Below are 71,732 nucleotides of genomic sequence, written 5' to 3'. Positions count from 1 at the left end.
TAAAGAAACAAAGCAAGCATCAGAACCAGACTCAGAATGTGGAAGAGATGTTGCAACTATCAGACGGAGAGTTTAAAACCATGATTAGTATGTGTAAAACTCTCATGAAAAAGGTAAACCATGTTCAAGAAACGATGGCAATGAAAGCAGAGAGATGAAAACTGTTAGAAAGAGTTATCTTAAATAGCAGAAATCAAAATAACACTGTAACAAAAGTTAATGCCTTTGATTAGTGATCAATAGACCAGAGTGGCTAATGAAGGAGGAGACAGTAATAAACTTGAAACAATGCCAAGAGAAATTCCAAAACTAAAATGCAAAGAGAAAAAAATAATAACAAGGATGGAACAGGCTATCCAAGATCTGTGGGACAATTACAAAAGGTATCCCATGCCAATGATGGGAATGCCAGAAGATAGGAAACAGGGAAAGAAATGGAAGAACAGAAAAAAATACAGAAACCATGGTGACTGAGCGTTTTCCAAAATTAAGCATAGACACCAAACCACAAATCCAGACAGCTGAGAGAGCATCAAGCAGGATATATATACCTTAAAAATCTATGCCTACGCATATCATATTCAAACTGCAGAAAATCAGAGACAAAGAAAAAAATCTTGGAAAAAGCCAGAGGGAAAAGTGGAGGAACACCTTACACATAGAAAAGCAAGAAAAATAATTATACAGGACTATTCTTCAGAAATCATGCAAGCAAGAGAGTGGAGTAAAATATTTAAGATGTTAAAAAAAAAGCACCAACTTAGAATTCTGTATTCAGCAAAATTATCCTTCAAATGTGAAGGTGAAATAAGGATCTCCCTAGACAAACAAAACTGGAGGGAATTTGGCACCAAGAGACCTGCGGTGCAAGAGGCATTAAAAGATGATAATCAGGGGCGCCTGGGTGGCTCCGTCGTTAAGCATCTGCTTCGGCTCAGGTCATGATCCCAGGGTCCTGGGATCGAGCCCCACATCGGGCTCCCTGCTCAGCAGGAAGACTGCTTCTCCCTCTCCCACTCCCCCTGCTGGTGTTCCCTCTCTCGCTGTGTCTCTCTCTGTCCAATAAATAAATAAAATCTTAAAAAAAAAAAAAAAGATGATCATCAAAAAGGAAAAATATAGGTCAGAAGCTCAGGTCTAGATAAAGAAAGTAAAAGTGTTAGAGAAAGAATAAATGAAGGTAAAAATAAAATATTTTCTTTTTTTTATTCTTTTTTTTTTTATAAAGATTTTATTTTTTATTTGTTTATTCAACAGAGATAGAGACAGCCAGCGAGAGAGGGAACACAAGCAGGGGGAGTGGGAGAGGAAGAAGCAGGCTCATAGCAGAGGAGCCTGACGTGGGGCTCGATCCCATAACGCCGGGATCATGCCCTGAGCCGAAGGCAGACGCCCAACCGCTGTGCCACCCAGGCGCCCCTCTTTTTCTTATTCTTAANATAACGCCGGGATCACGCCCTGAGCCGAAGGCAGACGCCCAACCGCTGTGCCACCCAGGCGCCCCTCTTTTTCTTATTCTTTAACGACCATAAGAGAGAACAGTTGTTCAAAATAATAATAGCAACAATAAACTTGGTGACTGTAGTTTACCACTTGGTGAAATGAGTGGCCACAATGTTATAAAGGATGGGAGGGGAAGTGGGAATACTCTGTGTAAGGTATTTGAAGTACTCATGAAATGGCACAGTGTTATTCAAGAGCCAACTTGGATTAGTTATAAATGCACATTGCAAACTCAAGGGTAACCACTAAGAAAAGTAATAAAAGAAGTATAATTGATATGCTAAGAGAGAAGGAAAATTAATATAAGTAAATGTTTCAATAAAACCAGAGAATGTAGGGGTGCCTGGGTGGCCCAGTCGGTTGAGTGGCAGGCTATTGATTTCTGCTTAGGTCATGATCTCAGAATCCTGGGAGCGAGCCCCACATGAGGTTCCACACTTAGCAGGGAGTCTGCTTGAGGATTCTTTTCTTTCTTTCTCCCTCTGCCCCACCCCCCACTCCCATGCATTCTCTCTCTCTCTCAAATAAATAAATTAATCTTTAAAAAAAAAACAGAGAATGCAGAAAGAGTGGAAGACAAAGAAACAAAGAACAAAGGCAACAAATGAAAACAGAAACAAATATGGCCAATGTTAATCAAACCATATAAATTGCCCTTTTAAAAATCCATGATCAAATATACCAAATAAAGTACTGTCAGACGGATTTTAAAAATAAGACCCAACTACATGATGTCTACAAGAAACCCACTCTAAACACAAAGATACAGATCAATTAAAGGGGGGGAGGGGGGCTGGGGAGCCTGGGTGGCTCAGTCTGTTAAGTGCCACACTCTTGATTTCAGCTCAGGTCATGATCTTAGGGTTGTGAAAGTGAGCCCCATGTGGGGCTTAAGATTTTCTCTCTCCCTCTGCCTCACCCCCTTATTGCTCAAACTCTTTCTCGCAAAAATTATATAAATAAATAAATAAATAAATAAATAAATAAATAAATAAATAAAAGTGAAGGTGTGGATTAAGATAAACCAAGCTAATACTCATCAAAAGAAAGTTGGAGTAGCAGGTGCTGGGGTGGCTCAGTCAGTGAAGCTTCTGCCTTCAGCTCACGTCATGATCCCAGGGTTCTGGGATCCAGCCCCACATCAGGTTCCCTGCTCAGCAGGGAGTCTGCTTCTCTCTCTCTCCCTTTGCTACTCCCCCCTGCTTATGTTCACTCTCTCTCTCTCTGTCAAATAAATAAATAAAATCTTTAAAAAAAAAAAAGAAAAGAAAAAAGGTGGAGTAGCAATATTAATTTCAGACAAAGCAGATGTCGGCACAAGTAAAATTATCAGGATAAAGAAGGGCATTCATTATATGATGATACAGTGGTCAGTTCTCCAAGAAGACACAATAATCTTTAATGTAATTATACCTAAAAACAGAAAGTCAAAATACATGAAACAAAAACTAATAGAACTAAAAGGAGAAATGAATGAGTCCACTGTCCCTGTTGGAGATGCCAGCATGCCACCATCAGTAACGGACACATCCAACATGCAGAAAATCGATAAGGACACAGCTGAACTGAACAACACCATCAATCAACTGTATCTAATTGACATTTAATGAATACTTTACCAACAACAGCAGAATTGACATCCTTCTCATGCACCAAGATAGACCACATTCTGAGTCATAAAACACATCATATGTTTGCTCCCTGACCACAATGGGATGAACTAGAAATCAGTAACAGAAGGGTAGGTAGAAAATCCCCAAATCCTCAGTGACAAAAAAACACACTACTAAATGGCAAATGGGTCAGAGAATTCTTAAGAGAAAATTTTTTCATATTTTCAACTAAATTAAATATAACTTATCACAATTTGCAGGTTGCAGGGAAAATAGTGTTTGGAGGAAAATTTATATTGTTGAAAGCTACACTAGAAAAGGAGAAAGATCTAAATCAATCATCTAAGCTTTCACCTTAGAAAACTGGAAAGAGAAGAGAAAATTAAACCTGAAGTAATAAGAAGGAAAGAAATTACAAAATTAAAGCAGAAAGTTATAAAATTGGACAGAGGCAATCAATAAAGAAAATCAACAAAACCAAAAGCTGGTTCTTTGAAAAGGCCAATAGAATTGACAAACCTCTAGCCAAGTTACTAAAAAAACAAACAAACAAACAAACAAAAAAACACAAATTACTATTATTGGAAATAAAAGAAGGGCCATCACTACAGATCCCATATACATGAAAAGGATAACAAAGGAATACCATGAACAACTCTCCAGCCCTAAATTTAATATCTTATATAAAAGGATCAAATTCCTTAAAAGACACAATTCACAAAACTCACAGAGTCTGGAAACCAATCTCTACCATATTACAGAGAAATAGAACCCAACCACATGCGTAGGCACCACATGGACTGAAGCTGACCTTTGACTCATCTGGCTCACCTAACCCTGGGAGGGAGGGATGCTAAATTTGAGGCAGGAGACAGGCAGAAACAAATCAATCTGTACTACCACATCACCAGGCCTTCAATTCAGGGTGCTCTGTGCTGAGTTACTGGGGCCGGCTGACTGGTCAGCAGATGAGTTTTGAGACCACAAATTCCCAAGTGACCCAGAGCAAATCTGCAGTTGGCTACAAGACTGATGAATTCCAGCCTTGCATCAATGTTAATGACAGGACAGAGTTCAGCAGCTCCTTTTGCCAGAAGGTGAACAGGAAGCTAGAAACCTATGTCAATCTCAAATAGACAGCAGGAAATGGTAACACTCACTCTGGAATAGCAGCCAAGTATCAAATCGACCCTGATCCCAGCCTCTTGGCCAAAGGGAATGATTCCAGCCTGATAGGTCTAGGGTATATTCAGATCCTAAAACCAGGTATCAAACTGATGCTGTCAGCTCTGCCAGGGAGCAAAACTGTCAATGCCGGTGGAAAACAGCCTGGTCTGGAACTGGAATTTCAAGCATAAATTAATACCAGACGGTTGTTCAGTTCAAAACTATTTTGCAGCATAGCTAACTTTGGAACTTAGTGTATCTTTTAATATTGTATGTTCAGGATGCAATTTTGCTGAACATCACATTAGAACTCCAGGTTAAAGATGATTTAGCTTGAAGGTTACAAATGTACGTAAGAATCCAATTCCAAAAACATCCTTTCACCTGTAGTCTTGCGGGGAACTTGGTGGCCACTCTAAAGAGCTCAGGGGTTTTTTTGTTAGAGAAATGGCTGCCAGTGTAAGCTGATAACACGTAGGCACTTTGTAAATCCATATTGAATAAATGAGTGAGATTGTGACTTTCTGAGAATCAAACTAGGTTTCCTGCCCTGAATGAGGAGAGGTTCATTGTTTGATGCTGTGCACAAACTCATCTGAAAGGAGTTTTTAGACAGAATCTTCGTGACCTCTTTCTACCCTATTCTATCATCTTCTTTACACTAAACAGTTGGCAGGGTACAGTAGCTGTTTCCTCTGTGCTGTTTTGGGGTAGAGAGGGCGGATGTGATGAAGGCCATGACTCAGGACTTAATTCTCTCTCTTACTGATCTGCTGCCCTTGCACCAGAGTCTGATGTAGCTGCCAAGAGTTCCAGCTGCAAGATGGGAAGAGTGTCTATCACTATAGTCACGTGGTGACAACCCTTGGGATCTGAATCAAGCTTCTGTTGCATGATCACCATTCAGTTGGATTTTTAGAAGTTTAATGGTTCATTTTAGTCTTCCCTTTTGTTTGGAATTAGCCCCTCCCCTTCAAATGCTTGAATTATCATCACTTAAAATAAAATTTGAATAAAATATTGAAACCAGAGGAGAGCTCAGGATGGTCACTCTCACCACTCCTACTCAACGTGGCACTGGAAGTCCCATCTAGAGCAATCAAGCAAGACAAAGAAATAAAAGGTATTCCAACTAGGGGGCACCTGGGTGGCACAGCAGTTGGGCGTCTGCCTTCGGCTCAGGGCGTGATCCCGGCATTGTGGGATCGAGCCCCATGTCAGGCTCCTCCGCTATGAGCCTGCTTCTTCCTCTCCCACTCCCCCTGCTTGTGTTCCCTCTCTTGCTGGCTCTCTGTCTCTGTCGAACAAATAAATAAAATCTTAAAAAAAAAAAAAAGGTATTCCAACTGGAAATTTGGCATTATTTTCAAATGATGTGACCTTGTATATTGAAAATTCCAGACTCAACTGAAAAACAGTTGGATCTAATCAGTGAATTCAGTAAAGCTGCAGGCTGTAAAATCAATACACAGAAACAAGTTGAATTTCTATACACTAACAATGAAATATCTGAAAAAATAAAACTATCCCACTTATAATAGCATTAAAAACAATAAAATACCTAGAAATAAATTTAACCAAGGAAGTGAAAGATCAATACGATGAAAACTACAAGACTTGGTTGAAAGAAATCAAAGAAGACACAAACAAATGGCTCATGAATTGGAAGAGTTAATATTATTAAAAGTCCATGCTACTCAAAGCTAGCTATAAATTCATTGCCATCCCTATCAAAATAGCAACAGCATTTTTCACAGGAATAGAATAAACAATCCTAGAATTTGTATGGAACCACAAAAGACCCCAAATAGCCAAGGCCATCACAGAAAGAACAAAGGTAGAGGCATCACACTTCCCGATCTCATGCTACTACAAAGCTATAGTAATTAAGACAGTATGGTACTGGCACAAAAACAGACCTGTAGATCAATGGAGCAGAACAGAGACCCCAAAATTAAAACCCTGAATGTCTGGTTAGCTAGTATTTGATAAGGGAGCCAAGAACATCCAATGCGAAAAAAAACAGTCTCTTTCACAAATGGTGCTGGGAAAACTGGTTAACTACATGGAGAAAAATGAAATTGGGCCCCTGTCTTACAATACTCACAAATATTAACTCACAATGGACCATAGACTTAAGCAGAAGGCCTGATACCATAAAACTCCTAGACAAGCCTCTTGACATTGGTCTTGGCAATGACTTTTTGGCATGACTCCAAAAGCACAAACAAGGGACTAATAAATAAGTGGGGCTACATCAAACTTCAAAGCTTCTGCACTACAAAGAAACAATAAAATAAAAAGGTAATCTAAACAGTGCAAGAGAATATTTGCAAGCCATGTATAAGATAAGAGGTTGAGATCCAAAATTTACAAAGAACTCATACAACTCAATTACAAGAAAACCTAACAATCCGATTAAACAGTGAGCAGAGGAGCTAAATAGACATTTTTCCAAAGAAGACATCCAGATGGCCAACAGGTTCATGAAAAGGTGCCCAACATCCCTCATCATCAGGGAGATGAAAATCGAAACCACAATAACACCTCACGCCAATCAGAATGGCTATCAAGAAAACAAGAGATAGGGGCGCCTGGGCAGCGCAGTCGTTAGGCGTCTGCCTTCGGCTCAGGGCGTGATCCCGGCGTTCCAGGATCGAGTCCCACATCGGGCTCCTCTGCTGGAAGCCTGCTTCTTCCTGTCCCACTCCCCTGCTGTGTTCCCTCTCTCACTGGCTGTCTCTCTGTCACATAAATAAATAAAATCTTTAAAAAAAAAAAAAAAAGAAAACAAGAGATAACAAGTGTTGGTGTGGATGTGGAAAGAGGGGAACCCTTGTTCACCATGTTGGATTGTAAATCAGTCCAGCCACTTCAGAGAACAGTATGGAAGTCCCTCAAGAAATTAAAAATAGAATTACCATGTGGCTCAGCAATCCCACCTGTGGGTATGTATCCAAAGGAAATGTCAACAGGTCATGAAAGAGACATCTGCACCCCCATGTCTATGGCAGCATTATTCACAATAGCCACGAAACAGAAACAATATGTAAGTGTCCCTTGGTGGGTGAATAGATAAAGAACACACACAGTGGACTACTGCTCAGCCATGAGAAAATCACATCCTGCCATTTGCAACAACACGGATGAGTCCTGAGGACATTATGTTAAGTGAGATAAGTCATACAAAGAGAAACAAATCCTATATGATATTCCTTGCATGTGGAATCTAAAAAACCCTGACTTGAAAAAGACAGAGAGTGACAAAGGCTGGGGGTGGTAAATGGCAGAAATGTTTGGAGGTTATTCAAGGATGCACACTTGCAGCATCTAGATCAATAAGCCCTGAAAGTGTAATTAATACACAGTACAGGGGTACAGGCCCCCCCCCAAGAAAACTATTATAAAAATTAAACTTGCTAAGAAACTAGATCTTAATTGTTCCCGTCACTAGAAGAAATGGAAACTATGTGACACAGTAGAGGTGCTGGCTAACGCCACAGTGGCGGTCATATTACAGCATGACAGCATCAAGTAGTGTACCGCACACCTTACACTCACACAGTGCTGAGTGGCAACTGTATCTCAATGTAAACGAATAGGAAGACAGATCTTCCTCCCTCTCCCCCCTCTATCCATCTCCCCCCTCTCCCCCCCACCATCTCTCTCCTCCACTTTCCCCCTCTATCTCTGTCTCCTTCCTACCCGTCTCTCCCACTCCTCCTCACATTATCCCTCCCTCTTCCACTCCCCCTCCCTCCCCCTCTATGCCCTCCTCCCTACCCCTCTCTCCCCCTTCCCCCACCTTCTCTCCCCCCTGCTCCTTTTCCCTCACTCTCCCTCTCTTCACCCTCCCTTCATCCACACCACCCACCTCCCTCTGCTCCCAACTCTCTCCCTCCATACATGCTCCAAGGAAAGGCTGTGTGAGCACACAGGGATCTTGGCCATCAGCACTGAAGCCAGGAATAGGCCTCTCACCAGACAGAACCCGAGCACATACATGCCTCTGGTTCTCCTCCTGCCTGTCCAGGCATTTTTCCTCCGTCTCCTCCGTAAGTCCCCTTTGCCCTCCGTTGGAGAAGTGTCCTATTCTCACCCCCTAACGTCTCTTGTACCCAGGCGGCTACTCCTTGGTTCACTCCACCTCTCATACTATCAATCTGGGGCTTCTCCCTTGCTCTCCTGAGTCATGTGTCTCTCTGCCCACAGGATGGTGCAAACTGGACACTCCCAGGCAGTTCAAGTTCATCATGGCTGACGTTGGATTCCTCGTCTTTCACTGCAAACCTCCTATTCTGCCCACATTTCCTGATACTCGGAACAGAAGAACTACAAACCTATTATTAAGCCATCCAACCCCGTCATCCAAAGCACAACCCTGGAAGCCTCTGCTGCCCTCACCCTCGTCCTCAACACTCAGTATCCAAGAGGCCACTGAATCCTGCGGCTTATTCTCTGATATGGCCCTTGCCTCATCCAAATCTTCATCATTTCTTTCTGGACTATTATTTTAGTCACATAAATGGATTTTCCTCTCTCTTCTCCCTTCAATTCATGCTCCACATTGCAACTGAGGTGATCTTTCCAAAACTAATGTGGTCTTCTTACTCTAAATAATGCTACTGAAGACACATGCATACACACATGCCTGCACACAGGTGCACACACACACACACGAGTAATGCCAAACACATTACTTTGGTGCTGAAACATTGCTGAATACCGGAAGGCTAAAAATGGTGCTTAAACACCAAAGTAGAGAAGGCTAAAAATGGCTTGCTCCACTTACCCACTGGGTAGTGCCTTCTTCCAGAGCCAGCAAAAAAACCCACTTTTTGTAAAAACTTCCCTTAAAGTTTCTCTTAAAGCCCCACAGACATGATAACACCCTTTCTTGGGCCCCCACCCCCCCAACGCCCCCATCTCTTCCCTCACACCTTGGTCAACCCCTAAGCTATCAACATCTCCCTCAAACCTCAAGGCCCCTGAAGGATGGGCTGTTGTGTTCATTCCTATATACTCAGTGCATACATCATTGTCTGACATGTGATGCCTAAGAGCTCAAGAGATATTTTTGCTTTATTAATGGACCGTTAAGTATCAGAATAGTATCCCAGACTGTAATAGTAGAGCCCGCTACTTGTTCTGAGAACAGCATGGTCTCCACACCACAACATAATCTGTGTACAAAGAACTTGGAAAAAATAAGAACATATCTGAAGTTTTGGGAAAGGCTAAAAGATCATCTTCAACTGGAGAAATGGAGTCTAGGGAGGGATTTAAATGTATCTTCAAATGAATTCCATATGGTGAAAAGAAATGCTCTTCAGGCCCAGGAGACCAGGCCTCTCTGCTCCCAACCAGCTGTGGGAACTTGGCCTCGCTGGGCCCGTGCTTCTGCTCCTGTTACATCACAAAGCTGTGCACTGAGCTCCCTTGCAGCACCAGGGCTCTGTGATTCTATACCCATGCTTTGCAAACAGTAAATATATACAAATATCGACTATTGCATTGCACATCTGAAAGCAATATGATGCTATGTCAATTATACCTCAACTTAAAAAAACAGGTTAAAGAAAGATACACAAATGTCAGCACAAGGGACTCTGCTAGATGCAAGAAAGCCTTTCCCTGGAGCAGAACCTGTCAAGGGTGGAGAAACCGGACAGGGTCATGAAAAGTTGTTTCCTGAGGGCCTGATTAGCAAGGCGTTTTCAGTCATCCTGAAGGATTTGTGATGTCTTCTTCCTGAAGGTGGTGGTGATGCTAAAAGGGTGGGATCGGGATATAACTGGAGATGTATTTTCATAGCAGTTGAGCTTCCCTCCAGAAATCAGCAAGGGATGAACCCTCTGCTTTGTCTTAAGGGAGCTGAGGCCAGGACGAATTTGCCACTTTCTGAAAAGGACAAGAACACCCAAGAACAGCTGTGGCTTCTGTCAACGTTCTGTTTTGACTCCTCTCCGAGTCCGTTTCTGGCAAGATCTGATGGAGTGAGCTCACATCCCTGGAGCAAACTCAGCCCAGAACATCAGCCATGATTTACTTCCAGAGGCAGTAATAAACCTCCCTGTTGGAACTGTATTTGGTTGCTGGGGCCAGGTTTCTTGTGCATTTGTATTATGCCTCAAGGCTATAAAAATACAGAATTAAAGTGGATAAGAGCTATCTATATCTATGCACCTAACTGCTCCACAGATTGTATCCTGTAAAAGATCAATCCCTTTAAAATATTAACTATGGTCATTTGTTTAAGGATCCATACAATGGAAAAATAACAGCTTCCAGTAACCACCTACCTCACTGTGGTATTTCCCACCGAGAGAAATAAATTCTGAATTTCTCGCAGCTGTTGAAAATGGCAAATTCCATCACAGCAGCAGAAAAATAACCCTAGTAGGTAAAGATATTTGAGCCAAGTTAGACTTTGGGAACTCAGTCCCTAGTCTTGGGATGAGGCCAGGGAAAATGAGCTCCCTGCCCATTTATGGCAACTGAGTTTGAGCTTGGTAGGGGATGTGGGCACATGTTGGACGTGACAAGGTTGACATTTGCATTTCAGTGACCATAGCCTGACCTATCCCAGGGTGAAGATGTGCCCTTCCCCAGACGGCGCTGGGCCCTCTGCTGCCTGGATGAGCATCCTTGCCCTGGGATTCCAGAAGGGCAGAATAAGAGAGGGACATGTCGAACCTGGACTGGGTGAGGTCAAGCTGCTTCATTCAGTTCCTGAGGTTTGTGTCCTTTCATATGCAGCTCAATGTTCCTTCCCAGGCAGAGCTGAGACCTCCACCCACCTGTGTGTCCCTACCACAAGCCAGGTTAGCTTGCAAACCTCTGTGGGCCCTTCTTGACAAGGATTCCAGCAGAATAGAGCCCACTGCCCTATAGCCACCGACATATGTCATAAATCAGCTGATCTCCTCTCCTCCTACAGCAGCATGAGCTGTGGTGCACTTGGGAAAATTGAGAAAACAGTCCTCCAAATGACTCCCCCGGAGCCTCATTCTCCCTTGGAACTCAGATGAAAATGGCTGTAATTAGAAAGCCTCAGGAATGGGATCAGCCTTTTTTTTTTTTTAAGATTTTATTTATTTATTTGACAGAGAGAGACACAGCCAGTGAGAGAGGGAACACAAGCAGGGGGAGTGGGAGAGGAAGAAGCAGGCTCATAGCGGAGGAGCCTGATGTGGGGCTCGATCCCACAACACCGGGATCACACCCTGAGCTGAAGGCAGATGCTTAACAACTGCACCACCCAGGCGCCCCTGGGTTTTCTGAACTTCTGAGCCAGACACCAGTCTAGAGCACAGCTGGAGATTGGGGCTGTGTTTTGGTTCTTCTCCAGGCTTGGAATTGGAGGTCATTTCTCTTGCCTGCCAAGATTTCACAGCAATGGCTGATTCTGCCACCAGGCAGACCCACCACCATATCCTGCCTGCTGCCTGGGGGAGCCACTCATATCGACGAAACACGTTATTCTTTCATCCAGTTTCTATCCCGTATGTGAGAGCTCAGGGTGAGCTCCATGCTGGCACAAGTAGGCTAAAAATCTTGGTCAAGGGCAAGGATTTATACAGAGATATGCTTGTAACATTTCTCTTTTTAAAATACCCTTTTGGGGCACCTGGGTGGCTCCGTCAGTTAAGCATCTCTTGATTTCAGCTCAGGTCATGATCTCAGGGTTGTGAGATCAAGCCCTGCATCTGGCTCTGCAGTGAGTGTGGAGCCTGCTTAAAATTCTCTCTCCCTCTCTCTCTGCCCCTGTGCCCCCCACCCTGCTTACACTCTCTCTCTTAAAAAAAAAAATGCCCTTTCACTGGCTTTGTGGTGTGGACATTACAAGTGTACACCCTCGAAACAGAACAGTGTACCTGAGAAGTACAAAACCAGCAAGGTGAGTCCTCTAAGGACTGACCTGAGAGAGTTATCAGGCATGAGGCAGGGAAGATGGTCCCAGGAAGAGGAAGTACATGGGTTTCCCGAACTGGAGATGCTACTGGGAGTCCAGGGAGACAAAGGCGGCTACAGTTCACAAGACAGGGTACCAGAGAGAAGAGAGCAACAGGCAATTCCAGAGACCTGCAGAGGGTTGCTCTGAGCGTCCGTCACGTGTGCAGGACACTCCCCAAGGCTGGTTCCAGGATTGAAGGTTAGCGAGAACCACCCCCAGGGCTCACACAAGGCCAGGACTGCCGTGTGACTCCACCAGCCAGGCCTGAAGCATCGGTAGATCATACACACACAGGGGAGACACTCAGACAAATCTCACCACAGTACTGGGGGATAATTCACCCTAGACAACACTGCTGAGGTCACAAATCTTAAAAGACTAGAAAGAATCAAACAGATTCCATGAAATATAACCGTCCCAAAACAAAGGTCAAGAATATTCATGAGAATACAAAAATATCCAGCACCCAACACAGTAGAATTCACAATGCCTGACATTCGATCAAAAAATATCAGTTATGCAAAGAAGCTCATAGATACAACCCAGAATGAGGAGAAAAGCCAATCAGTTAAACCAACCCAGAGCAAACACAGATGGGAGAATTTGGAGAAAAGGATGTTAAAACAGTTAGTGTTCTATATGTTTTAAAAGTTAAGTAGAGACATGGAAAATATATTTTTAAAGCCACCCAAATCAAATTTTAGACATGAAAACTACAACGTCTCTGGGGAAAAAATAAATAGATGAACCACCAGCAGATTAGACGCTTCTGAGGAAAAGATTAGTGACTTTGGAGGCATGGCAATTATCCAAGTTGAAACTGGAGGAGAGTGATTTTTTAAAAAAAGAAGGAAATCAGAAAGAATCAGTAAGTTGTAGGACAACTTCACAAGACCTATTATACATTTAGTTTTAGTCCCTAAAGCAGAAGGGAATGAGGAGGACAGAAGAAAAATTGAAGAAACGCTGAACAAAGTTTTCCAAATTTGGTGAACATGCAGACAAACAAGACTCAAGTGCAAGCACAAGAAACAAGAAGAAAATGACACCAACTTACATCATAATCAAATCGTCCAAAAACCAGCGATGAAGATAAGATATTTTTTAAAGTCAGAGGGAAAAAAAACATTATGTACAGAGGGACGATGGTACATACAACAGCAAATTTCACATCAAAAACTATGCAACTGGGAAACAGTGGAGTAACATCAACAATATTGAAGGAAAAAAACCTGTTAATCTAGAACTCAATATCCAGCAAAAATACCTTTAATATTAAACAGGCAAAATTCGAACTATTTCAGATTCACAAATGCTGACAGAATTCTTCACTGGCAGACCCACACTTCAAGAAATGTTAAAGGATATCATTCAGACGGATGAATAATGATGACAGATGGAGACAGGGATCTAACAAGGGAATGAAACATATATGCTTCATATATGATTTTATATACATATCATATATGAACATATATGAACATATATGATTTTTCATGTTATTTCAACTTCTAAAAGATAATCGTTTCAACAAAAATACTAACTATAGATTTTGGGTTTCTAACATACATATTAGAAAATGTCTAGTGACAATCCCATAGAGGGTGGGAGGGAGAAGTTGGAGCATATGACTCTAGCACCCTAATATTCTACAAGCAGTGGTACCACATCACTTGAAAGTAAACTCTGATAAGTACACCCCTAACCCTAAATGAACCACTAGAATAACAAAACTAGGCATTATCCCTAATTATTCGACAAAGAGAGAAGACACAAATCACCAATACTGGAAATCAGAAGTGGCATCACCACAGAATCCACATATATTACAAAGATAATATGGAAAAACTATGAACAACGTTATGCTAATAGATTTGACAACTCAGATGAAAAGAAGAAAGAACCTGACAGAAATAAAATAAATGAAAGCCATATAGTCAAAACACATAAAACTCCCTGTTCTGTCTGAGCAGGTTCAGAGACTCAGAATCCTTTGAGTTCGCCCAGAATGTCGGAATGTGACGACGGCTTCTGCATTAGCTTGCTATTTATTTAAATCTCGAAAGCAAGCCCATTTCCATGAAGTTGGCCAAGGCGCTCCCACGTGAAGAAATTTAACTTGTGCTTAAAACAGCTCCCACAAAGGAAACTCCAAAAAATTAAAGAGGAGGGAATACATCCCAACCTATTCTATGAGGCAAGATTCCCTGGTACCTAAACCAGATAAGAACATTACAAGAATAGCAAACTAAGGACTGGTATTGTACATAAATGCAGATGCAAAAATTCTGAAAACAATTTTTGTAAGTCAAAGCCAATAATGCACAAAAGTGAAAATACATTATCATCAAGTGGGTTTACCAGGAATGCAAGGTTGGTTAAACACTTGAAAATCAATGCAATTGGACATAGTAATAAGCTTTAAGATGTAAAATATTAAAAATAAGAAAACTATATAATTATTTCAATAGATACAGTAAAGGCACTCAAAATCTCACATCTATTTCTGATATTAAAAAAATAACAACAACGACTCTTTGGGAATTAGGATCAGAAAAGAGCATCCTCGATGATAAAGAACATCTACAGAAAACCTATAGTGACCATAACACTCAGTGGGAATAACTTTTGGAAGCATTCTCCCCAAGATCAAGAGTGAGACACAGATGCCTTTTCTCAGGACACTCAGTCGACACCGTCATGAAGGTTCTACCTGGTGTGAGTGGCAAGAAAAAGAGGTAAAAAATAAATAAATAAATAAAAATTTAAAAAAGGTAAAAAAAAAATAAAAAAAAAAGAAAAACAAAAAGAGGTAAAAGAGATTGATACTGGAAGGGAAAACTAAAATTGTTTTGTCCACAAATGACACAATTGTATATATAAAATGTGATGGAATCTATGAAAAATCTGCTAGAACTAATTGAGTTTAGTAAGTCTGTAGGGTTTGAGGTCAATATACAACTGTTATTTCTATCTTTATATGCTAGCAACAAACAGTCAGAAATTGAAATTATTACAATAACACCATTTGTAGTAGCATCAAAAAATATAAAATATTTAGGGATAAATCTGACAAAACTGTGCAAGACCTGTACACCAATGACCATGAAATACTGATGAAAGAAGCTAAAGAATACCTAAATAAATGGAGAGATATACCTTATTCATGGATCAGAAGGTTCAATAGTACTAATATGTCGATTCTCTCCCAGTTGTACTGTAGACACAACCAAGTCCAACCAAACCCCAAACAGGCTTGATGTTGTTGCTGAAATTGACAAGCTGATTCTAAAATTTATACGGAAATGCAAAGTACCTAGAATGGCCAAAAACACTTGGAAATAGGACAAAGTTGGAGAGTCAAGACTACCTGATCTCAAGTTTTCTATCATCTGTAGTAATGAAGACAGCATGGAATTGATGTCAAGTTAGAAAAATAAGTCAGTGAACACAGAGGAGAACCAAGAAACAAACCCACATGTATATGGGCAACTGATTCTTTACAAAGACACAAAGGCAATTCAGTGGAGAAAGGACAGTCTTTTTCAACAAATAGTGCTGAAATCTTTAAATATCCATATGTAAAAAATACAAACTTTCATCCATACCCCACACCATATGCCAAAATTAATTCAACGGGTCACAGAATTCTATGTAAAAGGGTTGTTCTTGAGGAGCCCCTGGGGGCAGGCGTCTGAGAGAGGACTGGGGTTACTTCACGCACAAATATGTTGCCTAGGGTCTTCCACACAGTCGTCATCATGGATTGAAAGACATCAGGCCATTTTCATAGTTGCCAAAAGGCAATCACTGTGGGGCCAGTAAAGAATGTTCATAGGAGCGTGCTTGTTGGCGTGCCTGGGTAGCTCAGCTGGTTAAGTGTCCAACTCATGATTTCAGCTCAGGTCATGATCTCTGTCTGGGTCAGTGGGAAGACTCACTGACGGAGGGAGAGAGCAGGGGGAGGGTCAGAGAAATCGGAAAAAGAGAATCTCAAGCAGACTCCCCACTGAGCACAGAGCCCAACACGGGGTTCAATCCCACCACCCTGAGACCATGACCTGAAAGGGAATCAAGAGGGACAGTCAACCACCTGAGCCACCCGGGCACCCTTGAATTTATTTAATTTTTTTTTAAAGTAACTAAACTGGAATTTATATAAAAACTTTAAAATAGAGTATTTCTAGTATTTCAATTGTCCCAAGTCCCTAAAGAAAAAAAGGCAAAAAAAAAAAGAAAAAATTCACTATAAAAGAAAATCATTATAAAATAATAAATAGACTGACATTTCACTGCAGTACTTGTTTTATCCCTGTAAAACATAGGAGCTACTGATATATCTTCAGAGTTTTAAACAAAAGTTTTCAATGTTGTAGCCCCGAGGAATTCAAGCACTACAGCCAAAGCAAAAAAATAACCACCGAGAACAAAAAACAAAACAAAACACAAAAAGAACCTCGCTGTTTGATTTGGCTTTTCTTTTCTTTTTTTTTTTTAAGATTTCATTTATTTATTTGACAGGAGAGAGGGAGAGCCCAGGCAGGGGAAATAGCAGAGGGAAAGGGAGAAGCAGGCTCCACACTGAACAAGGAGCCCAAAGCGGGGCTCAATCCCAGGACCCTGGGATCGTGACCTGAGCCAAAGGCAGACGCTTACCCAACTGAGCCACCCAGGCGCCCCTCATTTGGCATTTTGAAGCAAACTTGAAGTCTTCCTGGGAAGTGAGAATGTGATGATCAGATTCTGTGTTCGCTTTCCATTCCGCTGGGCTCTTGAAGGTCACCCTGTCCCGTGGAGGTCAGCCTGGGTATACTCAGGTAACCTTTCCCTCCACAAACAGGCAGGGGTGGCCCCTGGCCCAGGAGCCCCGGCTTTCACGCTAAGTGCCACCCCAGGCGTCTCTGGCTGTCCCTTTCCCCCTCGCCCATTTTGACCAGTGTCATTTGTGTTAATACAGGGAATTTTCCAACAAAGAGCAGTCCCCAACATGGATGTCTGTCCCCAGGGCCCTGGGCAAACCTGTACCCCACGCTGCCCTCCCACATGCTCTTTCGGACGCCCGTGCCAGCTTTTACACAAGTAAATTTCTTATGGGCTTCCAGAGATCTTCCAGTCCCTAAATGTGTGAACAGAACTTCTCCTCCTCCTTTGTGACCAGCAACTTGGCCCATGTCAACAGCTCAGGGCTAGCACCGCATCAAGTTCGGGCTGCAACTCTCAACAAAACTTCCCGTCTGTTGACAGGCACGCGGGAGCAAACGGGGGCAATCCTGGCGCTAGCAGAGAACACAGTAGAGGACAGCTGCCCATCTCCATGCAGCTCCAAAGTTCCCCAGATGCGAGTCTTCCTTTCTCTGACACACACTGCTCGGCCTCCCTCGCTGCTGGAAGGCAGGCACGTGGCTGGCTTGCCCCCCGCAGATGTCCACGGCAGACACGCGCACGGGCTGGCGGTGTGAGGCCAGGGGGAGGGCAGGCGGTGATATGGTGCAGAGGACACAGCAGTGGACGGTCACTGAGGCTCTGGGTAGGTTGCCCTGGCTGCGTGGCTGCCCGGCTGGGCTCTGTGACCTTCCCAAGGACTCTGGGTGAGCTCCCTCACATTCTGTAATAATCCCCTTTTCTTTTTAAACCAGCCTAGCCTGGCCCAGAGCGCAGCTCCACATAGCCTGGAAAGGAAACCAGAGAAGCAATCCGAGGTGCCTCCCGCCACCCCACATCAGGACACGTGGACAGCAGCTGTTGCCTCCTGGGTATCTCCAGCTCCAGAGGGATGGCCTATAAGGCAAGTGCCCGAACCAGAGCCCAGGGAGCATCGCTGCCCAACAGAAGTCTCTGAGATTGTAGGATTGTTCTATGTCCGTGCCGCCCGTAGGAGCTCCTGAGCAGCTGGGGAACTGGATTTTTCCAATTTATCTCATTTTAATGAATTTATGTGTAAATGGTAACATGGCTAGTGGGTGCTGGTTGAGACCTCTCTGGGTGAGTGAAGCTTCCAGAACATACGTTACTGTCATCTCTGTTACAGAGTGACTGTTAGCCTGCTCAGGGAGCAGTGGGCACAGAGGGAAGGTCCCCAACTGCCCCGGGGAACACGTGTGCAGATCCCCTGTGGCTGCCCCACCGCCCCGTCCACACCCTGACTTCTCCCAGGCCAGCCTGGCCAGGAAGGGTCTGTGTGATCAGCTGAGCCCACCAGCCCATCTCCCTATCTTGAGGCCAACTGTGCCATATAACACAACCTAGTCGCAGGAGCACAACACGTCACACCCACAGTCCCAGGAGATGCGATGCTGCCTAACACAGCGCTCTGTAGGCAAGAACTTGATACAGTTTAAAAGTCAAAAACCAAAAATGTAACAGATTGGTCAAAGTGCTGCTAGCCGAATTATCAATCTCACTGGGACGAATATCAGCTTGGAGCCTGACTTCATGGTACATATCAAACTAAATGCTGGATGGATTAAAAAGTTAAATATGAAATTGAAATTAAAATAATATTAGGAGAAATGTAGGTGAGCATTCACCTTCCCTTTGCTTGAGGGTGGGGGCTTCCTACGCATCAGAACAGCAAAAACCCACAGAACTGAGTCAGAGAGTTCCACAAACAAAATTAAATATGCAACGAGTAGGGGGTGATTAATCACATAGGATATCAGCTGACAGCCAGAATACAAGTGCCCACAAATGAGGTGAGAAAAACCCGACTGAAAACCAACAAGGGCTGTGGGGGCTGGAGGAGGAAGGCGGAGAAGCTGTGCTTCAGATGTCAGTCCCGGGGTGGGCCGCACAGGATGGTGACCAGCACACACTGCCCTAGGGTTTATCTGAAAGTTGCTAAGATTCTAAAAGTTCTCATCACAGGGGCGCCTGGGTGGCACAGCGGTTAAGCGTCTGCCTTCGGTTCAGGGCATGATCCCGGCATTGTGGGATCGAGCCCCACATCAGGCTCCTCTGCTGTGAGCCTGCTTCTTCCTCTCCCACTCCCCCTGCTTGTGTTCCTTCTCTTGCTGGCTGTCTCTATCTCTGTCAAATAAATAAATAAAATCTTAAAAAAAATAAAATAAAAAAAAAGTTCTCATCACAAGCACAAACTCGTGTCTGTAGCTCTGTGAGATGATGGTGTTCACTACACTTAACGGTGGTGACAGTCCCACAAGCCGCGGTCCTCCTGTGTGCCTTCAACTTACCCAGCGTCGTGTGTCTGTGACGCCCCCAAAACACTGGAAAAGTAACATACATCGAACATCAAGGGGCAGACGCTAGAGGACAGAGGACACGCAAATGTGCAAAGGTGCGTTTGTGAAATGACCCTTCGGTGATTAGACAGGCGCTCTGTAAAATACAGCAGGTGCCAAGGCCCCGCGGTAGCGAGGACGTGACGTGAGGCCCGCCCCCCCCCCCCCCCCCCCCCNCCCCCCGCTGCTGCCAAAATCGTAGATGGGAACAGGTCTGAAAATCAGAATTAAACACTGTACCAAGAACACAAACAATTCTTGAAATCCCCTGACCTAATAATTCCACTTCTGGGAATATACACAAGGGAAACCAAGTGGAGAAGGCACAGAAGCGCGTGTGCGAGATGCCGCCACAGCGTCCGCCGGCGGGAGCGGGTGGGAGCAGCCTGAGCGCCCACAGCAAAGCGCGCCCCGCAGGGAGCATCCGCAGCTCTGGGAAAGAGACGCGAGGAGCATCTACGCAGACGGCCTTGGAAGCACAAACGCGCAGGAAACCCAGGAAAAGTCAGGTGCCGGCTGCGGGGGCCGTGGGGAGGTGGTTTCCTTCCTGCATACTGCTTTCCTGCCCTCGGCAAGCCCTGGGGAGTCCCTAGCCTGGAGTTTCGGGTCCCCTGCTGGTAGAGGGACCTCTGAGAATTTTCACAATTGTCTAAAACAATAGTGTGTGTGTGTGTGTGTGTGTGTGTGTGCGCGCGCGCACGCGCGCGCCGTTTTCCCGCTTACAGAACGAGCTCCTGTGATTGTGAAATCTTATTCTTCCGTTCTGGCTCTGACCACAAGAAAGCCAAGTGCACGAGGCTCTAACCGTTCTCTTCCCTGAGCTCAGTGCCTCCGAGCAAGGCTGGAAGACCCCCTTTCCCTTTGGCAGGGAGGCCCCTGACTCGAGGGCCTCGCTTGTCCTTATTGGGTTGGTTGGCTCTGTACCTTTTGCATTTCTGTGTGTGTGTTTCTTCCCCAGCCACTCCCCCATCAGCCGAAGGACATGTGAGAGAGGCAGGTGAAATGTGTCCCTACATCCCCCCAGCACGTGCGCCCCGAGCCTGAGAACTCGCCGCACTGCTTTCTGCTTCCCAGAACCACATGAATAGAAGGTGTCCCCAAGCTGGTCATCTCGGGCTCTTTATCAGTGACTGTCAGGACGACACAGGCAGAGGGCGTTGGTGTCTCCCTAGGAAGGGAGGTTGGACTCCCGCCGCCCCTGCGGAGCCTAGACAGACCAGCAAGACCCTGCACCGAGGGGACGTTAGACCCCGTGCCGGGCCACCGGCTCAACCAAGATGCCCATTGGTCACTTTCATCATGGCTTTCTCCTTCTGGCCCCAGAACACCTGTCAGAGCTGAGTCTCCCTGTGCGTCTCCCCATGCTGGGGAGTCACGGAGCCAAGGAAAGAGCCCCCCCAGGTACCAAACTACGCAGGGCACCGTCATCCACACTCTGCTGCTCAGAGTGGTCCCGGGCTCCAGGTGTCCACCTGTGTCTCTCCCACAGCCCAAGCGCTGTGCTGTATCTGCCATTGAATGAGCTGAGTATGAGGGGACGCGGGCTCCCAGCTCCTGAGGTCAGATTTGGGGGGTCAGCACTACATAAACGGGAGCCCCTGTACTTGTTTATTCGTTCCCTGGCCTCGCACTCCCTTCTCTGCCTGATTGCGTGACCGGAGCACAGACAGCCCTCCGCGGGGCCACACATTGTTCCACAGTCTCGCAGGCATCACAGCCCCGTCCCCCGCCAGCCTCCAGGCAAGCCCACCCTGCTGTTAAAGCTCAGACCCGGCCCAGATTCAGACCACGCCGCGTGAGCAAGTCTGTGCTGAGAAGGCACACCGTCCTGGCGAGGGCGTGCGTGCAGCCTGCCTGAAACCCCAGTGCCCCCGCCAGTGCTGGCCTTGCCAGGACCCCGAGACTCACGGCGAGACACGACCCCATGCTTGGGGGGACAGCTACATTTCTTAACAGCACTGCCGCATGGCTGACGGCTAGCACGCCCTGTCCCTGGCATATAGCAGCCTTCTCAGAAGACTCATCAGCTTGGGACGGACTCCCCAACAACGACACCCCCTCCCTCTCCGATACGGCCCCTCAGTGACTGTGATTGCACGGGGCCAAGGGTGGCGCCCGCTCCTCCCATCGATGGGTGAAGGGCCTTCTAGGTTCATACGAATTAGAGACAGAGGTGGTGGCAACTGCCATTGCATAACATACAATGCGGCCTGCGTTAAAATTGGCCGTGGTTCTTGGTCACGCTGCTTTGAAGAATGAAGAGGTGGACCAGATGAAGAGAGGTGGGCAGCTGGGCAAAGTTTATGGAGCAAGAGTAGAGAGCTCCCAGAGAAGGAGAGGGGCTTCTGGGGTTGCCCACAGAGTTTCTAAGTTTAGGGGTTTTTAGGAGCTCTTTTGCATAACTATCTGAAGCAATCAGGGCGTGCTGAGTCATGCCAGTCGGGGCTTTGGTCACATATCTGTCTACCTATTAGATTCGTGTCCACGTGCCGATGGGTTTTTTTTGTTTTGTTTTGTTTTGTTTGCTGACATCTGGGCTTAGGTTTTAACTGCTCCTTGCCCGTGAAACTGACAAGTTCTTTTGTGGCTAACTGTCTTATTTTAGGACGTTTTGCAAAAGTTGTTTTTGCAAAGGCCGCAAAGCAGAATGTCAGTGTGTTGCTGTCTACGTTGCAGAACAGGACGTCAATGCTGTTTAATCTTAGCTGTCCTGACTCCATATTTCCTTGTTGGGGACCCTGGCCCTGACTACCTGACTGTCCAGCTAACTCCTAACAGTCACCAGAGAAATCCCATGACTTGATGGTGTCCTGCAGGACACAGGGTGGCCAAAGGAGGCTGCAGTGTCCACACAGATGAGACCTGGGGGTCAATCTCCAATCTCAGCTGCCCTCCCGGTTTCCCCCGGGAGCCAGGAAAGCAGTATGTGTGGTCCCCAGTGGATGTTATACACACACACCTGATATACAGAGTACTCCAGAGCAGGGCGTCTAAGTCCAAAGCTGGAGGCCCATTTCCCTAGGGTGACCCCAGCACAGGACGTGAGGTCCAGCAGCACCTGCCCCACAGCCCAGCTGGGCAGACGGACCGGTCCAAACCCAACCGCTTCCTTGTGTGATGTCCTGGGCACCATGTCCACCAATTTCTGCAGAGGGGGTGTGGAAATGTGTCGTCTCCCCATTCAAGGAGGACCCTGTGGTCTGGACAGACACAGGCTTCCCTTGCTCACTTGCACGCTCTAGATAAGATCTGAAAGACAAGATGGGCAGACATCGTGGGCCATTTGGAAGGGAATAATAAAGCGATAGCAGAGCGCGGGCACGTGCCTGTGACCCACACAGTCCAAGTGTCTGCAGGATCTCGCATCTGGATGGGAGTCCTCATGGGACCGGGAGCTGGGGAGATGTGGACAGAGGCATGTGAACCCCTGTGAGGTCAGAGACGGAATTCTGTATCCACGCCACCCCATTTGCAGCCCTGTAACTAGATGTCCCCAACCTGCGGGATTTTCATGCGGTTTCTATTTTTTTTAATGTAAAGGTCACAACTTGGCCCCATCAGCAAGACACTAAAAGGCCCTTTCGGGTCCTTTCTGAGGTTAATTTCAACATGTCACGGTCAGTCATTGTACGGGTTCCCATTGCGGCCATAACACGGAACCAAACACAAGGGTGTAAAGAAGGGAGATGTGTCTTCCCCGCTCTGAGATCTGTGCATTGACAGTTGAAACCAAGTCCACCTACGCCAGAGAAAATTATCCAGCCTTAGAAAGGAAGGAAGTTTGGACACACATCACAACGTGGATGCCGGACATGATACTAACTGGAAGAAGCCAGCCACAGAGCGGGAAATCCTGAATCTCCACCCAGACGAGGCACCTGGAGCTGTCAGTCATAGAGGAAGAGAGCAGAATGGTGGTCCGAGCTGGCAGTCGCTCCACGGGCATACGGTTTCAGGGTAGGAAGGAGAAAAAAGTTCTGGGTGGTGATGAATTCACCAAAAAGTGAATGACCTCAACACCACTGAGCCGTACGCTCAGAAGTGATTAACACGGTAAATTCATGCTACGTGTACTTCACCGCCACTGAGATTTAAGAATCCAAATAAAGTATGAAGTTTAGTTGGCAACAAAATGAAGTAATCAAGACAAAGATGGATGGCCAGACACGCAAACCCCACCCCCACCCCCAACACACACACAAATGTTCAACGTTTTCGTAGAATCCAGGGGCAGGTGTCTGGGTGTCCACTCTCAACATCTGTGTATGGTTTGGGGTTTTTTTAGATTTTGTTTATTTATTTATTTTAGAGAGAGAGAGCACGAGTGGGAGGAGGAGCAGAGGGAGAGGAAGAAGCAGACTCCACGGAGCGTAGAGCCTGATGCAGGACTCGATCTCACAACCCTGAGATCACCACCTGAGCTGAAACCAAGAGTCGGACGCTCAACTGACTGAGTCACACAGGTGCCCCCAATGTCTCTGTATGTCTGAACATTTTCTTAATAAAATGGCAGGAATCAGAACAGCCTGAGTGGAGAGTGAGCCGCGAGGAGCCCAAGCTCCCAGGAATAGTCACTGACGCCCTGCCCATGGTGGAAACAGTGTGGCCGCCACAGAGAAGCTTGGTCCTGGGCAAGGACTGCCCCAGGCGCCATGTTGGGCAGTGGGACACAATCCTCACTGGAACCACGAGGTCCCCATCCATGCATTCGGTTCCCCACGCTTGGAGGACACTGTCGCTCCATGATGGCTGGTAGACGCTTAGCAAGCACCTGGCAGACTGTTGTGGTCAGAATGCTGGGTGGTTGGCTGGTTGGTTAGTTGGTTAGTTGGGATAGCGGTAGCATTGTGCAAGTAACCACCATAATGCGTATCAGTAGAGCACTCCTTTCCTTTCTTTCCAATTCTATTGAGATAGAACTGACATACAGCATCGTGTGTGTAACTGTGGGTGACAGGCCTTCCCCTTGGCCCCAGGATGCCGCGCACCCACTTTCTTGAAGCACCTGCACCCCCTGCTGGTGGGGACCAGAAATGCACAACCCAGGCACAGGAACCAGAGCGCCCACATGCACCTGAGACCTCGGGACAGGGCTCCCTACCCCCAGAACACACACACACACACACACACACACACGGGGACACGGAAGCCTGGACCTCGACCCACACCCTGGGCTGTGGACCAGGGCTGGCCACCCTATCTGTGCAGAGAGAGGCCTGTCTGCCTGGGACAAGCAGATGACACCAGAAATAGTGTCTTGGGGGAAGATAAACTTGCTGTTTCTGTTAGCAACAGGAGGGGCTGTTCCCTGCCTGGGGGCAGTTTTAAATCCCAATTGTGAAGCACATTTCTGAAGGTGGCTCTTGTTCCAGGGATCAGAGCATGGGGTGTTTTTTGTTCAAAATTAGAATTCATTTCCATTATTGTCGCTATGAGACTTTCAGTTATATTTAGCACCTTTGACTACAAGCACGTTTTACATTAATATTTATTCATTTCAACAAATAAATATTCCCAACGACGACCAAGCCAACGTGCACCTGTGAAGAGCAGAAGGAAGGGCGACAACTGGAGGTAAAGGTAGGACCTGAAGTCACAGACCGTGGGCTGGGCCTCTGAGGGCAGGGGAGGCAGACCCGGAGGCGGGCACTAAATCCCACAGCAAGGGGCAGGGGAGGCCACGCAGACCCCCAGAGGTGCCCTGTCAGGCGCAGCACGGCTGTGGGAAACGTCTTCTCCCACTGTTCCTGGACATCTGGCGGGGTGGAGTCTGTCCGCTCACGCACACGAGCAGGACACACCCCGGGGAACTCACGCATCAGAAACCCGAGGCATGAAATCCCAGCGGTGAGAATCAACACAGTTACCGCAGAAAACTGTGTCTGTGACCGTAAAGATCTACTTGGGTTCAAAAGAATGTTAACACAACTTCTCCAGGGGGATGAAATCCCCAAGATAGGATAATTGCCCAGGACTGACCATTTTTCAAGGCGATGACAGAATTTCAGCTTCTTCTAAATTGTAAGTGGAACGTCTGGCTCAGAAAAGCTTCCAGAAGTAGTTTGTCAGTGGGACCCTTGTTGGCACCGGGATGTATTTCTAACGTGGACGTACCTGAGAAAGGACAGAGCTGCACCACACAGACGTGGTCACATGAGGGATTGCTTTCTCCTTATTGTACTAACAATTTGGTGCTTCAAGCCATATCAGCGGTGGCTTTCGTCTCTGACCCGTGGCAGACAGCTCGCAAACAGGGCTGATAATTTGCCTCCTTGTGCTTACGCCCTCAGGCGGCCTCCCCCACAGGACTTTGGGCAGAACCGCGGTTGGAAAGATAGCTAATGTGACCCGAGCAGAGACCTGAACAGAGCTGTACCTTCTTGGAATCCCCAAATCCCCATGAGAACAAGGCCAGGGGTGCCTGCAGGGGGACAAGGACCACGCACCCAGCTCCCCGCTGCCCACTGGCCACGGTACATGGGACGGCCCAGCAAAGGCCACCGCGTTGGACGGTAATAATAAAGCCGTCCATGTACTGGCCAAGGTACATGGGACAGCCCAGCAAAGGCCACCGCGTTGGACTTGTAAGCTGACGAAAACGGGTGGTGTTTTACACCTCTAATGTCTGCAGCAAATGCTAACACCATGCAGACCCCACTTAAGAAGGACAGCCTCCCCCTCCCCACACAAAATTCCACTTCTATTTACAAAGATGAGGCCAGGGGTAGCAAAGCGCAAAATCTCTTCAACTCAAATACCCTTCCAGAGCCCAGGTGAGGAAGGAAAACCAGTGAGTGAGCGCACGGGGGCCCTGGCGAGAAGGGGGTGACAGGAGAAGCCAGGGCCTCCCATAAGGACACTCGCCAAACACCGCTGCTCCCCACAGGCCAACGTGCCCTGGCACCTGCCACCTCCCCGCTATGGAGAGAAGCCTCCACGTCACCAAGTGCCATGCACAACGAAGCTAATTTGAGACACGCTTCTGCGATCTGTGAACAATCACCCACAAACAATCGGACCACCTGCACGCGGGGCCTGGGCTGCTCAGCCGGCTGGGCGTCTGATTCTTGGTGTCGTAATTGGGTCGTGAGATCAAGCCCTGTGTCGAGCTCTGCTCTCAGTGCGGACTCTCCCTCCTTCTCCCTCCACCCCTCCTGCTTGAGCTCTCTCTCTCCAATAAATCAATAAAAATCTTTAAAAAAAAAAAAAACCACCTGCATTCACTCTCAGCACCAGAAAAGAGTGGAAGTATTTGCATTGTCTTTGATGCCCCCCCATTCTGGAGCTTGTTAACTGGGAACTGACTGAGAGCCCAGTCCCCCGTCAGCCCCCTTCTCGCCCCTGCTTTTCAGCTGCACGTGTCCCCTGCCCGCCGGCGGGGCCTGAGGACAGGAGCCCCTTCACGAGGACGAGGACGAGGCTGTGGCAGGCCAGCGAGACCCAGCGTCAGGTGTGCCAAGGAGCGCGTTCAGAAGCCGGTGTTGAGATGCACACTCATTACACAGAGGACGGATCGATGACCGCCTAACGGACAAGCTACTGACCCACCTCAGTGTGGGTCGATACAAGCATCTTTCCAAGGATCTACGCTGTGTCGAGCGCCAGTGTGTCAGTCCCTCTGCTGTGGGTAACGGCACGGTGTACGCGGACCACATTTTGTGCATGTTTGTCGGTTGATGGCCTTTGGTGTGTTTCTACTGTCTACGAACATTTATGAATATTTATTAATGAATAATGAGTTTTATGAACAATGCAGCAATGAGCATTTGTGCACGCGTCTATCTGTGGACATACGTTTTCGGTTCTCCTCAGTGTATATGCACGAGTGGAATTGCGGGAACACGCGGTTTAACCATCAAACTGTTTTCCGAAGAGGCTGTGCCATCTTGCTTTCCCCACAGCAGTGAAAAGGCGCCTTGTTACCGTTACTCGCTACAGCCGCCTGGTGATGAGGTGGCGGCTTGCGGAAGTTCACCTGTATTTCTCTCCTGACGAATCGTGGTGAGCGTCTTTCCGTGTATCATCGACCATCTGTGTATCGTCTTCGGAGAAACACCCATACAGATCTTTTGCTCTTTTAATCGTGGTAAAACTCCAAACACAAATTTTACCATCTTAACCGCTTGTAAGCATACAGTTGGGCAGCGCTCGGTCTGTTCGCACTGTGGTGCAACCATCTGCGGAACTTTCTCACACCCAATAAACGACCCCCCGGCCCCCCAGCCACCACTCCGCGGTTGTTTCCAGGAGAGTGCCGACCTGCTTGTGAGCACGCTAACTCTCGGCACTCCCCCGCTGCGTGGTCCCGCGCAAACACTTCCGTTGGATTATGGAACTCTTCAGGCACTGACCTCTCCGTGGGAGTGTTGCTCAGACGTTACCGGAGACATCGTGGGTATTTCAGACTCAAGATCATTGTATGTCCTTAGGTCAGGACGGCATTTCCAATCACAGTCTGATAGCGAGTTAATCATTGCCCCTTGGGTGAAAACTCTCCAGTCGGGAGTCCCAGTAGAAGCAGGTGGATGGCGGTCACAGGCTTCCATCGTGGGGCTCGTCTACACCCCACACTAGGCTATGTACCGTACAGAAGATTTGCCCACACCAGAGTTCCAGTGTCTAGTCTACACTGTTTGGAATTAACAACCTGTGAGGGCTCGGGCAGCCTTCCTGTTTCCCATCCACACGTCCAGTTAACCCTGCCAACAGGACAGGTTTACCAGCCTCCTGTCTCACGACGCCCCTACCACAGTCAGGGAGAAGCCCGCGCAGACACACCCAATTTGTCTGAACGTTCACCCCCATCTGCAGGCGCCTGCATTCCTCACTGTAGGACCTCACCAGCAGTAGGGGAAGGGGTCTCCCGTCAGACACACGCAGGGGCCCTTCCACACACCTGCAGCTTGAGCTCCAACCATGTGAGGCCATCGAGCTGCAGCTGGGCTCCTCCAGCTAAACCTGGCGTTCTGTGTTGTTAACAAATGAATAATAGCGTTAACCGTAACAATAGCACTTACATAATGCTGACGGTGTGCCCGACGATGCTGGTCTTAGAAGTCTGTGTATGTCAGTAATCCGTCTGCTCCCCAACAGACTGCGAGAAAGGTGTAGCATCTATTTTATAGATGAGGACGCGGCATTTCTACACCTTCACAGGAGAAGGCAAGCATAAGTGTTTATTTCTAAACAAAAGATTGAACCCTGGATAGCATGGCTCCATATTCTCTATTTGCCAAAAGAAAACACATCTTTGAGAAGTACGAAACAAGCAAAACCCAGAGTTTCACCCTATGTAAAGCCACCCGGGCACAGCATACGGGTGAGTGGACAATGCCCTGGACCGGCACCAAAGTCTGCAGAAGCAGGCAGCACGTCATGGCGTGTAGTGACATCAGGTTGTGCGATAGGGCTGAAAAATAGCACAAAATGAGCAGTGTTATAGATGACTACTGCTGCAAATACCCTCAATAAACCATTAACAAGCTTAATTCTAAAGCTCATTAAAAGAATAGTAAGTCATGGCCAAGTAGGATCTATCCCTTAGGAATGCGAGGGTGGTTCAAACTGGGACGTCTAGTCACCAAATTCACCAAGTGAATAAATCAAAGAAGAAAAACCACATCATCGTCTGCAGAGAAGCTAAAACGGCATTTTTTAAAAATTCAGCGGGGGCACCTGGGTGGCTCAGTAGGTTACGCGTCTGACTCGATCTCAGCTCAGGTCTCTATCTCTCAGTCCTGAGTTCAAGCCCTGAGATGGGCTCCGTGCTGGGCGTGGAGCCTACTTAAAAAAAAAAAAAATCAGCATTCATTCCTGATTAAATTTTAAAAACACTCACCAATAAGTGGATATTTTCTTCTTATGATAAAAAAGGATATCTTAAACAAAAAAGTATCAAACGTGATGGTGAAGAACCGGAAACATTCTCACCACATCCCCACTGTGGTTACAAGTCAATTTCAGGAGAGAGACGAGCACAAGAGAGGCAAATCATAAGGAAGGAGGCGAAGGGGACGTTCTGGAAGCCGGTGCCCCGTGTGCGCTGAGTGCCGTGGGAAGAGCAACACGCCGGCTGAAGACAGGTCCACCTGCTGAAGGGGCCTCTTTTCTACAAATAGAAACCAGTTACAGGGAGAATGAGAGAGGAACGCCTTCTCTTTACAAAGGCAACAGCACCAAACACACGGGAAAAGGCACAAGGGCTCAGGGCTGCAGGGGGAGAGACGGAGAGCCAGCGGATCTCAGCAGCTTCTCTTCCGAACCTGGTCGCCATGTCTAGCTCGTTATGGAAAAACTACATACAGGAGAATACCCAAGAAAATTCTGAAAATAAGACAAAGCCAGGGAAGATCAGCCACGGACAGGGCAAATGAGAGCGTGCTGTGTGAGGCCAGGGGGACCGAGCACGCGCAAGCACGCAGACAGAGCATGGCTGGAAGGCCATCCACGTGCCTGGCAGTGTCCCGGGCCCTGCAGGACCAGCCCCAGGCCCGCTCAGAGCCCGCACCACGGCACCAGCTGTCTGCTACGGGCGACCAGGGGACAGAGTCTGGGCTGCGAGTGTGCCGTCCTTGGCACAATCCCAGGCGCAGCCACAAGCCGCAGGTGGCCACCTAGGATATAAATTAATTACAATGAAGCATCACCAAACAGCTCCTCGGGGCACGAGCCACATCACAATGTGCTCGGCGCGCATTTCCGTGCACTCGGAACCTTACAGACTTTTCTCCAGTTCCTCTGCCCTGGGGCCTGAGCCAGCCACAGGGGCCACCTGTGGCCACACAGGAAGGGGTGGCCCCTAAGGCGAGGCTGGACAGGACAGGGAGCACGAAGACAGGGGAGCGAGGCCGCCTGGAACTGGGTGTGGGCACCGTGCCGGCCTCACGTTGGCCTCTGCCTCAGGAAGCAGCAGGTGCACCTGGCCCCAGAAAGGCTCCACTGGGCTGTGGCCGGGACTAGAGACGCCTGAGCTGTCCAAGTGCAGCCGCTGGCCGGACTTACCCAGCAGCAGAAAGGTTATTCCCTATGTGGTGATGAAGCAGGAGCAGGCACCTCAGGGCGGGAGAGACCGCTCGCTCCTTCACTCTTTACCAAGTCAGGCGCAAATTCTCTGTGTTCCAGCCAAAGCGCTAGGAGTCACCTGGACGAGGGTGCCCAACCCAGCAACCATTGAAGACCAGCATCAAGTCCACGGACATGCGGCTGGACCCAGTAATCTACAGGACACCATCCACGATCGTGCTCAGTAGACATCAGAATCCAGTAAGTGAGGGGCATCCGGGGGGCTCAGTTGGTTGAGTGACTGACCCTTGATTTTGGCTCAGGTCATGACCTCAGGGTTGTTCGTGGGATCCAGCCCCACATGGGGCTCTGTGCTCAACAAGGAGTCTGCTTGAGATTCTTTCCCTCTCCCTCCCCCAGCTCATGCTCACACACACACGCTCTATCCCTCTTTCTAAAATAAGCAAATAAATAAATAAAATCTTAGAATTGAGTCAGTTGACAAGTAGTCATGGAACATCGAGTAGGTACAGTTCTATGAACCAGATACGAGTGCAATCTCTGCTCTCAAGGTAGTTGAGGACCTGGCCGCAGTCTCAGGTGCTGGGAAGCAGGGTCATAACACGACCTGATTTCCATGTGAAGGACGGGCCTCGCTGCTGTGTAGACCACACATTCCAGGAGGTGAGGAGTGGACACCCGGAGTCCAGCCAGGGACCATGGCGGTCATCCAAGTGACAGGCAGGGGGTCCCCTGAGGCTCGGGGGGCTTTCCTGACGCGGCCCCAGAGCTGCCCCCCCCCCACGGCCTGCTACTTCTAACCCTCGGGGCCCTGCACTGACCCTCTGGGCCTTTTCAGACAACAGGCCCTGGGGAAGGCAGGGAGGCGCCCGGCAGTTGGAGCATGTGGGGTGTGCCTGAGTGCAGGAGGCTCACGGCCGCAGGCAAGGCACCCGTCCCAGCTGACGGTGGGCACCACTCCACCTGAACACGGAGATGCAGGAAAGAATGTCTCAAATCCACCAATTCTATGCATTGGGATGAGCTCTGACCGGGTGGGTTTAATCAACTGCACTGTAAGAGCAGCCCCCAGAACCCTCCCACCAACACCTCCACCGCAGAAGCCCTGGGCAGAAGGGGGGCTCCCCAAGTCTGCGGGTCCTGGGTTCCTTCCAAAGGGGGAGAGGGAGGAGAGAGAGGGACCCCGCAGGGAGTCTTACAAAAGCCAGCAGCCTGCAGAGAGCTTTGCCAGGGCTGGGAAAACATTCTTCTCTGCCCCTGTCATCCAGAAGTGTCATGAAGCTTCCTTCCCCCAGAATCTGCCCCGAGGACAACCCCACCCCATCCCCTGGTCCTGCCCAGCTGGGGCTTTATTTCAGCCAGTGGGTTACAGTGACTCTTTGGGACAGCCTGCTCCACGGGATGCTTGTGAGCGTGTACTGAGCACGGGGCGTGCAGCAAAGCCTGCTGGTGGACACCAGGAGAGGCAGAGCACTGTCCTGGGCGAGGTGGCCTCTGCCAGCGAGAGCCCCCATACTGGCATCGCACCCCAGTGCATCGGCCTTCCTTCAGTGAGGAGGGATCTCCCCTGCCCAGCTCACGGCAGACAGCAGCCACCAGTGTGGAGAAATAATCATGTCTGGGAAAGGCCTCAGACCTGCTCTCCCAGTATGGAGTTGAGGTCTCAACTGAATGTGGAGTCAGGTGACAGCTGTTCCTGCAAGTTCCCCAGAGCCACCCCCTGGCGTCCCGAGCCCACACCCTGCATGGGTCCCCACCAGCCTCGGCACGCATGTCATCACGTCTGCCAGCCCAGACGCCTGCCAAATGAATTAACAGATACCTAAAACCCTGTATTAATGTGACGCATTTCTCCTCAAACCAAAGATGATTATCCGTCACAAGAAAACAAACATCATGAGACATATGTAAGGAAAGGTAGTGACTTCCCTGTTTCAGAAAAAGAGAGCAGAAAAGCAAAAGAACATCGGTGAGAAGAACCGTTTCCGGTGAGCCTAATCCCTGAGAATGCGAGCCCCAAAACCACATGGCCTCCGTCCCGGGGTCTGTGTTCACCAGGACTGATAAGAGATCTCGTCTCTGAAGCATAACAGAGGCGTGCCCAGTCCCAGCCCGCCCTCTCCCTGTAACCGCAGCCAGAGAGTCTCTTCTCCTCTCCCTGTGATGTGGCAGTGCCCGCGGCTGCCAGGCCCCCCGCAATGCAGCATCTGTAGAACCAGAAAGCCTTGCGGACCAAACCCAGACACTAAACACACCGTCTGACGAGGAAGTGAGAGACGAGGGGCAGGGGACAGCGTTGCAGGCTGCCGTCGCGGGGTGCACAGCGATTCTGGAGGGATATTTGGGAGAAGTAGGTGGAGCCTGAGAAGCGCTATCTCGGGAGGCAGGTAACCCGTGGAAATCCTGTCTAGCGGCCACTGTGGGGCAGAGGGATGTGGTCCAGGATGCTGACCCCAGATCTGGTCTAGCCACATCCAGGTTTATCCAGGGGTGACTCCCTACCACCCCACCCTTGGTGTGCAGAGACCCCCTGTGCCACACTCCTGCTCCACGGCCACGTCGGGCAGACGCAGAGGTAACGGAACACGCAGGTGCAACTGGGGGCCTTGTGAAGATGAGAAATGCAGTTTAAGGCAGAAAATGAGACTTGCACAGCACGTGGTCAGTTCACTAAATGAAATAACAATTTAAAAAGGAGTATTCCTTGTGGTGTCACACTTAAAATGAACTCTTCTCGCTGGTCAAGCAAACCCACAGTTAACACGCATGGAGTGAAATCATCGCAGGGGTTTTAAATCTTGGGAAACAAAAGAGCGAACAGTAGTAGAACATGCTGGGAGCCCTGTGGGAGCGGGTGGTGCCCACCCCGAGGCCCACAGCCGTGCGAGCCGGCACCGGCACCGTGGACCCACTGACCACTGTCAGAGGTCCTCAGACCTGCCCCGGGGGACACGATCCACACCTTTGCCCAGAGCTAGCCGAGGGTCCTCTCGTGCCGGAGACGGGGCTGGAGCAGGGGAGCCCAGGGGCATCCGAGGACTGTGCCCAGAGGTGTCCACCCAGGACGCCCGAAGGAGCCACGGCCAGTCCTCTGCCCACAACAGGACATGCGAGGGGGTTTCCTGACAGACATGACCAGCTCAGGAGGGAGGTCACCTTCAGAATGAACCAGCAAGATCACTCTAGAGGGGAGCTCAGAACCCAACTCCACTGTGGTCTCACAGTCCCCGAACCCTACAGGGGCCCCTTCGGTCTCTGAAACCCGCTGGGGTTCTGCTTAGGCCCCAAACCACTGGGGTGCCCTGTAGTCCCCCTAAATAAACAGAAGGAAAAAGAACTCGGATTAACAGAAACTACGCAGAAAAAAGACATTAAAGTAGTGTTACTGTCCTGACTGACAGACAGACAGACACCTTTTTGTGCTTTCATGGACCCAGGGCAGAAAGCAACGGAGGAGAGAGGTGGAGAGGTGCTCAGAACACATGTGTGGGGCATGTGCTGTGTACGTGTGTTGTTTGAATTATGTGTGTCTGTGTGCAGTGTGTTTGTGTCCATGTGTCTGTGTGGTGCCCTCCGAGGGACAGCCGTGCAGCAAATCCTCAGCTGAGGGTCCCGGCAGGTGGGCCGGAGGGGACCCGGTATTTCCGAATCCCAGTGGCCTGAGTGACGAGTGCCCGGGCAGCACGAGAGGAAGCAGGGGCTGGTGAGGGACCCCCGACAGACCCCCTCGTGCTCTTCTTCGCAGAGACGGCGTGTGGGTCTCTGCTTCCCTGACCCGCCAGCACCTTTTCGGAGACACACATCGGACCTTGAAGACACGAATACACAGCCTGGAAAAGCTGTGGGACTTTGAAACACAGAACCAAGCGCTCAAGAACGGTATTCCCGCGGCACTTCTCTCTCCGCGTCAGAGCACTTGGTTTGTCACGAGCAGGAAGGAGATCAGGAGCTCCATGGACACAGGTTTCTTTATTAAAGCATGTGGATTCCGCAAACCTCAGTAATAAATGCAGGGTGACTGCAAATCACCAACATGAACAGAGCTCCAGACGATGTGTCAATAAATATACTATCTCACCTGAAGAGTGGGTATAAATACACGGTTCCACAGATTTCCACGCGCTGGACGTGAAGCTGCTCATGTCCCGCGGAGAAACCTATGCTAAGAAGAATCACAGTAACTCCACGCAGGGAGGGCGCACTCTTCCCGGGCGGTGTTTTCGCCTCTGCTCCGACACGAGTTCCCCTGGTGCAGGCAGAGATTGGAAACCAGCCCGCTCCCCTTCTCCCGTGCAGCGCACCTGCCCAGGCCTGGAAACCCCCGTGTCATCCGGAGAAATTCTGAAAGATGTTGGCGGCCTCCACCCAGTTCTGGAAGCAGGCCAGCCCCCGCTCGCGGACCTGCTTCCGCCCTTTGTCTGTGATGACCTCCCCACTGGGTTTCACAACCACCAGCCTGGGGATGACCGAGATGTGGTACCTGGTCCTCAGCTCACTGCGGGAGAGAAGAGGGAGGGGAAAGCCGGGTCAGCAGGGGACCAGGCGGGCCGCCAGGTGTACGTCCGAGGGGACCGGGGCCTCCCCGAGGGCCGGGCCAGCTGACCCTGCCAAGCCTCAGCCCCCCGCCTGCTGGCACGCCCTCCTCCGCGCTGGGCTCCTCTACACCTGCTGTCCCTGCTGCGGGCCTGTCCTAAGCCAGGGGAGCGTCCGCAGGGAGGGCGCGGCTCTGCACCTGAGCTGCCCCAACCGACAGCTGCGTGGGACCCCGGAGCGCCCGAAAGTGCTGACAGGCCTGAGAAAACGAATTTTCCATCTCAGCTAATTTAAATTTAAGTAGCCACAAGTGGCAGGTGTCACCCATACTGGACAGTACAATTCTAAACCCAGAGACACCCCCAACAAATTTATATCCCTCCTACATTCAAGAAGCGGAACAATATTTGCGGTCCAAGTAAAAACTCCATGAGTTCTACAGCAACACAAGGCCGTGTGAGACTTTCTGCCCAGCACACTCAACGACAGGCTAATCAACAGTACGACACATTTCTTGGCTACGTTTCCTGTCAGGTGCAACCCTGTGAGAGATGTTTTTACAAAATTATTTGTGTCCATTTACAGAAAGGAGTGTCTACCTTCTTGGTTTCTCCCCATAACCTTCCCCGGGATTACTGTCCTCAGGACAGGGCAGCTGATGAAAATCCCTCCCCATTTCCAAGGCCGGCCTGCTCCAGCCTCCCGTAAACAGTAAGCTGATTTCCCTCATCTGTCACCTCAGGACTGTGGGTCTGCATGGAAGGAAAAACGCACGTGAGAGCCTCCTGTTACCACATCTCCCACTGACGCCTCCGTCACGGCCTTCCTGCAGCTTTCTGGCTCCCAGATCAAGCACACAAGCATAAATCAAGCAGGAAAAAATAAAGCCACCTCCACCCAACATAGAGAGATGGCCTTGTTTTCAAACATCCGAGAGACGGTGACAAAAGCAGCCTGCTCTCAGCCGCAAAGGGATCTTAATACATTGCAAATAATCAGGGGCGCCTGGGTGGCTCAGTCCACTGAGCGGCTGCCTTCGGCTCAGGTCGTGATCCCCGGTTCCTGGGATCGAGTCCCGTGTCGGGCTCCCTGCTCAGTGGGGAGTCTGATTCTCCCTCTGCCCCCTCCTCCTGCTCGTGCTCTCTCAAATATATAAATAAATCTTTAAAAAATAAATTTCAAATAATCAATAGCATATAGACCACTTAATCAGACCATAACATAATAGAAATTGGAAACCAATACGAAATAATTTTTGGAATGCGTTTAAAAACTAAATAAGCATATGTTACACCTAAAACAGCAGCACAGACTTCAACCTAACTAGAAGAGAACAACGCAGAATATACTGCGGACCCCCAGCTGTACACACCATCAGACACAGGAAGCTGTGGTCTTAAACACACTCTCCTGAATGACAAGCGTCTGTGTAGACGAGCCGTGTGTCTAATCCGAGAAGCGCGCACACCGAACACAGAAGTCACAGACAGACAAACCGGACCTGGCTCCAGGGAAGACACACGGATCAGGGCTCTGCCAGGACTGCCCAAGGGAGAAAGGAAGACGCGGGAGCATCCGGAGTCAGGCGATGACCAGTCCCAGCCCACGGTGGACTCCACCCTGCTCGCGGACACCGCGGGCGGGCCCCATCACTCCTGCCACGCCCCACCGCTGCCCGGACTGCTGGTTCCCAAAGGAACCCCGCGCTGGGCTGGCTGCCCCTCCAGCAGCTTCTAGAAGCCGGTCTGCGTGGCGTCCCCTAGTTACTCACGTGAGGAGGAGACATGAACCGATATCGGAGAAACAAGTCAGCTATTAAATAAACGTAATCATGACTGAAACAGACACCAGGACTGACAAACACAAAGCACAGATGTGGACAGACGCCAACTTCAGGATGAACCCCGGCCTCAATCACAAGCCCGCAGGTCTGGCAATTCGTGGGGGTGTGGGGTGTGACCCAGGTGAGGTGGGGGAGATGGCCCCCCCCACGGTGTTTTCAGAATCCTGCACAACCCCAGAAATTTGAGATGCCTAAGAAATTAGCTTTCCCCCACAGCATAAAACAAACACGAAGAAAAGAGGAACTACACAGCAGCCCTTGGCTTAACGGCTGCAGGAAATGGCAGTGCCCACGAGAGACTCTGTCCGGGCCTCTGCCGTGGGCAGCATGGTGGGGCGTGCAGCGCCCACCGCATCACAGCAGTCCCTCTGGGGCTTACCCTCAAGGCCAGAGGGCCCTGGGGGGTCCTGGAGGGTGGTGAGGGGATCTCCTGGCGGAGCCCACACACATTCCTGACTTCGCACCCGCATCCCTGCCAGGCTCCCCACGTGGCGGCTGCTGGTCCAGGCCCCATCATGGAGCAGCACATCTGCAGGAGCAGTGAGTGCTCTGGGCATGGGGTCCCCAGACCAGCAGCAGCAGCAGCACCAGGGAGAGTCTCCTGCCCCTGCTGGTGGGGGTGGAGCCCACAGTCCCCCAGGGATTCATTCCTGCCAATCTCCCAGGGCCGCCTGCATCCCTTCCCTCCACCATCCAGGGACCCTGAGGAGGGAAGCTGAGGACGGTGCCCTTGACTGTCTGGGTGGTGGAGTCTGCAGCTTGCTGACCAGTCCACAGCCCTGCACTTTCTGGCATGAACTAGCTGAGGGACTTGGGCAAGCTAGCCAACCTCCCTGCACCCCAGAGTCCTCACCTACACCATGGGAAAAACAGAACGCACCTCCCTGGGTTGCTGGGAGGATGAGATGGTGATTAGACCAAAGGCCGCCAAGGGATCAGCACATAAATGCTCAAAAAACACGGGCTGTTACTGATGGGAAGCCCACCCCCAGTTCCAGCTGGGCTGACTGTCCAGTGCAGCATAGCCTGGCTCCGCTGACCAGCACCGGGATGGGTACCCAGCAGACTCAGAACCCGTGAGACCCCGCAGAGCCCTTGCACGTGTGCCAGGAAAGAGGACGTGTGAGGATATGCAGCCTGAGATGCAGCAGCCACTCTGCCAGCTTGAGGAGAGACGGGATTTACCAGATGGCCACTGGCTGCAGCCTGAGCCTGAAGCACACATGGCAGAAAGCAAACTGTCCTCCCTGGCCTCCCCCCTCCCTCAAGACCAGCTCCTGACTGTGAGATGTTTAAGTTAAGCTGATCAACAACATTTGCTGTTTAAGCTTGAGCTGTTGCTCTCATCCCTTGCAATGCAAAATCATCTCTGACTCCGTCAGGGGGGCGCAAGGCAAGCCGGGCTTAGGGCGGTGAGGTGGAGTCTGGAATAGACATTTGGTCCCGAATAGCTTCAGAGTCAGCCATGTGGGCCCTCAAATCCCCACCCTGGCAGCCTCCGCCCAGGGGACAACCGTAACCTTGGAGCCGCACAGAGCGGCTCATAAGCCTCTCCGCCTGCTCCGGGCACTGTGTCCCCAGGGAGCAGGCTGTGTCTGGGAAGGGAGAGCCCCGTGGCCGCGCACATCGCAGGTGCGAGAACTCGGAGCACTGTGGCTGTCAGGGATTCCGAGTTCCTCCCAGCCCTCGGCACCGGGCACTGCTGCAATCCTGGATCCCTCCCTTCACCAAACACAGCATGTCCTCTTCCCTGCGCAAGTCCTTCTGGGTTGCCATGGCAACTCTGGTTCCAGCCTCTTCCCACCTTGGCCACTGGAAGACTTGGCCAGCAAATCCCTCCAGTTGCTCCAGCCACCCACCCAAGACACAGCCTGCAGGCAGCAAGCGCTGGACAGTGTCTGCTCCAACCTTAAAGACTGCAGAGACCCTCCTCCCACTGGTGGTGCTGGGTGCAGGAAGGGCACAGCACCCATCCCCGGCCGGAAATGCCCCCAGTGCCCCCAGAAGCATGGGGGGGGAGTAGGGGCTGCCAGGCGAGGAAGTGGGGGCTCCAGGGTTGGGTGACTGCAGCACCTGTGCAAGGTTTGGAGGTGGGAAAGATGCGGGGTATTCTGGAACATCAGCTGCCCAGTCTGGCCAGAACATAGGTGCAAAGGGGCAACAGGAGGTGAGGCAGACAACACATGGACTGAGCCCCCTGGGGAGGTGGGGTAGCCCCGGTGGGGCCAGACTGCCTCTGATGAGAGGAGGAGGGTTTCAGAACAAGAGTCCGTCAGATGTGGAGTCCGTCAGAGGCGGGGGGATGAGTGAGAACATGCCAATGGTCCAGGGCCTAAGTGAAGGAAGTAGCAATGAGAAAACCAGACTCAGTAGAGCCGGTGCCTGACGGGGATGTGCTGAGTCAGGAGGCCCAGGGGGAGCTGGGACACAGGGCTGGGGAGAGGGCAGGGAGCATGGGCTTGCCGAAAAGCTTGGCGTCGGCACCCACTGGACCCCATCCAGTGGACAACTCTAATGGAGCCATTGTCTACTCGAGAAACGAAGCCATGGCCAGCTGTCTTCTCCATCCAACGAAAACTTGTCAGCCTGGGGGCTGAGGCATCCATCTGCCTGGCCCATGGTGGGGGGAGTGGGAGCCAGAGCGGACTGGAGGTGAGGAGGGCCACTCCAGGCCTCCTGGGGGCCTACTGAGGTTCCAGGGCTATCATAAAGTCCATGAAAATCACCACGGAGTGGGTCTTGCCTGTGACAGCAGGAGACAGGAATTCCTGCTGGCAGAAGCAGAAGGTGATGCTTGGGTGCTGGGCCCATAATAAAGGGCAGGAAGACGGGCAGGACTCCCCATCCTCGGTGCTGTCCCCACACTCAGGCTGCTCATAGGCACCGGCTGTGGGGACGTCAGTAGACACGTGTGTGTCCAGGCAGAAGGGTTGTGATCACCCACCACCCATCTGGCCGCCAGCCATGCCCAGGGCACCCCCGTGGGGGCTGTCTGCGGAATTCTCCTCCTCATCCTGGGACTCAGGGGGTTAGCAGCCATCCAGTGGGTGGCCACTGGGGGAAGACAGGCCAGGGTCCCTGACCGTGACGGGACCCACCTAGAGGGGCCCAGGTGACTCCTGTCCTGGCCCCACCTGCCCAGGGCACCAGAGTGCCATGTTCCACACACTTCTGGAAACTTCCCCAAAGGCTGCCGCATGCGTCCCACACTCCTTTGTGCTCCATGGTGGTGGTGATTTCCATGTTGCTGGTCATCTGATTCTGTGTATCCAGGCTGGAATGGGCGGAACTCAGGGCGTAGCTCCCCACAGTCCCACAGAACAGCCCATTTCCTACCACAGAAATCACAAGGAGAGCTAACGAGGTCCCCGTCTGGAGAGCAGAAGGGCAAGGAGGTAACCTCACAGAAGGAAAACTGAGGCTGGCTTCTTCCCGAGACCAGGCTGGCCACAGAGGCCCTGAGCTGCTCGGCTGCGGGCAGTGGACCTCAAGGGCTGTGACCGCATCCCAGGAGAACCAGGAGGAGCCCGGCCAGGCCCTCCCCGGCGGACGGGGGACAGGGGGAGGCCGAGCAGAGGAGCTGAGGTTCCTGGTTCCCTGGGACCCCTCGGAGGGGGAGAGGAAGGGGAAGTGTCGGGCAGAGTCAGGCTCCAGGGCCGGGAGCACCAGCCTCCTCGCACCTCAGGGACGCATCTGTGAAATGGGGCAAATGCTGGCACACAATCACCACCGCAGCTCCAAACTCACCAATCGGGGCAGCCCACATATGACACAGGAACACCATGACGCTGGGCAGCGAACACCTCGCCTATATCACCGCACGGGAAACCCCAGAGCTGGGCTCTGCCCAGGCCCCAGCTCTGCCTGATGACCAACACGGTCACCCCGTCACTTCCAAAACTGAACGTGTTCGTTCAAAACCTGCGCAGAACCTGAGCGCGAAGCAAATCACAGGCATTTCCCAACCATCGCGAGAGCAGACCCTATAATGAATCATCTGCCGGTAACTCCCGGAGATTCACCCCCACTAAACTGCCACTCGGGCTTATTTCCACTGTCACGTAGACCAGTCATCAGCAAGACTTTGCTGGAGCGAGGCGCCCACCTGGACGGCCTGGGGCTCACCTCCTCAGCATCCCCCACCCTGTGTGTCTGCGGGAAGCACTGCTCTCCCACGACCTTTCCAAAGCCAGCTGCCATTTTAACTGTCCACAAGGAACGTCATCAGGATGGTTAAGGGGGAGCGGGGGGAGGTGGGGTATTACACCACAAATGAATAACAGCCCCCAGAGAAAAGAAGCCCCTGGAAAGCACACCCAGAAACTCACTCCACATCTGTTACGGGGTGCTGGGGTAACACCGCTGTGAGGAGCAATGTACACCCAAGTCCGGAGGCTGTCACCGCAGCACAGACCCCAACCAACAATCATCTCCCTGCTCCCTCCAGTCTGCCAGCCCTGCTGACATCCTTTCCGAGCTCCCTCCTGCCTTCTCCCTCCTCCCTCCCACCTTCTCTGTCCTCCCTCCCACTTCCCACCTCCTCCACCCCACCTCCTCCATCCCACCATCTCCCTCCTCCCCACCACATCCTCCCTCTCCCCACTCAAGTCCCCCCTCCTCACCCCGTCCCACCTTCTCCCTCCTCCCCTCGAAGGATTTTCTTGGCCTCTGTCATTAAACCCCCTGGAGTCCAGGGACCTGGTTCTTTCTACAGTTCGGAAATTCCAGTCCAACCACACCCCGGCCAGCAGGGAGGGGGTTCCTCCCGCCCACAGCACATGGCCTCCAGCGGCTCCGCGACACCCAGCCGCCCGTGGTAGCACACACAGGGTCCCCAGTTCTGACCCGAGCCTCCCGAGGCTCCCTCTCCTGCTTCCACACTCCTCCCTGAGCCGTGAGACCCTGCGCGAGGGGACCTCGCCACCGCAGCAGCTGAACTGGTTGGAAACAGCAGACCCGCCGAGGCAAGGTTCGCCAAGCCCCGGGGGAGGCGCTGGGAGGCTGGAGCGGGGAGCACGGGGGACGCGGGAGAGGCTCCCCCGGGGTCGGGGACCAGCTCCGCGCGGCCGCCCAGCCCTATCCCACTCACTGCCGCAGGGGGTCGTCGAAGGGCAGCGCCAGCCAGGCGCCATGCAGCTCGCGCGTGAAGTCCAGCATCTCCTGCTCGCTGCCGTCGGCCGACACGAACACCACCTCGAAGGGCGCGGGGGTCCGCGCCTCGGCCACCAGCTCGGCGTAGAAGCGGCAGAGCAGCGGCGCAAAGTCGCGGCTGGACGCACAGCGGCCTGCGGCGAAGTACAGCGCCACCACCTTGTTCTGCAGCGCGGCCTCGGCCTCCACCCACGCGCCGTCGCNACAGACTCCTGCACGGGACGGACACCTGCGGGGGCGGACACCTGTGCGGGATGGACACCTGCGGCCGTTAGACACCTGCGGCCGTTAGACACCTGCGGGGGCGGGGGGGGCGGGGAATGAAGGTAGATGGTCACCTGCGGGCGGGTGGCAGTGCCGCACCAGACGTACTCGGGCTGTGCTGGGACCTGGGGCCCCACGTGCTCTGTGCCGCGGCCTCGGCCTCTCGCTGGGGTTAGGGGAGTGCGCCCTGGGCGGAGGAGGGACACTCACAAACACCTGCGACCCAGAAGCAGCGGCGTCTGCGGCAGCTCCCGCCTCCAGGAGGCCGAGCTGCCTGGCCCGCCCCGGCGCCTCCGCCCACCACGCCCTCCCGGGTCTCCGCCTGCTCTCCGCCCAGTCCCTCCTCACACAGCACCCCCACCTGGCTGCGCAGTCGCCCCCCTCCCGGAACCCTCCCCGCCCCGCCGATCTCTGCTCCCCTCTTGCACTGTCCCCTCTGCGCCCCGCGCTCCCCCGCGCTCTCCCTACCCCGCGCTCCCGCCCCAAGCGTCCCGTCGACCCAAGAGGTGACAGACAGTATTAACGTACCAGGCACTCTGGCGGGCCTGGGGATTCCGCGGGGAGCAAAGTAATTTCAGCTCCTGCCTGGGCAGGGGCGGGGACGCGGCCGGTGAGACACTCCCACGGGACGCAGATTTAAGGAATTTAAGCGCCAAAAAACTCAGTGATCAAGGTAAGTTACATTCCGCTGCAGTATTTTAAAACTTCAAAATCAATGCAAAACTTCACGATGCACAAAACACCAAACATGTAAATAAGGGCGGGCTCCTGGCCTGCCCTTGGACGCCGGCTGCTGTCCCCTCCGGCTGGCCCAAATCGCGCGGCGGGAATTGGCGGACCGCGGACGCACCTGCGGGCAGTGGAGCCAGCGCGCCGGGCAGAGGCAGGGCCCGGCAGAGGTTCTTTCGGACCCATGCCGCTCCCAGCAGCGCGCTGCCAAAGCCTCGATTCGCTGTGGGATTGTAAGACCTGGGGAACTTAGAGGCCACCGGGAGGAAAAAGTTGAGGAGGGCCCTTGCATGTGGAGGTCCGACTTTTGTCAAAACTCAGGCAGAATGGAATGCCCCGAAATTCTAAATGTCGTCAAAACTTTTTTGATCTGTTTGGCCTTTTTCCTTTTATCTCAACAGTGAGCAAAATAGAGGAGCATTTCTTTTAGTGACACCCTCCCCCGGGGGAAATTTCCAGCTATTTATATAAATCCCGCCAACTCCTGCAGGAACCTTCCTGCCGCCACAGTGAAGTGAAGCCTGGGCATTCCTCCAGGGAGGGGCAATCTGGGGGAACACCCCTCCTCCCCAGGGGACCCTCCTGTGGCTGGTCTGAGTGTGACTGTGTGCACGTGTGCGTGTGGGTGCATGCGTGTGTGTACATGCGAGTGTGTGTGTGTGTGCGTGTGCGGAGGGGACCTGCCCTCAAGAGCTCCTGGAAGGAGCAAGGGACACCAGTCCTGTTCAGCTCATTCACCTGCTCACCAGTCTTCAAGAGCCCTTCCTGTCACGTGAGCCTGTGTCATTGGCCCACCACTCCATCCCACTGGCCACTCCTTAAGTGGGGAGGGGGCTCCACGTGCCTTGAGAGGCAGGAGGCCCAGCATCCTCTCCTGCCTCAGCCAGAACAGTCTCCTACACACCTATCCTCACCTAAAGCAGGAACACACACACATGGAGTCCCAGAACCAGGATTTGGCGTCCCCTAATCCCAGCTGGGTCACTTCACATCAGCTCACACTGGACTTCTTTCCTGGCATCTACGGTGCGCTGAGCACGGGCATCTGCTAATCAGCTTTATGTGCCCTAGATAATCACGGCCAAGCTGGACAGCGCTCCCATCCTGATGCTTGTGAGCTGCCCCGTGAGGCCCTTCTTGGCCCTATCTGCCCCGCCCCACCCTGCCAGCGCCCTCTCCCTGCCCTCTGCCACCACTCTAAACAGTCTGTGACCTATATTCTGCCCTATCATCCAGTCCAGTCTTTCCTGCATTTCCTCCTAACAATCAGACTCCCCCAAGCCTCCCCTGAGTCCGCGGCCTGCTAGGCCAGTCCTCCATCCTGGAACTGATCACCCTGGCTTACCTTCAGCAGCAATCCCCTGCCGTGGGGTCTCCTCTTAGTGGCTTTCCATCCACTGACGCCACGCTACCCTCTCCCTTGGCCGTAAACCCCAACACCGCCTGTGTTCAGAGTTGAGCTCAGCCCTTTCCCCACTGCAGTAGTACTGAATAAAATCTGCCCGTAGCCTTTAACCAGTGCCCAGCTCTGCTTCTCCCGAACAGCTATCAGGGGCTCAGACGCCTTGGTTGGCTCACAGCTGGGGCACTGACCACAGGGCAGAACGTTTCTGGGGCTAACACTGGCTGGCTGGCACACGGGTCTTCAAAGTGTCTCCAGGGAGACACACTACAGCATGATCATGGCTCTGCTTTCTGTGGTCAGCATGCATGCTCCCCACATTTGTGAGCGAGGTTGTTCCTCGTCAGAGACAGTATTTTTCTGAGTGGGAGTATTTGGGAAGTCCCAGCCAGAGCGCCTCTTCTCCACCCTGCCTTTGGATGCCACACAGTGAGGGGCACACGGAGAAAACAGGACCCCAGGCCTTTTCACATGACACCGACTTTTTCTTTTCACTACAACATGAACACATGACAGTGATTCATTTATTTCCACCACTGCTGACGAATACACAAATACTCTCACGGAAACTTGTCTGCTCTGATGAGCAGAGCAAACAAATTAGACATCCCGGTGTGTAAATATCACACTCTGAGTTTCCTGGTTTTAGATATTCATGCTGGAGTTATTTATTTGCCTGTATTTAAATATTTGTTCTAGGAAATGATACTGTGAGGTCTTCAAGGCTCACTTTCAAAATGATGGTTGGCCCCTTGTAGGGAGAGTATGGCCAAGTGAGAAACAGAAGCCTGGCTTTCTCAGTGACCATCTGGGGCCACGGGCGAGTCACCCCACGGGGCTGGCTTCCAGGGACAGCTTCGTGTTTAGAAGTGGTCAGATGTGGCTTCGGGCTGAGGGAGTGCTCCCTTGCCCCACCAGTGGCTTCCCAGGGATGCTTCAGATGATTCTAGAAACACCTGTGTTGCCCCAGCTGATGGTCTGAAGCACAGAGAGAAGGTGGTAGCGTGTGCGGTCCTCTCCAGCTGCCAGAACGAAGGAGCACAGACAGGGCGGCCGAGACAGCAGAACTTGTATCTCACGGCCCTGGAGGCTGCAAGTCCAAGATCGAGGTTCTGGGAAGCCCCTTCCTGGCTTGTGGGTCACCACCTTCTCCCTGTGCCCCCTTGGCGGAGAGAGATCTCTCCTCCTCTTCTTATAAAGCTATGTCCTGTCAGCTCAGGACCTTGTTCACGCATAATTACCTCCCAGAAACCCTACTTCCAGAGACAGTTCCACTGGGAATTAGGGCTTCAGCATGTGGATTTGGGGGACAAGGCTCAGCCCACACACAGGGCTTTGGGGGAAGGCACATTGCACGACACATCCCTGACCCCAAATGTTTAGAGTCCAGTGAGTGAGAGATCCCAGGCTCCAGTGCCCTCAGTACGAGGAGAAATAACGTGTGTGGGGAAAGAGCAACGCTATGGACATCTGGCCAACAGTACAACCCAGGACGGGGTGATGGCACTGGAGGTGGACGTAGGGGGTCAACAAGTGCAGAACAGCTTCTGTTTGCCAGGATTCAAAGAAACTTCATCACATGAGCTCAATGCTCCATGCTATCCACAATATCCTCTCTTGAAGCTCACCCCCATATCCCGTATCTCGCCAAACTGTCCTCAGAAACGCGCCCTGTGAGCTGGGGGGTGTGCCAGGATGAGGGTGCCCGTGCCAAGGGCTGCAGAATCTGTGGTGACGTCCATGCTCACACACCTTCCCCCATCTCTGCAGGAGCAGCCTGGCCGACACTGCACATGGGGCGTGAGGTCCAGCGGCCAGACCACCCCTCCCCGGGGAGTGGAACCACCTCCCCGACACCTGTGTCTTCATTAGGCTGCCTGCCCCAGCTCCAAGCCACCAGAAGTGGCCTCAGGCTGCAGCTGACGGATCCATGCATCATTTCTGCACTGGGGCATCTCTCCGTGGCTCCCCATGGCTCACCGTGGCTCCCAAGCAGGGCCAGCCACAATAGCCCATAGGCCCAGCACAAAATGCCCATAGGCCCAGCACAAAATGCCAAGCAGGCCCAGCACAGTAGCCCATAGGCCCAGCACTCGGGGCTGGTGGAGGTGCTGCAGTACCCAGGCTCTCCCCTCTTTCCACGGCTCTTTCTTGGCCTGTCATGGTGTCTTGTGGGCTGCTGAATGTCCCCTTGTGTTGGGCACAGGGTGAACATTGACCTTCACCCTGGCCCAGGGGTCCTGCCCTGTGAGTCCGCTGATGAGCAGCCCCACCGCTGTTGGGTTCCTGTCCCGCCAGCTGCTCCCCCACCACCACGTCCACCCACCGGTCTCACGTCCCAAGGTGACCCTCTGCACCCAACACCCACGGGGTGGGGGTGGGAGGCCAGGTGGAGCTGGCCACTAGGGACACCAAGAGAGGAGGATGGAGCCGTCTGGAACCTCTTCCCTAGGAGACGTTAGGCAATGGCAGGTGGGAGCATGCGTGAGCCGAGGGCCTGTTGGACTTCATGTACAAAACACAGGTTCAAAGATAAAATTACGAATAATTTCAAAATGGTGACTACAGAGCATCGAGCCCCAAGCTCAAGGTGGGGCCCCCGAGACTGCAGGAGTCCACACCCATGAACTGGCTTCACTCCTTGCTCGGCAACAACCCTACTTCCAAATAATTCTCAGGTTCTGGGGGTCAGGATGCCAACGTATCTTTGTTGGACGACACAAATTCAACTTAAAACAGAAGTGTTGAAGGACAGTTACGTCAAGAGCAGGACCGGAGGAAGGCTTCATAGGAGGGCAGGCCCAGGAACAGGGTGGTGGGTGGTGGGTGGTGGGCTACAGCGGGTGGGGGGGAGGACAGGGGAGGGTGAGCATCTCCATTGGCTGCAGCGGCCACACACGGGCGGGCAGGCGGGCGGAGAGGATGAGGGCAGGTGGGTTGTGCCAGCTCGCGGAGGGCCCGGCGGCTGGTTTATTCAGGGCCATGTGCCAGGCACCGTGTCAGGTGCTTTACCTGCAGGTAAAGACTCACGAGGGGTTGTAGAAACAAAATAGTACAAGCTCCTCTCTTTGAAAAAAAGCAGCTATGAAACCGGAAATGTGGGCTTTGGTTTTATTAAAATGAGAGATGATGAAATCTGAAAGTACTGGATTCGGTGTGGTATTGTGGCTTCCCATTGCTGACCCCATCCTCCCTGCCTGCCACCCTCCAGGTGTTGGGACAATCCAAACACTTCCTTCTCAACCTCCCTCCCCAGCACCTGCCCAGGGGAATGGAAGGCTCTCCCTGAAATGATATTCCTCTGCCTGACATGAAGAGAATGAGAAGCCCTGCCTGGTGCTACCCTTCTCCTTGACTCTGAATGCTAAGTGAGGATGTGATGCCTGGAGCTGCTGCAGCCACCTTGAGGCTGTGAGGAACAGGCCAAGAGAATTCCAGAGACACCTGCCTCGTCCTTTGACATTAAGAGCCATTGAACCCAAAGCAGCATTACGAATCCCCGAAGGCTTACATTACAGATGGCTTACAAGATAAATAACCCTGAACTTCAGCAGTGCTCACAGTACATTCCACAGGATGCTGGGAGACCCGAGATCCTTTCAGAAGCTTGCAGGGTCAAAACTTTTTCCTTAGAACACTAAGACGGTAGCTGCCTTCTTCGGAGTGTTGACATTCACTCTGATGGGACACAGGGAGCAGTGGGGAAAAGCTGGGACGACCCAAATCAAGCCAATGGCAGCAAACTGTAGTGGTCACCATAGCCTTCACCTACGTGCACTTGCGGTGAAAAAGCCAGTTTTATTTAACGTTCATGACGACGCTGTAGAAGTTAGTAATTTTGATCACTGTTCTTCAGAAAAACCTAACAGGGCACCTGCAAGATGTTTCTCAGCGTGGCACAGGACAGGGTGATCCACGGACATGTAGGCCCCCCCATTTCCCAGCAAAATGCTGCACGGCCAGCAGAGGTCACCTGCGCAGCCATGTCAGGAAATCACAGCAAGCTCCAGTCCCCAGCGAGGGTTTAGAACCCAGTCCTTAACCTAACAGACATGGGGGGGGGGTCAACCATGTGTTTCTGATGCTTGACATCAGGCCTTCCTGACCTAGAGGACAGCCCCCACCTCCCCAGGCTACCAACTGCCCGGAGAGGGGAGCACAGCCTGGGAGCAAACCCACCAAACAACCCAGCCACCTCCTTCACACGTGCTCTTACCTGCCCACCTGGGGCGAGCAGCCCTGGGCCCAGAGCCTGCCAAATTCATTCAAACTGGCCTGTGCACCCAGCCTCGCCATTCCTCCCACACTCCTCCTCTCCCCTGCCTGTGTCTGACACGGATGCTGCCCGTGTGAACCGCATGGTGTGGCATGGCGTGGCGTGTCCCCTCCTGTTGGGCGCTATCACACCCTCAGATGCCTTCAGGGGCATCATCTCCCAGTGTGTTGGCCTCATCACACCTGAATAAGGAACCTTACACCTTAGAACAGTAGGCTCAGTGCATGCATGTGCACGTGTGTGGAAGCGTGTTGAAGGTGTGTATATGTGTGTGCGCAATCTGTGACCAAGCATCCAAACACCCACATGGCGGTTTGGGCCTTGGGGGCAGGGCCTCGAGTGCCCTGGAAGCCTCTTCTGGCCTGTGGCGGGCTCAGCCCCGCGTGGCCCCACTCCCTGTGGCAGGAGCTGGGGCGACATCCAGAGCTCAGGGCTGGCCCCCAGGTTTGCATCCAGTTCTGGAGGGGGTCTCCAACCTGCCTGCCGTTCCTCCAGAGGCACCCTCCTCTCTCAAGCTGGGGAAAGCTCCTCTGTGGCCAGGCCCCTGGCTGATGAAGCCGGGGACGTTAGCGCCCCGTGTCCCACCGTGTCTGTCCTATTTCAGTAACATGCAACCTACCGCTACTGCACAGTAAAACCAGCTCCAAAAACAGCACTTCACACAAGGGCAGGTCTGGGCAAACGAGAGCCACAGGAGAATTCTGTGTGGGGTGGGGGCGCCGTGGACCCACACAGCTTTGGACCCTGAAATGCTTTTCCTTCTTGTTCATGTTCCTTGAGTATGACCCAGTATGCCTCGACTTTTGAGAACCTTATTGTTCTGTCACTCATCGAGTGTTTGCCACGTCCCCCCATCCCCAGGTGCTCGACTCCAGGGCTCCCTGAATTCCTAATTGCCAGCCTGACTGCAGGAGTCCCCCCTCCCCTGGGGCTCAGAATCGGGGGCCGCATCCCTTCTCTCCCACATCTCCTGTTGTGTTTCTTTGACATCCCTGGTTGTTGTGGCTGTGAGTCCCTTCTGGGACAAGACAGGAGATCGGGGTGACGGGTGAGCAGCAGGCAGGCCCAGGGCTGCACTGAGAATACCGTTTCAGCAGCTCCACTGCTCTACTAGGAGATGTGCTTCCGGTATGTGACCTGCTGAGCTGACAGGGAGCCCAGCCCCTGACCCGCAAGATGCCCGACAAGCTGGGTGGGAACCGGGAGCCGGGAACAGGAACATCAGCACGAGCGCACGGGCACCATACTGATCTCAGTCCCACATTCCCAGACATACACGCAGACCAACTTGGAAGCCTCAAGGGAAAGCATCTGGATAATGAGAAAAACCATAAAAGTGCTGGGCCTGCTCATCTTCTGAGCAACCCCCTCCCACACCCCCCTCCCTGACACAAAGCCATTACACCTGGAGGCCAGAGGGCACCTGCCATTAAGGAAAATGCTTCCGAGTCTTCAGGAACAAGATCAAACACAAAGGCCAGTGCGTTTTGTGGAAGATCTTGGCCTGAAGTGTCTCGCGACCTGGGAGCTGTGGGGCCGCAGCGCCAGCGCCCATGGATGCCCTGCTCCTGGTTTGTTTCTGTAGCTCACCGTTGGCTTTAAGCTTTTACTGAGATTCTGAAAACCACAGAGAACAAATGTGCAGCTCAACGAGCTTCTTAAAACAAACACCCCTGCAACCCCTCCCAGGTCACCAAGCAGCTCTGCTGCCACCCACAGGTGCCCTCCGGCCTTGGGTCCTGACCACCAACCAGCCCAGGGGCTGCTTGCAGGGGTGAGGCACTCCTCCTAGCCGGTCCAGTGTCCTCGTCCCTCCGCCCAGCGGCCACGAGAAGGGAGGGTGCAGGCACTGTTGGAACAGACGTGATTTCAGGCTCACGTACCAGCATGCGGTCCTTGGTTTGCTGGGAACAAGGGAGGCTCAGGCCCCTGGAGGGTGGATGGCCTCACAACTATGGACACTGGCAGCTCGTGCATGCATGGGCACTGCCCTAGCGAAGCAGCCAGCCATCTGAAGGTCCACCTGCAGGTCATCTCTAGGCCTGTCCCAGGTCTCTGCCTGGAGCTCCCACCTGCTGCGTCCAGACCTGATGTTGGGAGACCCTTCATGGTCTCCTTCCAAGCCTCCCAATGTGGGGATCCACTTTGATACTTCTTGATTCCCAACTACAGCTGGGGGATTTTCCTCTAAAGAGAAATCGCATGCATCTGACTTCGGTTTGCCATGATGGGCCTGCAGTCTCTACAAGTGCCCGCTAGAGGCAGTGTCCCTGTCACACTGCAGCCTCCCTGCTGAGCATTTCAAAGCTGTCTCTAACCACAGTCCACAAGGGCTCGAGGGCAGCTGGGGGGGAGGTCACCCTGGCTGAGCAGCCCAGAGAGGACCCATGGCACACAGGAATGCAGGCCATAGGAAAACCCTGGCTTCCCACCAGAAAGCACGGCGGGTCCTCCTCCGCCCGCTGGGTCTCTCGTGTCCCTTTTCGGACCAGCCCCCACACAAGCTCACACACACACATGTGCACATGCACGCACGTGCATGCACACTCACACGTGTGTGCACATGAAGCCTCTGCTCTAAGAAAGGTGGTCAGCAGCCACGTCTGCATGGGGAGAGGAGCTTCCTTGTCAGGACAAAAAGCATGAAAACACAGGAATCGCTGTACCTGTGTCGCCAGCTGAAATGGGGCTGTTGCACCAATGCGAGTGACCGAGCAGTGGACATCCTTCCAAGCCCTGACTTGGGTTCCGGGAAAGCCTCCAGCTGGCCCTCTGGTGGGCATCACCACTGTGAACTTCCATGCTTCCAGAGTCCCTGGGGAGCCCCCGACCCACTGAACAGCTCCCGGGGCCCACCAGCCTCACGACCTCTCACCGGCTTCCCGGCTCTACGGCTCTGCCCCTTTTGGACAGCTCCGGAAACGGGACCACAGGACATGTGGCCTTCAGGCCTGACTTCTCTCACACCAGGAGACGTTTCTAGGCTCGTCCACGTGGAAGCCTGTACTCATGTCTCGCCCCCACGACCCCTGACCCTGCCATGGCTGTGCCCCAGTCCGGTGTGTGGACAGACCACTGTGCACGCACTCATCGGCTGGCGGATACGGGCTGCTCCGCTCCCTGGCCACAAACCTGGGTGGCACATTTCATTTCTCTTGGGCTGAGGGCAGGGGAGATGCCGGGTCACGTGGTGGCTGCACCTCCCTGCATCCCAGCAGCTGCGATGAGGCTCGCCGTCCCCCGTGTCCTCACCATCACGTGCTGTCTTTCTAAGCAGAGCCGTCACGGTGTGTGTAAAACGGGTGAATACGCTGCATGTCTCTCATGGTCACAGCGGAGTTTGAGCAGCACCCTGAGGACACGCCGTCACCACACATAATCACACGTGTAGCTGCATGTCCCTCGGGCTGTTATCTCAAGAGCCAGATGCGCAGGAGGGAGTGAAGCAGACCCAACCACCTCCTACTGGTGGGACCTTGGACAACGCACCTCCTGGCTCTGTGCCTCAGTTTTGCACAGCAGTCAAAGGGAGATGGTAGCACCCGCTGAGAAAATTTAATGAGATATGGGTAGGCTCTCTGGAAAAGTGTCTGGCAAGTAAGAAGCTATTCTGCTTGTTTTCTTCTTATGATTTGATAGACGCCGCTGCTACTGAGCCCCTCCCGGCAACTATGACTTTGTCACAGCAAAGCAGCAGCCACAGGGATCCACCACCATCGTGGGACCCAACCAACTGCCCCATGACCCCGGACACCCCTGCAAGACCGCTGGCCAGATGGAGGCCGAGGGAGGCCCTCCTATCTCCGTGTTTGACCGCAGTTGTGGAGTTCCAGGCTCTGACCGGCTGGCCACTGGCTGCTGACAGTGAAGCCCAGAAAAGCACACTCACTCCCCCGTGTTCTTGGGGCCCGAGGCCAAAAAAGACGCGCAGGGGAAGGGCCTCTCCAAACCCCTCCCAGTCCAAGGTGGATGCAGTGCCCTTGGGGTGGAGGCCACCTCCCCTCCAGGCCTGGCGACCAGTTTCCACGAAGCCTCATGCTCACTCCTTCCTGTGGTGGCTGACGTGGTGCCACCGCTGCAGTTTTACTCCACGGGGGCTCATCCACCCAGGCCCTGGGGGTGTAGGGGGTATCAATGTCCTGGCAGCATGGAGGCCCAGCCTCCCCACCTACCTCCCCAGCCCCTCGGCCGCAGGAGTCTCACTCCCCTGGCCCGACTACAGCTCCGGAGGCTGGCTACCTCCCCGCGTCTCCTGCTTCTCTGCCGGCCTCTCCTCTACACACCCGGCCCTTCCTAGGGCAGCAGCCGCCCCTGCAGCTGGCCAGAAATGCGGGCTCCCGGGCTCACGCCAGAGCCGCTGAATCAGAACCTGCGCTTCACGCCTCCACGGGAGTCCGGGCACCGCCCTGTGGCTTCCAAGCAACCAGCCAATCCAGAGCAGCCCTGCGCACACGTGCTCCGTTTCAACAGAGGCCCAGTCCGGAACATTCTGCTCTCTGGGCGCTGTGCCCCGATCTGTGTATCTCAGCCTGCACCCCTTCCTCCTCCTCACCGGCCTGGGTCAGGATTTGCCCCGTGAGTCTTGGGCAGACAGTCTGAGGCCCCCTGAGCACCACGGGCTTGCGGCTCTGCCTGGTCCTCCATGCAGGCTCACGTGGTTCCCCTCGGAGCCCGCACGCCATCAAGGGCTCAGAAGACGTCGGGGGTAACGGGCTGAGGGCGTCTGACTCAGAAACGCTCACCCCGCTCCCGCGCTGCACAGACCTTCCTCGTCTGAGGAGCAGAGCCGGCTCCTGTCAGCAGATGCGCCATGGCGGCCGGGAGCCCAGCCCTCTGGCCCGTCTCCCCCCTGCCGGAGGCGCCACCCTGGTCTCCCACAGTCCCCGGCCACACCCCAAACCACTTTTACTGAGAGACGCTCAAAGACACACTGGTAGACTCCGGTTCTCAAAAGCACCCACCCAGCAGCCGTAGGTCTAAGCACCTCTGTAGGGCCGGTTATCAAAGGCGGACTCTAAAGGTGATCTCAAACTTACCCCAGCGGCTGGGAGCGGGGGACCCGCGCTGTGCAGGACTCCGACGAAACACCGTCCCACATGCCTCTGCTCTGCTGCTGGGCTGACCCGAAGGATCGCCTCCGTAGCTGATTCTCCTCAAAACGCGCTTCCGCAAAACCCCCCAGAACCACGAACGCGAACGGACACGAGTCCGGCGCTGCTCAAGGCCCGTGCGCGGCCGCCGGCCTCGGGGTCGCGTGTCCCGGCTCCGCCTCGGGGGGACTCGCGGCAGTGGGCACGGGTGTGAGGGAACGTCAGAGGGGTTCTCCCAGGACGCCCGGACGTCAGCAACGAGGACGCTCCGGCCGACTCCTGGGAGGCTCCGCGGCCGGTCCCGGCAGCACCGCGCAGAAGCCCGCTCACACCACGCAGGCCCAAGAGGGCGGTGCCAGGCCAGGAAACCCTGACCAAATTAGGAAGAAACCCCGAAGCCCAGCTTCCGGCCCCAGGTGAGGAATATCCCACCTGTTACCAACTGCTGATAAAACATGGAGACCCAGACCCGGCCGGACACAGCTCTCGCTCACTCGCCCGAGCCCTCAGTTCCTCTCGCTCTCTGCAGACTCTAACTTTCCCGCTGAGTCACTCGTCGGCTGGGCCGCGTGCCCGTCTTTGGGGTCTGGCTGGGTCGAGGCCCCAGGGCCTGGGTCTCCCCAGTTCACCCGCCAAAAGGTGATGGCACGGAGATACCTCGCTAGAGTGCCAAGGGTTCTGGGCCCAGCTCCCCACTGGTCCCCACTTGTGACCCGTTTAATTCCCACTGAGTAGCGTAAAGCAAAGATTTCAGGTCACAAACTCTGGAGGGTGAAAATAAAGTGCATGAGTGTGTCCTACTTGGCTGCTTCTATTTTTGTTTCCTTATTATTTTCTGTGATCCAAACTCCCTTTCTGGTTCTACCTTCCTCCCCAGCCCACCGCCCCTTTCAGATCGAGCTCCTTCTGGGCCCCTGCTGGAACCTGTCAGCACCAGAAGGGCCCCAGGCAGAGGCGGTGGGCTCGGCATGGCCGGCGCACCTGCCACAGCCACCAGAGGGGTGTCCCCCAGGGGCCTTCTGCCTCTGTTCCCCGCCTGCACACCCGCGCACGCATGGGGCGTCCTCTCCCATTTCCAGCCTCTCCCCCAGCCTTCAGCAGGACCATCCACTCATAAGGACCCCCTCGTTACCCCCTCTGGAGTTCCCACCAGTCATCATCCTGAAATGGAAAAACCTTACTTTCCCATAATTTTAGCCCTGACGCAGTTCACCAGCCCTTGTCCTGAGCGCAGACACAGGCCACTCATGGAGGTCACGGCCACCCACAGCCACCATGCCCCCTGGCCCAGCCCCCCTCCCGCTAGAAACAAGCTCCATCAGAGTGTGTTACACACGCAGATTTCCAGGCAGCCTTGACTTAGTTCAGAATTCCGGTCTTGGGGCGCCTGGGTGGCACAGAGGTTGGGCGTCTGCCTTCGGCTCAGGGCGTGATCCCGGCGTTGTGGGTTCAAGCCCCACATCGGGCTCCTCTGCTGTGAGCCTGCTTCTTCCTCTCCCACTCCCCCTGCTTGTGTTCCCTCTCCCGCTAGCTGTCTCTATCTCTGTCAAATAAATAAAATCTTTAAAAAAAAAAAAAAAAGAATTCCGGTCTTGCTCACGCATCCTGCAAAGGCTTCATGAAGGTATAGACGCGCACATCGCAGAATAGCCTGTTTTCAGTGAATGTTCATTCAGTAGATTTATCCATGGTCCACCAACACTACAATCCAAATGGAGACGCCTCCCGTGCCCACTGGCAGGTGGCCTGCCTTCCTAGCTCAGCCCCGCAGCCCAGAGTCCACTCTCCATCTCCTTCTCCCTTGTCAGGACGAGGCACGTAAACAGAATGATTCGCTGTGCTGGTTTCTACCTGCTCCCCCCATGCTGTCCTGCCATCCCTGCTAAGCAGGCCATGCTGTCCACCCCAGGCACATGTCCCACTGGCGCCCACTGACGAGACTCCCACGACTGGCTCACAAGTTTCCTGCAGATGAGGGCTTTCAGTTCTCACGAGTGTCCCCAAGAACCCAGCGTCGGATGCAAAGTCTGAGTTAACTTTTCAGGCAACGGCAACACCACCCTCCCCGTCTTCACCAGCATGTCATGTCTGCCCCACGCGGGACAGCCGCTCCAACAGAGCGAAGTGGCAGCTCCATGTTCCCCCGCCTTTCCCTAGTGACTTTGGATGTGGGGCAGCTCTCGTGCGTTTACCGGCCCTTGCAGATCTTCTCCAGAAGAGCATCCACTCAGCTTTCCTTTCATTTGGGTTGTCCTCTTGCTGGCGTTGCTTCTAGATTCTGGATGCCAATCCTTTATCAACATGCCCTGCAAACAGCCTCGTCTGTAGCTTCCCTCGCTCTATTAGCAGGTGCTTATGACGCACACATATTAACTCCGATGAAGTCCTACTGAGTCAGCCCTGCCTTTTATGGACTGGGCTTCGGGGATCATACAGGAGTCTCTGCCACCCCAGGGCCTGAAGATTCTTGCCTGGGATTTCCTCTGAGGGTTACAATGTTGGCTCTTACTTTCTGGTTTATCCACGTTCCATTCTTAGTATTTCTATATAGTAAAGGCTCTAAATTCACATTTTCACATGTGGACATCAAATTCTTCCAGCCTCGTGTGCAGAAAGGACAATTCTCCCCAGCGAGCTGCCTTGGTGTGCCTGAGGAAAACCAACAGACCGCACGTGCAGTTTTCGGGATTCTCCACGGTCTCGGAGACAGATCACCAGCACCACACTATCTTGGTACCGTCTCACTGCACATTTATAGTAAGCTCTGAAATCAGGAAGTAGAACTTAACCCAATTTTCATTTTTCAACATTCTTTTGGCTATTCGGAGTCCTTCTGTATGTCCATAAAAATTTTAGGAGCAGCATGCTAATTTCTGCCACAAACCGGCCAGGATTCTGGGAGAGATCGCCGTAGTAGTGAGGACTCTTCCAATCCATGAACGTGGACTTTCTCACAGTTGCAGTCTTCAGCGTACAATCTCACTTCTATTGAATTTATTCCCAAGTAGTTTCATCATCCTGATGCTGTTGTGGACGGAATTAATGCAGCTTCAGATAGTTAACTACTGCATTGTATGTAGAGAAGGGGTCGACTTCTGTATCCAGATCTATGGTGCCACCCTGCCAAATTCATTAGTTCTCAAGTTTTATGTGTGTATCCCTTAAGGTTTCCAACACAGAATCATGTCATCTGCAAATAAAGATGGGTTTATTTCGTCCTCTCCTGTCTGGATGCGTATTTTTTTCTCACTTGCCCGCAGCAGTACAATGCTGAGTAGAAGGGACGAGACTGGATGCCCTCGATGTCCCTGATCCTACAAGACAGGCATTCTTCCAGTTACATACAACGTCAGCTCTAGATTTATTTTAAAAAAAAAAAAGATTTAATTTTTAAGTAACCTGTACACCCATCATGGGACTCAAGCTTACAACCCTGAGATCAAGAGTCGCCTGCTCTCCCAACTGAGCCAGCCAGGCGCGCCCCGGCTGTTGATTTCTTATGGAGGCCCTTCACCAGGTTGAGAAAATTCCTTCCTATTCTGTGTTTCTTGAGATTTTATTATGAATAGGTACCATATTTTGTCAAATGCTTTTTTTTTTTGAGCTGACTTGTGCCTTTTGTCCTTCCACCTTTTAATACCGTGGAATATGTACATTGGTTTTCTGATATTAAATCTCACCTGGCCATGTACCTTAACCTTTCTATACAGATACACTTTGTTTTATAACACTTCATAATTATTTTCCTTAAATCAAAGGTTTCTGGCAACCCTGCACTGATCAAGTCTATTGGCATTTCCAGCAGCATTTAATCATTTAATATCTATGCATCACATTTTGGTGATTCTTGCAATATTTCCAATTTCTTCATTATCATTATATTTGTTATGGTGATCTGTGATCAGTGAGTAGGACTCCCTCAAAACTCAGATAATGGTCAGCATTTTTTAGCAATAAAGTATTTTTTAATTAAGGAACATACACTTATTTTTAGACACAATGCTATTGCACACTTAACAGACCACAGTATAGCATAAGCGTAACTTCTGTATGTACTGGGAAACCAGAAAATCCATCTGATCCCCATATTGTGATACTGCTTTATCAGGGAGAGAAACCCGCAGAATGTCAGAGGTGTGCCCGTGTCACTGGAGCTCTTGAGGGCTCTGCATCTCTGGTCAGCACTCACGAAGGATCCTGGTCCACAGTACTCCCGTTACATCTCTGTCTGGCTCGGGGCTTGCAGCTGGTAGATACTCCCCCTCTTCTCTTTTCTGAGGCTGTAAAAGATGGGCAGTATCACCTCTGCGAACGTTTGGAGGTATTCATCAGCAAAGCCCTCTGGCCCTGGGCTGGATTTCATTTGTTTCTTTACTGGTTACAGGCCGAGTGCAATTTTCCACTTCTTGACAACTAACATCTTCCCACCTTCCCTGAGCAGTCCAATGTGCTGGCACAAACCTGTGCATATTTCCTTACAACCCTCGTAACTTCTGTTAAGGTTGGTGGTAATGTCCCCTTTCACTCCTGATAACAGCAAGTCGTGTCTCTTTGTCCTTGGAGCTAAAAGTGCGCCAACTTGTGCATCTTTTCAAAGAACCAACTATTTATTGATTCCGTTGATTTTTCTCTGTTGTCTTTGCTTCCCATTTCACTGATTTCCATACTAATCTTCATTCTTTCCTTCTGTTTGCTTTGGATTTATTTTGCTCGTCTTCTTCTAGTGCTTTTAAGGTGGACTCTTAGACTACTGATTTGGAATCTCTTCAGTATTCCAGCTGCAAATTCCTGTGAGCACGGTTTAGCTGCATCTCATCAACTGATATGCTGTGTTGTGATTCTCACTAGGAATATTCAATTTACAAACCTCTTTAATGACCACTTTACAGTTTCTGCCGAAGTCAAACTCCCTTCCAGGAAGGTACCAAGGAATTCAGTATAAGACATAGGTTATTAGTTAACTAATCCGAGTTCTCTACTACACGTACTGAGAAGTAACATTAAGCACATTACAAGCTCTCTTTCTCCTTCTCTGCATGTAGTCCTGGGTGTTGGGGATGAGAACTGCCTGGAGAGTCAACAGGGATGCGCTTGGTACTAAGCTAGGGCACACACACACCCGCGTCTTAACTGAGACGGTCTGTGGACTGAGTTCCAGCCTCTGCAGGACAAACGTGAATTCCGTGGACACACAGCTGAGGTGATTACTCAGTGAATCTCCGAGGGTACGTGACAAATGCCCTGTGGTAAATATTACTTTGTTCCTACAATAAAGTAGTGTTTTCTTTTAATAAATAATACATATCTTCCAAAGTTATAAAACAACACCAACCCATTTTCCAATGTTAAGTTAATGCAAGAGAACACAGAGCATCTTACAGGTAAATATCATTCTGGTGCAAGGTCTGCCCAGCCCTGCAGGTTTTCCTCGTCTGTTGCTCTAAAACTTAGTGGGTATCCTTTCTAGAAGAGAACGGAGGTATCTAGAAGGGAGTCTCGTTTCGTTTCGGATGGAGACACCAACATCGTCGGGATGCTGACGCTGGAGGGCCGAGCTCCACCCAGAAGGCACTCCTGAAGGAGCAGACCAGGGCCACCTGGCTGAGGTTACAAGAACAGCCCACGGCCTGACTCGCGGATGGCCAAACACACAAATGCCACATGCTGATCATCTGAGCAACCACGGAAAGCATTTACAGAACTCCAAACCCAACCTTAACCATTTCCAGAGTTCCAATGTCCTTTAAGAAGATTCTTGTATTGATGTAAAACGTAATCTGGAGGTTTAAAAACAGAGGAAGAGTCAGGTCACGGTCATTAGAAACCTAACAGCATTTTCTCATCATCCCAGAGATGAAGCTCTGGGAACACTAACAGAAACACCCATGACTTTTATATAGCCCTGAGCCCCAAGATGGCGTCTCCAACGTGAGTGCACATCACGTGACTCTGGGTTTGGGGAGGAGTTTTCTTAGACCGCAGTTTCCTGGGCCCCAGACTCAGTGCCTGAAGGAATCTGCATGTCCACTACACCTCACCCAGACCGCACACATGCTGAGGCTGAGTCTCACAGTGCAGTCGGGAACACTAGCCCCAGGTGGGCCCGCATCTCATTCTTACTGACCGGTCTTAACGACCAGCCACTCCTCATGGCTAACAAGATCCGCATGCAGTAAATGCCTATTTCTTGGCTCAAACCCGTCTGCCCCAGAACCATGTCAGACAGCAAGGAGAAAGCACACAAAAGCCACCTTTTAGAGACAGAAGTAACAACTGAGTTTTCCAGAAGGGCTTACTTGGGCTTCTGATGATCATTTTCAGTAGCCTTTGCAAAAAGTGTGTTAAGTGCTGACAGCACAAGGGAGACGAAGGTATGAAGACCGGGGCCATCTGTGCAAGAAAACAGTCCCATCCACTGGCATTGCCGCCTCGTATGGCGCTGCTCAGCTATCGGCTCCAACGTGCAGACCGGGCCAGCCGGCCACGCTCCCTGCAAGCCCTGGTCACCAGTGTGTGTGATGAGGTGCAGAGGCAGGGAGACCCCCACTGGCTCTCCAGGCACCACTCAGAAGCCCCATGACACAGAGTGGACATGTTCCCAAGTACCACGGCAAGCTCCACCGGCACACACGAGTGTGCTGCAGCCACAGCCCGAGGCAGTCAACCCAGCACAGCCACGTGGGGCTGGGATCTGTGCTTCTGTGACACCCTTTCCTCACGGACCCCAACTCCCACAGCAGGGGCGTCGTGGACAAAACAGCTACACATCTCTGTGCACAAGAAGCGATTCTGTCATCCTCCTCCTTCAGCCAAGTGGCCCGAGGGGAGGCCGGATGGCGGAGGCCGGGGCAGGTGGATCTCCTGCCTTCTGTCTCTGCGTCCCCGCTGACCACCAGGGACTACACTCGCACTGGCTTCCAGGCCAAGCTGCACCATGGACTTCACGGAGGCAGTGCCAGGTGACGGCACCAACCCCTGGGTGGCCTGGACACCCGTCACGATCTTATGGGACTGCTGGCCGGCAGCCAGAGCCCCTGGAGGACAGGACGTCTGGGACACTTCCCGACTCTTGGCTGAGCACTCCATTTCGCAGGAATGCCAACTCAAGGCTGGCGGGCAGGCGAATGGAACAAGGAGCACGGAAGATGGGCTCTCAGGTGACCCCGGGGCGCCCCTGCTCCGAGCATGCCCTCCAGCACTCACAGGCACCGAGCACTGCATGGACGACTGTCCTTCTTGCAGCAAAGTGCTTCCACGTATGTCCCTTTGGGACAATCTTCTTCTCTGGTCACTCGAACCCAGGACTGTTTCAGGATGCTCTACAAAGTACTTCCCCGTGATCTAGGCTGTAACCATCTGAAAAGATCCGTGACACAAGATTCTTACAATCTTGCCTTTAAATTTCAAAAAGCACAAATAAATCAAGCACAAAATTATGGACATTTTAGTTTTCACAAAGTGCAAAAGAACTTCAGCAGGACATCTAGTTATAAGAGGAACTTCATTTTCTTGGAAAAATTAACTAGTCTCACACTAGAGCAGTAATTATAACGGCCTCTCAAATCAATTTTGAAAACTTTCCAGTTTCCCTTCAGGGCTGAGTGAGCCTGTACGCGATTTAGTAAAACCCCGCCTTCTTTCCACAGAACGTTCAAGTGCCTTGGTTTTCACAAAAGTCCTATTTTAAGTTTCTTTCTTCAAAATATTTAAACTTTTCGAAATCCACCCAACTGAGCAATATCCCCATCGGAGAGGGAAGGCTGGTCTTTTTTCTAAAGGTGGCGGAGGTAACAACACGGAGGGAAATTCGGCAGCTGCTATCAGGACAGGTGTCCGGCCGAAACCACATCCAGCGCTTCACCCCGCGGCCAGCTTGGGACTGCAACTAGAACATGAAAACACGAGATGTGCAATTCTGGGATATTTGAAATAATGAAGACAGAAAAACCAGGAAAAAAATTTCAGGCTTTTCCTCTGGTAACGAGAAATGCGGTGACGGCTGTCTCCGGGATCCACGCGGAAGCTGCCGGCGTGTGCACATGGCCTGCCCGGCGCCCCAGTGGCCTCCGCAGTCCTGACACTCGGCTGGCTGTGGGCAGCTGGGAACGACGCCAATGGAGGACACGCCGCAACCCGTGTTTGCTGTGTCCCATGCTGCTCTCTGGTTTCTATGTGGCAGTCAGTGGATGGGAGCCCCTCCAGGGACGACACCGGTCAGGAACACATGCCCCCGGTGGCCACATGCTCATCGGCCACCACCCAGGCGTAACCAGGGTGAGGCAGATCGCTGAGAGGTGAGCATGGACAGCCTGATGCCGGATGCTCGGGGTAGGCGCCAGCCTGACTGCTGCATACACACCACAGACCGCCACTTACTGAGCCACTGTTGTAAACGCTACTTATCTTTCCTAAGTGCTTTAAAGACACAGGAAATCATGTTATCTAGAAAAACAAACCAGAAGTTTGGAGAGGTTAAAACAAACCCTGCAAGGAGAGACACTGGGGCACAGGGGCGTTTTCAGACAGAGAAGCGGAGACCAGACCCCAAACCCTGCCAGGCTGGCTGGTTTTCTCGGGTCCGGCGACCTTGCCCCACGGAGCCCACCTGCCGCACCACACGGTTCCCGCAGCCCCCAAACCACAGCCACCGTGGAGCTCCACCGACCCGTGACCACGACGTCGAGGAGTTGTTTGGCGAACTGCCTCTCGGAGGTCAGCGCTCCGAGGGGGCGCCACGCTGCCCGCAGGTGCGCACCTGGAATCTTCCACGGCACCGCTTGGAAATTCACCACTGAAGGTTGGAGAACTTGGTTCAAGGGCAAAGCAAGTACACCCGCTTTGTTCCGTGACAGGTGCGAGGGAGCTTGTGAAACTATCCGTGTACGTCTGCAGTTACAGAACAGGCTAAAGACTGTGCGTTCTAAAGAGCACCTCCCTGTGCGGCAGCCGTGGGTTCTAACACAAGACCTGCTTTTGGAATAACAGCGGACCCGGCCACCAGTGGACGAAGAATCCCAGCGCTGTGTCTCTCAAAAGCAGTAAGGAGGCAGCGGGGTGCTCAGGGCCCCGTGACAACATGAAAACACACTCAAGATTCATACCCGCACCTTTATGCACGAGGGTGGGGTTCACGTTGTTCTCAGTCACGATCCAACCTCGCCAACACCTCCACAGTCTTTATGGGGATGATGTGTGTGGACCCTACTGTTCCAGGATCAGTACCAACGAGAACCTCCCCACTGACGTCCCAGGATACAGGACGTGTGAGCCAAGTCAAGCACAAGGAGCGGGACGTGGCAAGGCCCGCAGGACAACACAGGCCTTTGAGTAAGGCAGGCCCTGCACGTGGTGGTGCGTGGCCTCCGTGTCAGGCTCCGGTCTGCTGGACCCAGGTGTGTCCTCAGGGAGCCAGGCAGGGCTCTTCCCCACGCACAGATGAGAGCACGGTAAAGGGAGCTGATCTGCCCGCGAGCACCGGGAGAGGCGGCGGCCACACCTAGAACTCCGTGATTTCATGCTTTTCAGTGCATGAAATTTACCCATCCCTTTTATACTAAAAGTATAGCACCTTAGTTATCACTTCAAAAATAGTCTGTCAAAAATAATGCCCGGCCAGTAAGATTTCTTTCCCAGTGTTAGGTTAACAGTAAGAAAGCCCATCTAACTTTCGATATGGGCTATGGGCTGCACGCACCGTATCCCCCAAATCCACCCCCGGGGATCTCAGAATGGGACTGCATTCGGAGACAGGGCCTTTACGGAGATTATTAAGGCTAAATGAGATTATCTGGGAGGGACCTGATCCAATGCGCATTGTCTGTGTCCTTACAGGCAGAGAAGATCAGGACACAACTACACGAAGAGGAATGACCACGTGAGGACAAGGGTAGCACGGCCATCTGGACGCCCAGGAGATAGGCCTCGGGACGCCAGCCCTGCCCTGCCTGCCAACCGACCTCCAGACTCCAGCATGAGGAGAGTATCTGCTGTTTAAACGACCTGTCCCGTCCTGTGTTTGCTGCAGCCCCAGAGCGGCCTCCCAAGTGTGGCATGGGGAGTGCTCTCACGAGTACCCCTCAGGGGCCCACCACATGCCTATCCATCAGAGCACAGCCCTTGTGAAACATACAGTTACTACGTAACACAAAGAGAAGGCTGGTGAGGACAACTGAGACTTGTCCGTGTTTTTGTGAATGTGTGTGAGTCCAGCAGAGAGACCTCTGGTAACAGGGTCAGTCCCCCGAGTGCGGACGTGACGGGCAGGAATCTCAGCTGGGGGACGATGCAGACTGCGGGCTCCCTCCCCTCAGATGCGGTTCTCAGCCCCCGACCACACTCTCCCACAGGGCCGTTCCAGAGAGAACACAACCAAGGGGTAAACACGACTGCACCTTAGCACTACAGGACAAGCCGAAGCAACATTCCGCTAAAATAAGGTCCCCGGTGCGTAACACACACACACACACACACACACACACACAGAGGCCCCAGAAAAGAACAACTTCCAGTATCAGAGCCCCTCTCGTCTCCCCGCTGGGGGCGCCCACCGCCTGTCACACATTCGCACACACAGCACCTGGGCAGAAGCTACTAGATTGCTTACACACTCAGCAGGACACAAATTCAAGGCAAAGCTCTAAAGCTACTTCTGCAGTCTGCACAGAATTTCAATCCAGAGTCACTAGCTCTATGTTAGCGCCAAGGTTTGTGAAAGACCTGCCCCTGTACTGTTCACGTCACATCTGACGCAGCCGTTCCAACACCAAGACAGGGTTTTAAAGTTATGTGCACGTGCTGATCCCGTGAAGGGTTCTGGGTAGTTCACACGGGGCTTCACGCCCTGTGCTCCCCGAACGCCCGAACGCCCGAGTCCACAGCACAGAGGTGAGAGGCACAGGGACGCGCCCACACAGCAGACGGCAGCCTACTCACCCGACGGGAACAGCCGAGCCTGGGTCTGCACTTGAGCGTCCCTGTCGCCTGGGCTGGGAGGGATCAAAGCGCCACCTGGCCCAGCATCCTCAGGAAAAAACTAAGCAGAAAGAATGCATTTTTAGGCAAAATCATGTGCCAAAACAATAACCCTAAAACCGTCTGCCACGGAGTCCCCTAAGCTGAAGGGTTTTGTGGCCAGTACGAGGGCAGAGACTGAGACGTCCGCAGAAATAATTCGAAGACTCCCCTAATTCTCAGACTCGGCGGCCTGAGCGCTTACAAACACAGGACATGGGACAAACCAACAGCTAGACAATAGGTGTGAGACCATGTACTGCGGGTGTAAGAAGTCCAGGTTTTACAAGAATATTAACGTAAGGGCATGTTTAAAGTTACCTTAATAGTTCCTGCAGTCCTGTGACGGAAATGCGTATTTCTTCAGCATAACTGAAGATAAGACAAAATGTTTTGCCATCGACTTGGGAAGGGAGGTCAGAGAAGTGCCCACAGAGACGGCTGGGCTGTGGTCGCTCCAGGCCCCTGTGCCAAGGCCCGCTGGCGTCCTGGACCACACATGAGTCCCCACACCTCCCTCATGGGCGCCATGGACAGAAGGTGTGCGCTCCCTGACCAAGGGTCCCACGCAGCAACGGCTGAGGGCTGCGCAGCGTCTGCCACACTTTCCTCACCACCAGCGTCACGGCTGCACCGTGGACGGTCGAACGCACAGCCCCACCCACAATTCTCCAAGCTGGGACCGCTTCCAACAGACCCACTCGCTGGCCTGTGGACGGCAGCCGGCGACCGCCAACCTTCCCACGAAACCTGCTGTCCTTTTAGGGAACACGCTTCTCAAGCTGCGCCTGCAGTGGCACTAGGGCTGGTGCATGTCAGGAGGAGGACAAGCGATCAGGCCTCGCGCGGGCGCCTGTAGCCCCTCCCCACACCTGCCTGTGCCTCCCCGCAGCCCCAGCCTTAACCACGTGAGCCACAGGCCCAACTCAACAGGGAAACATCACAAAGCAAATCTAATTAAAGGCACATCGTGAATCTACTTTTTACCTCACTGGTTAAAATCACCCAGGAAGAGAAAACACAGAACACACACCGGTCAGCAGCATCACCCACACTTCCTCGTGCCACCACCAGGAAACGGAGATCTTCCCCTACACTCTCGCTGGTGGGTACTCAAGTATTAACAGCATCACAGGCAGTATATAAAGCAAAACTAGATGTGAAAGTACAAAACACACATTATTTAATTCTATTTAAAATAATCAAGTTTAAAATTTTATGATAAATTTTCTCCTTAACGGGAATCCACAAACTTGAGTATTTTGGACTATGGGATGGTTCTGGACACTGTTCACTGCCCCTGTCCCCTTGGGGACAACCAAGTATTACCAGATGCAAGGAGCACTTTGACCTCCTTCCATTTCTGCACGCATCGGACGGTTTACATGTGGAGAAGGGAAAAGGTTACTTAAAAATCTTAAAATAAAACTTTAAAAACTTTTCCAGAAGCAGGTTTAACACATCACATTTTGCTCATGAGCACAAAATTTACAGTCAGAAGTTGCACATAAAGGGTTTATTTTAAATGTTTTAAGGATAGGATAGAGTTACATCATAATTATAAAAATTACTTACAGAATTAACAGATTTATATTGTTTATACTTCTAAATGCAGAGAACAGGAAACTGTCTACACATCGTATAAAATAAAATTAAAATTAAAAATGAATTCAAGCCTGAAAGATGAGGTCATTTACCTAATTGTAAGATGCGAACACGGAGACCTCTGAACTATACACACCCGCTCACACCGCACTAATGGTGGAAACACAAAAAGCGCAGCATTTCCAAGGAACCACAGACATTTCGACCATCATTATTTTGTTATAATAATTGCTCCTGTTTTGTCTTTGGAGAACTTTCTTTCCTTCTTTTTTAAGACAATCAGCTTACACATGTTTTCAGGCACTACAATTTGTGGCAATCAGAACAGTCTTCTAATGGGTCCACAGCGTTCAGAGATTCGAGCCCAATGCACTTCGGGGTTTGGCACGTAAAACAAGAATAGGAATGAACTCTGGCTTAGAGGTAACTGAGCGCATCGAGAATGCACAGTCCCTTCAAATGCTGCACGACAGACAGAGCTGGGAAATCACCTTCTGCTGGCACTGCATGGCGTGGCCAGTGCATTTTCATCCTACGACCACTACAACGGTACAGGAAGCAAATATACAGAAAACTGAAAACAAATAAAAACAAAGATAGAAAACAAAAAACCTAAACATCTTTCACATGCAAGTTCAGTTAGTTACATTGAACATTCTACTTAGAATAGAGCATGCAAAAAAGGATGGTCTGCATTTAAGGTTCTCCTCAGAAGCTTCACGTGGCAGCCGGACGTCACACGCACACGACACGGGAACACGATAGCAGGTCGGTGAGGAAGGCCGGGACATTTTATACAGGTTTGGGGCTTGTGCAGTCACAAGTCCCATGATAATTTTGGAAACTCATGTTGGGCTCCTAGAACAAGGAACCAACATTCTGATACCAGGAAAAGGCAAGCAATGCATGCAGATCTGAAACGTGAGCCTAGAACAAAGCCTGAAGGACCGGGCGAGGGAGTGGAATCAGTCACCGCGGAAGTGTGGGTTAAGCCACCAAAAGAAAAGAGAATGGGGGGGGGGTGAAAAGAAAAACAACAAAATAAACCCCTTCCCCTTCCTTCCACCCTAAAGGCAACAAATGGAACAATGATTAAAATAACGGTGACCATCACGTGTCACATTCGTCTGGAGAGTGGCAGACCACGTGGTATTGAAGGTGCTAAAGGTACTCGCAGGAAAACCACAATGCAAGTCGTTAAGTGATGCTGGAAAGGTTTCCACTGACCCAACCCTCGGGATACTTCCAAAGAACACTGGTTTTCAGTCCAAAGCCACTGTGTCACGTTTGCACAGTGCGCATGCTGGACACCCCTACTCTCGGGGCACACGCGTCCACCTGAACTCAGGAAGCCAGGCTCAGCCTGGAGAGTCGCATGCAGGGACTGTGACCAGAGCCACCGGCAAAAGAGGTGACAGACAGATGTGCAGCACGACCCCTGTTCAAGCAGGAGGAGCGTGAGACCAGGCATTCACTGTGGGGAGAAGCGCAGAGGCAGACAAGCTCCCCCTGCTGCCCACGGTGAGGCGCTGCACTTCTACAGCACGGGGTCACCGCCCAACAGCACCACAACGCGCACGGCCTTCCCGAAGGCAGTGGGTGCCACGTGGACTGCGCGCACCGAGGCCACCAATGACAGAATCTCCAACACTGAGAACAGCCACGACAGAGGCCGCACGCACTGCTGGTAACTGACAACATGTACCTCCTGCCCAAAACTCAGGCAAGCTTCCCAAGCTCCACAAGAGACTGGATTCCCGTACCGCCTCTCTCCTGGCTTCCAAACCATCAGGGCTCATCCAAAACAAAGTGACAGATGGCCGTGTCACTACCACCCCAACTTCTGCGGTTCCATTTCGGTCAAAACAACCTTGCAAGAGCAAGCCATGAAAGGGCTGCGTGGCCAAGGGCCAGTCACGCCCAGAAGCTAGCACGATGACAGAGAGGCCACGTCAGCAGGACGCCGGGAGCCAGGACCGCACAGCACCACAGAGGGCGTCAGGGAATGGAGGCTGTTCTGTGTCTAGATATTCTCTGTGGGGAAAAGCTGGGGGGAAAGCCTTCTGACCACAACCACGTATCAGCGAGAACAGTAATAAAAATACAAGTGTCCCAGAAAACTTGTCAGAAGGCAGCAACACCGTTCTCAAACCTGTATGTCTCACATTAAAGCACGAGGCTCTGGCAGGAACTTACCACATACACACAAACCCCTGATGCACTGTTGCCTCTCAAATCCACGAACTAGAATCCAGACTGCTGAGCATACAAAGCAACGGACCAGCTGTGCCGTCCAAAACACACGGGCATCACACCGTGTGGACCAAGTACCTGGGCTTTGCTTTAAAACAAAAAAAGTATTTATGATAAAAAATGTAAACAAAAATTTACAAAGCTTAGAAATTAAAGGCAGCTTTTTACCCAAATTCCTAACTGTTTTGCTAAATTCTAATGTGGGTCCAGCAACTGTTCACAAATGATTCCTACTTGGACTCAATGGTTTAAAGCCTCCAGACTGAAAAAGTGTCTGAACTTCTGAGTTCCAAACATGCTGGGCGTCCCTATGCGTCTCCTGTGCCCACATTTAATTTTAAATTAACAGCAGTAATATATGAAATCGGACTGACTTAGGACAAGCACTCCTGTTAAACTGGAGAATATTATTGAACCCCCGCACCAATCCACAAAGAAAGGACTGCCAAGGAAGTGTATGTGTGTGTGTGTGTGTGCAGTGCGTGTGGACACACACAGATGTGAACAGGGAGAGACAGGTGCATACGTGTCTCGACAGAGAGGGCAGTACCGACAGTACCAAACTATGCTTGCAGTGTGGCAGCAGACGGGGAGAACTATGGTGCCGGGGAGCTGGGGACAATCCAGGACACTTTACACAACCGCGATCCTAGCTTAGCTTTACCAAACTTGCCTGTAACTCCCCTCCAGACACACAGACTTCTTGTAAGAGGAAGGAGTTCCTTACACAAAATGCTTTGTGTTCACATAAATCTGTACTATTCAGAACAAAACCAGTTCTGCTGGCAGAGATTGTGGGTTCGCAGGGACATGTAAGCTTTCATTAAACTGGAAAGCAATCAAGTCTTTATGTCTACAAATTATACATTTAATAGTTCCACAAATTTGGCCAAGTTCATGATGACATCTAGGATGTTTTCACCAAATCGTAGACATAAATATGGAAATCGTCATCAAACTTGATGAAATAGACAGACGGTTTGGCCTCCACTTGATGAATGACCATGCCAGTCCTTTTAGAGCCGTCCTCTTTGGCATATTCCACCTGTTTGCCCACCAGGCTGTCCACAACTTCTCCCGGCTCCCTTTCTGCTGGAGGAGAATCATCTGCATTAAAGAGGGAGGAAGAAAGAATTTAAAGTCAATTTTTACATATGTACCAACTCACATGTCTATTTTAATAATAATTTTTTAAAAGCGTAACATCCGGATTCATCCCGATTATCTAGAGCAAGAGTCGGCCCACATTTTCTTCAAGGGCCAGAGGCTTGAGGGCATACGGTCTCTGCGCCAACCGTTCAGCCGTGCCAGTCCGCGAGAGCAGCCCCGAGGAGCCGCAAAATGAAAACGTGTGGCTGTCTGCCAATAAAACTTTACGTACAAAAACAGTGTGCCGCCCACACCCCCAGGATGTAGGGGAGTCAGGATTTTGAAAATCCTAAGCAGAAATCCCCATGGCTTATGTTTAATTACAGCTGAGACCGTCTGAGGGGGTGAGGCAAAGAAAGGCCACAGAAAAGCCCAGATGCACAGAACTTCTCACAAGTCAGCTGCAGTGACTTTGAAACAGGCCTTCAAAACAGGCAATACCTCCTGAGACCCTGAGAACACGCCGTTCACTTCAACACATCCCTGGTCTTTTTCCTGTGACTCCTGAAAGCTTCCTTCTCTGCACATTCACAGCAACAACACGGTGTTCCTCACCCAGCTCCCAAATAAGATTTCCTGCGCTCTGAAAACAGGTGCCAAGAGAACCCCTGCCCAGAGGAATCACGACGGGACCTCCAGGATGGAGGAGGCACCCGTCCCTGTCAGAAGGCCCCCAGCAAAGCCTGCGGGCCGGAGAACGCTGCCCTGAGCCAGCGGGGGCCACGAGATGTTCTCGGAGCACAGAAACCAGAGCAAACCGCCACCTCCAGCAGCAAAGACCCAAGGGGCGGAGGAGTGGGGCTAGGCGGCTATCGCCCTCTCTCAAGAAACTCCTGCAGGTCATGCGTGGGGTGAGCTCTTTTGCAAGGAGCAGCAAAGGGCTTCCAGATGCCCCCCCGCCCTGGGGCACGTTTACAGAGCATTCCGGAGACGCGATGCCTGGGCATTTCACAATGACTGAGCCAACATGCACAGGTCTCACACGGAGGCCCCTGCGGAGCTCCCAGCACCAGGGCATTGTCCCTGGTGGCAGCTGCACTTCCACACTCGCAAAGCCACGTAGCAGGCAGGGAAGGCTGAGAGGGTAAGGAGGGCCTGGGAGACACCCCAGGCGGTCCAAACGCCCCTACGCTTTCTGGCAGCAAGGCAACAGTCCTTACTGCAGCTCTTTCTCTACAAAAAAGTTAAAAATCAACTTCACACAGACTTGGAGAAATGCTTTTAAGGAATGCTCTCCTGATAATTAAATTCCTGCCCATAGAAATACTTCCCTTTACAGATTTATGACAAAAGTACACAAAGCCTGTAAGACAAAGAGGGTGGAGAGTCAGGGCCGGATGAGCACCGTGAAAGCAGGTTCACTGACTGGCCTATTGGCGAAAGAACCCAACGAGACGTGCTGTCACACCGCTCGGGTATCGAGCGTCTGCACGTCACCCCATCCAGGCCCAGGGAACCCTGTGCTGCAGGAAAGGCTATGGAATAGTTTAAAAAAGAACAGGCCTACCTGAAAATGAAACCAAGAAAATAATTCCTTCATGATAGCATCAAAAAGAGCAACATAGTTAGGAATAAACTTAACAAAAGAAATACAAAACTAATACTGTAAAGACTACAAGACACTGTTGATGGAAATCTTTAACTCGATAAATGCGAAAGTACCCCGTGCTCCCGGGTCAGCAGGGTTCACAGGGTCAAGGTGATCAGAGATTCAACAAATGGATTCCAAAATTCACGAAATTGCAAGGGACCCAGAAGAGTCAGAAGAATTCTAAGAACAAAACAGGACTCAGTACCTCCCAACGTCAAAACTTACTTCAGAGCCGTGTGACCGAGTGCAGCACGTGCCCCACCAGACAGGAGCACAGCCGTCATCGCAGCCAGCTCCCTTGCACCATGGGTGCCAAAACCACCCGGCAGGGAAAGA

At 51.7% G+C, this 71,732-nt stretch overlaps 2 protein-coding genes and 1 pseudogene across 3 annotated transcripts in view; 1 reads left to right on the top strand and 2 right to left on the bottom strand.

The window, feature by feature from the left end:
• The window catches only part of LOC100469591, a 27,291-nt pseudogene extending 22,817 nt beyond the window's left edge, over positions 1-4,474 (top strand).
• Positions 4,475-34,436: 29,962 nt separating this feature from the next.
• On the bottom strand, positions 34,437-60,874 carry NXNL2 (nucleoredoxin like 2). The gene is made up of 4 exons (XM_034647310.1): positions 60,700-60,874; positions 43,142-43,243; positions 41,966-42,239; positions 34,437-34,995 (listed from the first exon to the last, which is right to left on the bottom strand). Exons 1-4 carry the CDS (start codon positions 60,872-60,874, stop codon positions 34,827-34,829), a joined length of 720 nt encoding a protein of 239 aa, XP_034503201.1. The 3' UTR covers positions 34,437-34,826.
• Positions 60,875-66,295: 5,421 nt separating this feature from the next.
• SPIN1 (spindlin 1) overlaps positions 66,296-71,732 on the bottom strand; it is a 76,809-nt gene continuing 71,372 nt past the window's right edge. Inside the window, exon 6 of one of the 2 annotated variants that reach the window (XM_002919610.4) lies at positions 66,296-69,763. In XM_002919610.4, the coding sequence (XP_002919656.1) occupies positions 69,564-69,763 (200 nt within the window). In that variant the 3' untranslated portion in view covers positions 66,296-69,563. The remainder of the gene's footprint in view (positions 69,764-71,732) is intronic. The other variant, XM_034647213.1, reaches the window with a different exon arrangement.

The sequence above is a fragment of the Ailuropoda melanoleuca genome, chromosome 17, assembly GCF_002007445.2.
Source record: "Ailuropoda melanoleuca isolate Jingjing chromosome 17, ASM200744v2, whole genome shotgun sequence".
NCBI lineage: Eukaryota > Metazoa > Chordata > Mammalia > Carnivora > Ursidae > Ailuropoda > Ailuropoda melanoleuca.
Note: the sequence above shows the minus strand (reverse complement) of the source record. Positions and strands in the feature narration are given on the sequence as shown.